General features: G+C 29.3%; 4 protein-coding genes across 4 annotated transcripts; 3 read left to right on the forward strand and 1 right to left on the reverse strand.

Moving 5' to 3' along the window:
• Positions 1-1,472: 1,472 nt before the first annotated feature.
• On the reverse strand, positions 1,473-31,401 carry LOC136972111 (protein ABHD18). Its single transcript, XM_067266667.1, has 13 exons — positions 31,281-31,401; positions 29,187-29,321; positions 22,527-22,632; positions 18,036-18,120; positions 15,036-15,136; positions 12,794-12,875; positions 12,535-12,618; positions 12,366-12,391; positions 11,853-11,991; positions 11,030-11,119; positions 8,228-8,332; positions 2,410-3,038; positions 1,473-1,945 (listed from the first exon to the last, which is right to left on the reverse strand). The coding sequence occupies exons 3-13, from the start codon at positions 22,619-22,621 to the stop codon at positions 1,885-1,887; spliced, it is 1,497 nt and encodes a 498-aa protein (XP_067122768.1). The 5' UTR covers positions 22,622-22,632; positions 29,187-29,321; positions 31,281-31,401; the 3' UTR covers positions 1,473-1,884.
• Positions 31,294-46,888, forward strand: mIF3 (mitochondrial translation initiation factor 3). Its single transcript, XM_067266674.1, has 4 exons — positions 31,294-31,461; positions 32,269-32,507; positions 44,835-45,090; positions 46,666-46,888. The coding sequence occupies exons 1-4, from the start codon at positions 31,357-31,359 to the stop codon at positions 46,810-46,812; spliced, it is 747 nt and encodes a 248-aa protein (XP_067122775.1). The 5' UTR covers positions 31,294-31,356; the 3' UTR covers positions 46,813-46,888.
• VhaSFD (V-type proton ATPase subunit VhaSFD) lies at positions 38,351-40,155 on the forward strand. Its single transcript, XM_067266659.1, has one exon. It carries the CDS (start codon positions 38,441-38,443, stop codon positions 39,884-39,886), a length of 1,446 nt encoding a protein of 481 aa, XP_067122760.1. The 5' UTR covers positions 38,351-38,440; the 3' UTR covers positions 39,887-40,155.
• Positions 46,889-54,382: 7,494 nt separating the features above from the next.
• LOC136971991 (uncharacterized) lies at positions 54,383-56,291 on the forward strand. The gene is made up of 4 exons (XM_067266525.1): positions 54,383-54,432; positions 54,519-54,543; positions 55,389-55,492; positions 55,538-56,291. The coding sequence occupies exons 1-4, from the start codon at positions 54,383-54,385 to the stop codon at positions 56,289-56,291; spliced, it is 933 nt and encodes a 310-aa protein (XP_067122626.1).
• The last annotated feature ends 4,546 nt before the right edge of the window (positions 56,292-60,837 follow it).

Consider the following 60,837-nt stretch of genomic DNA (forward strand, 5'->3'; position numbering starts at 1 on the left):
TTGGAATTTACAGTCTATAGGCATAATTAGTGGTCCAGGATGTACTGGTGAGTTATGTAATCTTGGTTGGTCTTGTAAAACTTAAATTGACTAAGGCCTTGTTATATTGTGTATATACACAAATTTATTTCCTTATTGCTTGAATTATAGTTTTAATACATCTATTGTTTTGAGTTATAGGTTTTATCAATAGCATCTAAGAAATTGTTCTTTTATAAATAACAGTATTACTTTTCACATGGCCTTTGTATATAGGAAGTTGATTGATCATCAAAAGTTTGTATTTGCTTCTCAACATAATTATGTAAACTTATGAAATCATACCCTAATAACTAAATGTAATTTAACGCCGGCCACGAATTTTTATTAATTCTTTACTTTAAAAGTGTTATATTATAAATGTGGCAATAACACCAGATGACGCTGTTACCTGATTTTACATTTGTTCTGCGGAGGCAGTAGCCTCAAAGGAAAGGTCGTCTCCGAGATTATGTGAATCGTCTAAGGACTGCCGATGGAGTGAACGGCGAAAAAGAAAGACAAGAGCAAAGTTTTTTATCTTTGTATGTCATAATTATATTTTATATTTACTAAATAATTTTTATTCCTTATTGAAGTTGCTGCCAGATTAATACAACCTTGAAATGATTATCTTTAAAAATTAATTCCATTAAAAATGTTTTCAAATGCAGAAACAAGTGGAAATCAGAGCACAATGTTAGGTCTATTATGAATGATGGAAAATTTCTTGCTGGAATTGTTTTGACAATAATCTTGTCATTAGTTTTCAATAGTCTATACTAAGTTTTTCGGTCTTACAAAACTTGTCTAGATGTGTTATTTGGGAATTTGTTTGCAAAAACATCTTGGCAGACAGGATTTTTTCTGTTGCTCACTCTCCAGCAATTATGAATGTTTGATAAACTGCAAGTATGACTTGATATTTCTTTCCTCATCTTGTCTTTTTGGGACAAGGTGTTGATGAAATTCAACTCGTACCACTTTTGTCAACTGTTGGTTTAAGAAGCTGGCAGGAAAGCTTGTCTTAATACAAAGTGTCTTGACATTAGAACTGATTTTATCAAGAAATAGGTAACTTCATGTACAAACTTTTGGCAATAAAGGTATGTCCAAAATATTTCATTTAGAATTTAAAATCATTAGTTGACAGGTAAATAGGTGTTTTTTTAATATTTTAATCTTGCTTTTGAAAATGAATAAGATGATTGGGTTATGTTGGAATGAGGTTCAATTTTTGATAATAAAAGTAATGGAAAAGCTCATCCCTATTTATAAGGTTTTCAGAAACAAGTTGCATTCACACTGGAATTGCACAGTTTCATATCTAAAAAGGAAACAAAATATTATACGCAATTTGTTCATCAAACTTAAAGAAAAATGAACTGATTTGTCCCCATTTCATTTTTAAGTAGAAAGCATTAAGACTGAATTACTTGGCAAAGAAACATTAATTTAATTGAAATTAATTATCCAATTTAATATAAATTTCTAATCCAACTAACATTATAAAAAGAATTAAAATTTCACAAAGGAAAATTATAAATCTATTATTCATTTCCATTCATAAATAAGCAATATTGTAAATAAAATATAAAATACATTTATAGAAATATACAAAGCACATATATGTCTGAAATTATTTGGAATAACTGCAAAATTTAACTGTACTTCTCTAGCTACTTGATGATGATATTTTCATTTATCATTGTATTATGACACAGAATTTGTAATTTATTTAATTTTGCATATAAAAAATTAATTCATTATCAACTGCATTTCAAATACTACTAGAATATGCCAATAAATTTTAAAAATGTATGCATTTTATAAAACACTGCAAAAGACTAAAAAGGTTTGAATTTCTCAAACTGTAGAATTAAAGTACTTTTCGGCTGTTCTTTCCAATGCATCTATTATTGCTTTCCTGAAAAGAAAAAGAAATTGTATAAAGGAACCATGTTAAATATTTTGTACAATGAAAGTTATTTTGCAAAATTTTCCTGGATCCTAATTATCAGAATTGGCTGTATGCAGAGCTTATATAAACAACTTATAGAATCCATTTATATTTCCAGTTTTTTGATAAACAGTTCTGCTTTGTGTATAAGATTTATAACAAAAAATCTAAAGTTATACTTGTTAAATAATTATGCACCATTGGAATCAAATGAAACAGTGTAAGAACAGGAAAATTTGGTAGACTAATTTTAATTAGCTTACTAAACTTTCCCATTTCTTTAAGCATTCAACCGTATAGAGATAATTTCATTTGAATAAATTCATTATGAAAGCTATCATTTACAAAATAATTTCTAAAATACTAAGTTAAATTTATTTCATATATTATTAATTGGTAATAAAACTTCATATTAAAATTATTAGTCTTACCTGAAAACACCTTGATTGAAAAGAAAGGCTTCGATATGGCCACAATCTAAATATCTAACTTCACAACCAGACCACAAATCTGACAGCGACTTGATGCCTTGACGCAAAACGTAACCGTCCCTCTGCGCCGCCACGACAATCGTTAGAGTAGGATCGACCGGAATGGTAAAGTTACCAAGATGCGTGCATTCGTCCATTATACCTCTCATAAAATTTAGTGTCTCCTGCTTTAAAATATCACTAGAGTCGGAAATTTTCTTATTTAGACGTAAAGTTTCTTTTAATGTCTCGGAAAATAAAAACGGTAATGCTGCTTTAAGTTTGTTACTTTTTACTCCTGCATTCTGATCAATGTTATCTGTTACTTTATGTTCTGTTTCATCTCTAAAACTTGTACTATATGAAGAAGATAAGTAAGATTTTTGTGAAGACTTGTAAGGAGAAAGAAGAGGTTTATCATTATTCCATTTTTCATCAGTTACTGTAGGAAGACTTCCTAATTGAGAAACATTTTTTTCTTTATATGTTTGAATGACAGGCCCATTTTGTTCAGCTTGCAACTTCTTCATTTGTTCCATACTTTCGGGATAGTTTCGAGCAAAGTGACAGCCGGCACTGAAGGCATCGTTCTGAAAATAAACAACTGATTTAATTTTGACACTGCCTTTAAAAGTTAATATTTATAAAATTCTGATTTAAAAAAATTCTTTTTCTAGATTATGATGCATTAAAAATTGATCTCATTAAAATAAATTTAAAAATACAAATTGCTTATTCTGTTTTATTTGTAATATTTAATTTATACTACATATATCGTTTTATTTTATACATTAACAGTTATATATATTTTTCCTTCCTAAAATATATATGGTAGCATTTGTTCCACAAATATTGATGTGTTTTTTCCTTCCTAAAATGACTGTAAAATCATCATTAATATATTATTGTATTCATACCTATTATTAAAGAAACAAACTTATATATGAAACTCTTGATATTAATCATAGCTATTAATGTATACATAAAAAACTTTGGTGAAAAGCAATGAATCAAATCGATCACACTTGCCATTTTTAATGGCACGTGTGATCGATTGTTTTATATGAATGTTACAACACATACATTAAACACATCTGCCGAGAGTGATTTGGTATCTTGCAGACTGGAAAAGTACAGTACTGCTGATCAATTTAATGTTAGTAACAGCATTATTTGCTTTGTTCTGAAAAAGTGTTTTATAGCTCTCTCTCAAATATATATATAAGCTATAAATATATAAAAGCTGGCAAGGGTTCTTACCTGACACTCAAACAGGAGGCTAAGAGGACCATTAGGAAGTCCAATAATTTTCAATTTTACAACAATATAAAATTTAAGCAACAACAAAATGTTAAGAGGATAATTTTGGTAAATTATCAGAAATTTCTCTATTTAAAAAAAAAAAAAAAAAATTTAACTTTAAAAAACATTAAGACACGCTGGCACTATACACAATTTTAAAATGTCAATTTATTACAAAAATTATTTATTAATAAAATCTCATGTTAATTATTGTAAAAAAAGGCAAAAGGCTTAATTTTGAGGGTAGAGATGAGTTTTAAAAAAATATAAATTCTAATAACAAGTGAGATATTCATTAACCCTGATCACACTCAACATATGACATATAATCCCCTCTAGCTCCCTATCCTTTAATGCTATTAAATTTTGGTAGTTAAAGATCAATATTCCATATGTAGAAATAGTCCTCCAGAGTTTCAAATGTTTGGTTCATTCATTCCTGAGATATAATGCAAAATAGATGGACACACACACATAATTTTGTAAGGATTTGTTTTATAGTTTTGGGTTCTTTGAGTGTCAAAACATTGAGAGGAAAAACCAGGGAATCAAAATTTGACCAATTGACCTTTCCCTGTTATATTCTATAACAGCTGGAAAAGTAAAAGTGGCCTTCTTCAAGTCTATCTAGCACTGTGAAAGAGTTTGCTAAAAAGTTTCATTTTTCAAGTATGAATTAAATTCTATTTCAATTTATAAGTAAAATAAATTTTATTGCTATAATAGTTATACATTATTTTTATTTTAAATGAAGGAATAACAATCTTACCAAGTAAAAAATAAACTTATTTCACTTCAGTTACATTTATTTACAAATTAAAATGTAATTCTGATAGAATATAACGAAATGTTTTTATGCTTAAAATCAAAAAGTTTTAATAAAAACTCTCTTTTGGAGAAACTGTTATAATCAGATATTATTTAAATTAATTCATGTAACAGTTTTACAGCATTCTTTTTTTTTTCAGAAATTTACAGACCAGATATTGCCATGTTGGAGTTTAATTCAAACATTAAGAAAGTATTGATGATTTACAATATATTGACAACACAAATGATACTTTCATATAATTTTATATTAATATAAATTCAATTTGTAAGCTTATTCTTTGTTTTTTGCAGGTGTGATTGGTGCTATTGATGGTTGTCTTATCCCAATTGAAATTAATCAAACTAGTTACTTAAATAGAAAGCTTTATCATTCTGTTCATTTCCAAGAAATAGTTAATGTTAAAAAGAATTTGTCCATGATTCTGGTGTCTTTCACTCTAGTGTAGGAAAAAATAATGCTAAGAAGTTCTCTTATATGACGACAATTTACATTTAATTAGTGACTAAGCATGCGGTATGCACAAATATTTAATGATACCATATAAATATTTAGGTAATTTAACACCCACTCAACAATTTAATATTTCCCTTTCAAAAGCCATAATAGTTGTAGAAAATAGCTTTGGACTTTCAATTCTTCTTCATTGTCCTTTCAAATTTTAATATTGATATATTTTAAACATTCCATATATATCAGGCTATATATATAGCCTGATGTTATCAATATGTATGCCTAACATTCCAAATTCCTATAAGTTATACAAACAATCAAATCTCTTTGGACATAAATGAGGATAAAATTGATTATACAGGATGACAATAATGTTCATCTGCTTTATTAAAACATGCATTGTGCTTTTTACCATAAAGTAACTTTGCTATTTGTCACAATTTTCAACAAACATATGTAGAGGGTATCCATGCGGACATCTGGCCAGTGGTAAAAGAGATCTTTCAAGCATTGCACAAGTGCTTACTTGTTCCAGTATCCAGTACTAAAATAACCAAACGAAACCAATTTAAGACAGTTTAGCAAAACATACAAATAGTCTATGACTTTATAGGATAAAGATGGCAATGTAGAAATTGATACAAAAAAAAAAAACAAAGCTTTGTTTATTAGAGAACATGTTCAAAACAACCATCTTCAAAGATGTAGATGGTCAAGCATTGCATTTCTGGTGTCACCATTTCACAACCTCTTTTATGTCTCTCTCCAGTTTTCCAACTTCACACAGTGCTGCTGGGTATACACATCATACACCAATGCATACATCTATACACCAATGAACCCATATGAAAAATCCAAAAGGGTCAAATTTGGGGCCATATTGTTCTGTCTAGTGGTTGCCATTGTGCTGGTACCAGACCTTCTGTACTTGTGCCAATGGCAAATCATCAAGCCATTCGTTTGCCATTGTATTTAGAATTGTTTGTATATTCTGTCACTATTTAGGTACCATCAATGAATTGTGAGCAAGTAGCTTGTGAGATTGATCTACAAGCTACTTATCTCACGTAAATGTTTAGAGTTTTACGCACTTGGTGTCATGTATGTCAAGTGTGATCTGGAGCACACTGTCCAATGGTGCATATTCTGATAATTATATACTTCATTCCAAGAAAATAGGGTCTCTCATCAGTCTACGAAATGTGTTGAATGAGTTGTTAAATTTACAGCACGACAATCCACACCATGTTATTGTGCTGATTGTAGTGATTTGATTATCATATGTTAGATGGGTGCATGTCATGGTGACATAATATCTGGTATATTTGTATCTGCTGCAGTTCATAACCTAATCTATCCTGAAAAAGCATTTTTTCATGGGCAAAAGAAGTGTGTCTCTTCAAAGATTTTCCTCAAAAAACATTAATAAATAAGCTAGAAAACTTTTCAATTTTTCAAAAAATCTACCAGATATTTATACAATGTTAATTTGTTTAACAAAGAAAATTCAAAAGAGAAAATATATAGAAAAATTACAATAAAGACACTTAAAATTATAAAAGCTAGAAATGTTTGTAAGAATTATTACACATTTTAGTTCATTCTTGAAATAAAACGGAAAGAGAGAACTTTTTAATATTTTATAATCAGTGGTGGCCTTAGGGGGGTGGCGAGCAGGGCAATCGCCCAGGGCCTTGCTCTTGCAGGGGTCTCACGCAACAACTAGAGTAGAAAAAAGTTGGTATTTAAAAATTTTAATTTTATCCTTAGCTATTAGTTATAAGCTGCAAACATCATTTTTAAATCCCTGCGTATATCTTTTAAGGCATTTATGTACCTTAGTTTATCATCATTACTAATTTGTCATCTTTATGACTGTTAACTTTTATAAATCTTCTAATATAAATAAATAAATTTAGAGTGTTAAAATATTATAACTTTTGCATTTCTCGTCAATCATCAGAAATACCCATTTTCAATTCACATACTTTGCACAAAGGACAAAGGCCTCGCAAAGATTTGACACCTGGGGCCTCGCAAAGATCTGCTGCCCGGAGCCTTGCAATCATTAAGGCCGCCACTGTTTATAATAGTAAAAGTCTAAAAATCTGCCAGGCAAAGCTATTTTTATAATATTGGTCAACTATGTAAAAGTTTCAATAAAGCAAGAGGAATTTTCTTGGTGTTAATTTAATTTTTCATGAAAATTTACTGTAATATTGTAATACAGTATTTTTTTTTATTTATTTAGAACTGTTGCCAAAGTTAATTTAGAACAGTTAAAAAATTATTTTTCTGTAAAAAATTCAAAAAGGAACAGTTTTAAAGATGCACATACTTATGTTACTAGATTATTAGAGTTAATTAAAGAGTTCCAAAACATTTGCAAAATAATGTTTCAATATTTTTGTAATAAAAAATGTGTTTGAAGAGTTTGAATATAAAATGTGGTAATTGCCATTTCCATTAGTACATTCTTGTTTAGCTATTTGCACATTATAATGTATTTCAATTTAAAATTTTTTTTATACTTTTTAAATTATAACATGCACTTTAATCAGAATGAAGAAAACAAAAGAGAAAACTTCTTAAGACATTTAAATTTTTGCATTTTGGGTGTAAATTGTGTTTGGGTGTAAAAGACAACAAGTGCCATAATAAAAGGCCCTTGTTGTCTTTTACACCCAAAAACAAATTTTTATTGTTCTGAGAAGATTAATATAGTAATTTCATTTTAAAAAACAATATATTTAATAAAGTAAAGCAGTTTACTTTATTAAAGAAATTGCTATAAATGAAATTCAACTACAAATGATCATTTGATCTGTTTTCATATAAAATGGGAATTTCTAGATAATTACATCAGAGCAAAAATTTATTTAATGTTACTAGTTACTATATTAAGTTACTAGTATAAATTGTATTATTTAGAAATTAACTAAAATAAATTTGTTTTAACATTGATCAGTCAATAGAGAAACAGATGTATACATCAAGATACAAGAAAGAAAACAAATGGATGTAAACTACATAATTACAATTATGTATAAATAAAATTAAATATCAATTAACATGCAAAATTAAATTAACTATCAAAATATAAAAAATGATAATTTAATTTTAGTGTCATGTTATATATATATATATATATATATAGCATACAGCATAACTTTAAAAAATTGAAACTGAAAATACCTCTTCTGGAGAATGAATCAAATTCCAAATTTCATCTTTATAAACTTGATCAGAAAAATATTGACTCTGTAATAAACTCCAAGGAATTGCACCACTCATTACACCCTAGTTTTTAAAAAGTATTTGCTTAGTATATTTAAAGTATAGATTATGCTTAATATATATTTATATACAGAATTTTAAAAAGTTATTTTTTATAATTCTTATATTAAATTCTAAGTTCTTATTCATTTGATCTTTAGTAGGCAGATGATTGCATGCAAAAATTTATTGAAATGTTGAGAAGAAAACTGAGAACGAGATCTTAAGGAATTGTTAAATGAATAATAAAAATACTTTCTTAAATCATTTGAAATAAGTTTTACTTAAGATATAATTGCTATGGAGAAGAAATGGATATTTTATTTGATTATTTCTAGGTAAATTGAATATGTACATTAAAAACAGCATAATCTATGGGTACGTTCATTAAGTCAAACGAGTTAAATGAGAATGACGTCATCGTTATTCTTGTTTCGTTAGACTTTTCGAACGATTCATTTATAGAAGTATCAAACACAAATTCGTGTTAATAACAACCACTTGGCTTTTTTCCACCTTTATTTAGTTGATACGCAAATGTTCTTTTCCTTTCTGTTCTTTCTGGTGGTATTCGCCGTTTCTATAACAATGGCTATTGTTGATTTTTGTGAAACCGTGTTGTATTATTCTTCGAAGTATCAAACACAAATTCGTGTTAATAACAACCACTTGGCTTTTTTCCACCTTTATTTAGTTGATACGCAAATGTTCTTTTCCTTTCTGTTCTTTCTGGTGGTATTTGCCGTTTCTATAACAATGGCTATTGTTGATTTTTGTGAAACCGTGTTGTATTATTCTTCGAAGTATCAAACACAAATTCGTGTTAACAACAACCACTTGGCTTTTTTCCACCTTTATTTAGTTGATACGCAAATGTTCTTTTCCTTTCTGTTCTTTCTGGTGGTATTCGCCGTTTCTATAACAATGGCTATTGTTGATTTTTGTGAAACCGTGTTGTATTATTCTTCGAAGTATCAAACACAAATTCGTGTTAATAACAACCACTTGGCTTTTTTCCACCTTTATTTAGTTGATACGCAAATGTTCTTTTCCTTTCTGTTCTTTCTGGTGGTATTCGCCGTTTCTATAACAATGGCTATTGTTGATTTTTGTGAAACCGTGTTGTATTATTCTTCGAAGTATCAAACACAAATTCGTGTTAATAACAACCACTTGGCTTTTTTCCACCTTTATTTAGTTGATACGCAAATGTTCTTTTCCTTTCTGTTCTTTCTGGTGGTATTCGCCGTTTCTATAACAATGGCTATTGTTGATTTTTGTGAAACCGTGTTGTATTATTCTTCGAAGTATCAAACACAAATTCGTGTTAAAACAACCACTTGGCTTTTTTCCACCTTTATTTAGTTGATACGCAAATGTTCTTTTCCTTTCTGTTCTTTCTGGTGGTATTTGCCGTTTCTATAACAATGGCTATTGTTGATTTTTGTGAAACCGTGTTGTATTATTCTTCGAAGTATCAAACACAAATTCGTGTTAATAACAACCACTTGGCTTTTTTCCACCTTTATTTAGTTGATACGCAAATGTTCTTTTCCTTTCTGTTCTTTCTGGTGGTATTCGCCGTTTCTATAACAATGGCTATTGTTGATTTTTGTGAAACCGTGTTGTATTATTCTTCGAAGTATCAAACACAAATTCGTGTTAAAACAACCACTTGGCTTTTTTCCACCTTTATTTAGTTGATACGCAAATGTTCTTTTCCTTTCTGTTCTTTCTGGTGGTATTCGCCGTTTCTATAACAATGGCTATTGTTGATTTTTGTGAAACCGTGTTGTATTATTCTTCGAAGTATCAAACACAAATTCGTGTTAATAACAACCACTTGGCTTTTTTCCACCTTTATTTAGTTAATACAACACGGTTTCACAAAAATCAACAATAGCCATTGTTATAGAAACGGCGAATACCACCAGAAAGAACAGAAAGGAAAAGAACATTTGCGTATCAACTAAATAAAGGTGGAAAAAAGCCAAGTGGTTGTTATTAACACGAATTTGTGTTTGATACTTCGAAGAATAATACAACACGGTTTCACAAAAATCAACAATAGCCATTGTTATAGAAACGGCAAATACCACCAGAAAGAACAGAAAGGAAAAGAACATTTGCGTATCAACTAAATAAAGGTGGAAGAAAGCCAAGTGGTTGTTATTAACACGAATTTGTGTTTGATACTTCGAAGAATAATACAACACGGTTTCACAAAAATCAACAGATTCATTTATAATTAAATGACTGTTTCTAAAATCAAAGATATGAATGTTGCTAGTGCAGCTTTATCCAAAATATTTTTCTTAGATTGCTTCAGGTGGAAAGTTATTTCAATCATTTCACCTTTTAATTCACAATTTAAACACTCGAGTAGATTTAGAAACATCGATATCGTCAGGCGCCATTTTCTTAACAAAGTAAACTCTTTCCTTCATGAGCTTCGTTAGAGTTTCGTTCGAAATGTCATCACCACGGAGCATGCGCACTGAGCGAGACTACTACTTTTCGAACGATTCGTTACTAACGCGTTTAACTCATTCGACTTAACGAACGTACCCTATATATTCTCTTTATTAACATAAGTTATGAAATATTATAAAATTTAAAAATAGCATATCATTCATAAAACATTTAAAATTTTTCTTAATAACTAATAAATAGCATTATTTTAAAGATTCGCATTTAATTTTTTCAATAATAATTATTTACCTGAGTGAAAACACAAGAAGCAGTTGTCCAAGAAAGACAGGGTATAATTGCAAGTGGCTTATGCCAATTACTTCCAGCAAGTGAAGCCATCTAGAAAAAAAAATTTCTATAATTTTAGTTTTTATCATTTTTAATAATTATATAACAACTCTTATGTAAATTAAAAATTTCAGAATAAGATTAAAGTCAACATAAATAATTTTGTGCTAAAATTTTTTTAATCAATCATTTAAAATTTAATAAATGAATTAATGTTGAAACTTCTTAAATTTATATTGAATTATAAATGTGATGAGTAGAGATAATTGCACAACAGAGGAATTATTATATTTTTATTTTTTAAAAGCACTTTTAATAAAAAGCAAATTTTTTCATAATCTAAAATGTTTTTCCTATTTTAATGTACAAAGTAAGTCTTAAACCTGACAACAAAATGTCATATCACTTAATATTATCTATGTTAATACTGAAAAAAAAATTTGCCTTCATTTTTTCAGATTCATACTAGCAAGATCACATAATAGAAGATAATCTGATACACACAATGAGAAATTGTCAGTGGTGTGATTCAGAAAAAAATGTCAGTAATTAAAACTTTATATCATCTATTGATAGAATGTCAAAAGAAATTAAGAAGAAAGTGGCCACTGACAAACATAAGTTATATCTTATAATACCAATATAATAATAAAGATTGTGACTCCCTTGTAACAAGGCAATTTCTTAAATATAATAAAAAGTTTGTTGAATTGAATATATTGATTTGATTTTGGTCAATTCTCATAGTTGTTGTTAAATTCTTTAAAATAATATAAGAACTTACATGACCACCCATGGATATTCCTGTGATGGCTAATGGGCCAAAACCTTGTGCTTCACACCAATGAAATAATGCAAGTGATTCCAAAACAAGACAACCTCCCATAACAAAGATATCAGAAACATTATGAAGACTAGAACGTCTGAAAATAAATTAATGTAATTGCCTTTAGTTGTTAAATTAAAGATATAAGTCAAGAATAATTTATAAGATATGGAAGATATAATAAATATTAAAGTTCAAATTCAAAAACAGCTATACATAATTTAAAATTAAAATTAACTATAAATATCTTATCAAATTATTAAAGTGAAATAGGAAATTTGGAGTAATGGATTTAAGTTGCTAATCTCCAGAAAAATGTCTCAATCAATCTACTATCTAAACAAATTCAATTGCAAATAATAAAAAATTATATAAATAGTTATTTAGGAAAATACAGTATAAATATTAAATTAGGCAATGTTATTTTTTATTAGTATTGTTTAAAAAAAAAAAAATCAGTTATTTACTTACCTTTGATTAGTTGGTTTTCTTAAACCATGTAATAATCAAGTTAAAGAAATTTTTCACTTTAAAAAAAGTTAATTTTATTAAAAAAACTAACTAATATCACATTATAATGATATAAAATTATTGATATTAAATTAACTTAAATTTAAAAAAAAAGGTTTCATGAAAGAGTATAAAATGGATTCTCCAAAAGGATGGAAGCAATTCCGTGTTTCAGCAGAGGTTTGGCCATGAGTATCCTCCTCCTCCAAAAAAACTGAAAAATATTTAAAAATGTAGAAATAATAATAATAAAATATTAAAACTAAAATTATATTCAACAGTCATAAATAGCATTTAACATTCAACAACAATTGTAATTATTTATTTATTTGCAGAAATATTATTTGTTTAATCAACATTAAAATTAAATGTTAATGAAATATACATACATGATCACCAGTTCCTGCCAAATGTAGACAAACAGGTTTTAGATGATTTTTTGGCCATTTTGTGGGTAACAGCATTTGAAACCTAAAAAGAAGATAGTCATAAAATAATAATCAAATGTATTTACAATCTATAATACTATTACAAATGTTTAACCCTTGAATATCAAAATAATGAAATGTTATGTTCAGTACTAATGCTAAAGTAAAGTAAATTTTAGTAAATGCTTATTCAATATTTATTCAAATTTATTTTTATAAAAAGAAAAAACACACATGAATCTAAAAGCTTGAGTTTTTCCATTATATTTTGACTTAAATAAAATTAATGTATGGAAAATAAAGAAATTCTCATTATTTTATCAATTTAGGAAATGATCTCTTTTTTATCTTTCTGATATGTAACTATGTCTACACTAAAATAGTATTATTGACTTCATTATAACTTAAAATATAAATTATTTTTAATACACATTTTTAATAAATATTTTGCAAGTAAATATTTATTTAAAATGTGTCAAGTTTTTAGCTGAATTGACAATTGCTGCTGAATCAAACTATGTAAATAATAATCTAGGCCTAATATTTTACAAAAAACTAACTTCAAGTCCATTTTAAATAGAAAATTTTTACTGATATCCTTAATACTTGATATTTCATTTCTGCTATGCTGTTCCTTCACCATTTTTATTTATTGCATTTGATTTGTTATGAACAAAAAAAATTATTTCTTGCAAAGAAGATACTTTTGACACACTTTTGATGTTTTGATTTCAATATTTTCATAAATGAAATCAAATACTATTTCTGTGAATGCTATCTTGCCAAATAAAACTATTTGATATGCTAAGGAATTGTCTGAATAGTTTCTCAAATTAATTTCACAGGCTAAAATTTTTAGCCTAAAATCAAATTTATCCTTTTTAAGTTTAAAATTGATAATTACAGAAATTAAAAAAACTAATCGTTTATAACTTTAACAAATCTAACCATTTTTTTAAAATAAAAGAATAACAAGAAAAGGAAATTGTGTAAACAGAGTACTTTCATGAAATAAAATTTTTCATCATAAAATATTCTATAATTTTTTCTAAGAACCATAATTAGGCTTTGTGAGACTACATCTCACTAAGTAATTTATATATTCTCTGAATCAAAAGTATTCATTGACACGTTTTGTAATAGATATTTAAAAACTAATATTTAATATTTTAAATATAATTTTTAGAATAGTTCTTAATAAATGTGTAAAATATCAGAGTTAACAGATAAATATTTGTATGAAATTCAAAGTAAACTAAAATGTTATAGTTATGTTAAGATATGTAAGAAGTTATGTTTTTACATACTTTGTAACTTAAAAAGAACTCTAATTAACTATAATCATTCAAAATAGTTTTGAAAAGTTCAAGATTTTTCTCTTGTGTTTTCTTTATTTTTATAAGTTGAACACAGATTCAAAACAGCTATTAATCATATTCTGAATACAAATAACAAAAAGAAAATAAAAACCTATTTTGAATTATCTATGCATAAAACCAAAAGTGAACAACTGCTTATTACATATTTTTTGATAAAAGTGGCTGAGACAGTAGGAAACTTAAAAAGGAAAAAATAATAATTCTCAAATAGACAATATTTTAAAAGTGTCCTCATACTTCATCCCTTTCACACACCATTAGGAAATAAATGGAGTCGACCTTCTTTAGACACTTCTCGTCTCAATACATAAAATATTAAAATCTTTCCTCGGGTGACAGGCACAATCAATTAAAAAATATATACTTTTGATAAATTTTTTTGTAATTTTGTACTGTCCTGGCCACTTTTATCAAATGTATATATTTTTTAATTGATTGTACCATTACTAGAGTACCACTAAAATATTCCATTTTAGTGTATTTCATATATTGAATTGGACAAAAAGCCTCTAAAGCAAGGTCAACTCTGCTGTGAGACTTTTCTTGATATTCAGAATGGATTAAATATGAGAACACTTTAAAAGTGTTCTCATATTTAATTCATTCTGAAAATTCTCAAATAGACAATACTTTTAAAGTATTGTCTATTTGAGAATTTTCAGAATTTTTTTGTACATTGCATATTACGTAAGCTGTAATATTGGAAAAATTGTGTAATAATTGTTTTATGCTAATATATCTTGTGTGCGTTGTATAAACAGAATAAATTAATCAATTTAAAATTTTTAAAATTGCTGTTACAGTTATCTTTTTAATAAACTAACCTTGCTGTCTCAACTTCTTTTGGTACAACTTCTGGAATGTATTGAACAAATGGACTAAGAAAATGACCTTCCAAAATTTTGTAGTGAGAACAATTTTCTACCTGTTATCATTATAAAAATAATTAAATATCAACTTTTATTAATAAATAACTAAAAGCAATTTAAATATAATTAAAATTAATTAGATAAATATATATATTAACATTATAATCTTATTCCTATAGTTATATATATATTTTAAAATACAAACTTGAAAATATTCTGTTTGTAATGTGTTTTCTTTCAAATTTTATATATTTTAATGCTTTTTATATATAAAAATTTATAACAAAAATAAATATTAGTTATTAATAAAAATTCCAGAAAAAATATTCTCCTGCTGAAAAAATCTTATCAAGTTAAAAAAATTCTCTTCTTCTAGTCAGTATTTTTTTCATTCAAGCTTTAATTTATTTTAAAATCATAAGATACAAAATCTTGACATTCATAAAACTAAATTGCAAAAGTTAATTCTCTTGAATAGCTTTCAAATGGAAACAAATTGTAAGAAAAATATAAAAATTTTATTTGTCAAACTTATCAACTTTCTTGTAACCTTCTAGTACTAACATGCAATCTGTGAGACTAACTAGTATGAAGTTTAGCTAACTAACTTATGTTCATAACTCTATTAAATAAATATTTTATTCTAAATAAGTTGACTTTTATAAATAAAGTAAACTGAAAAATATTACAACATTCAATTTTTTCTTTCACTATTTAGTTATTGCTCAAATAATGTTAAGTAACAAGAAAATAATCATAATACAATTAGCATCAAATGGCATGAAAAAGTTAATCATTCTGGCAGAATATTAAACTTTTCTAAAACTAAAAATTTTTAATAATATATTTTGGAAATACTATTAGAATTTGGTTCAAAATGAAAGCAAATTTCATAGAGTTAATATTTAATTGGTGGGATACATTCAATGTAACTATAATAATTATATATATATATATATATATATATATATATATAATATAAGGAATTTGCACCACAATGGCTATATATATTACAGGATGGTAAAGAAGGTCATTTAACACACCTGCTACAAAATATAGAATATATATGAGCAAATTAATTTTGGGTACATCAAGAACACATTAGACCAAGGGGAACAGATTGATGTGTGTGTGTTACAAGGCTGGAATTTCACAAGGAATTAATTGCTGAAAGATTTATTGACCTACATCAAATGGTTATAGAGTTATTAATGCTTTCTCTTTGTTGTTACAGGTTGAAGAACAGCTAACACAATGCCCTTAATGCAGGAAGAACATACCAAAATTGTCCTGATGACAAGGAAGAGAAGTTTCAGGGTGATTATACAGGCCTAAATGTTTCTTATCATGGACCAATCCAGTCTCCCTGAATTTCTGGAGTATGTTGGCAACTGCTACGTGTGACACAGGCATGTGGTGTGGATGACTAATTAAAATTCTGTGCAATCACTCTGGATCTTCTTTCTTCTGCCATCAGGACAATTTCCTTCATTAGGGCATTGTGTTGTCTGTTCTTCAATCTGTAACAACAAAGAAAACACATTAATAACTCTATATCCATTCAATGTAGGTCAATAAATCTTTCAGCAATCAATTCTTTGGGAAATTCTGACCCTAAATGATGTGTCACATGAACCCCTTTCCCATTTAAAATTTTGGAGTTGCATTCAATATGGCTGCCATCAAGATTGTGGCTATGCAACACATATCAATCTGTTTCCCTCTTGGTCTAGTGTGTTCCTAATATGAACAAATTAATTTTGGGTACATTCTATATTCTGTAGCAGGGGTGTTAAGTGGCTTTCTTTGCCTTCCTGTGTAATGTGTATATATATACACACATACATATGCAGGATATATATATATATATATATATATATATATATATATATATAAGCCATTATGGTGTGAATTCTTTCTTTATAAAACTCCTGAAATTTTTTGTCCAATCTAGATGAAATTTTAGTTATATTCACTTTATGTTCTGACAGAAAGGATAGGCTACTTATTTTTCAGGAATATTAGCTATAGAATAAATATTTTATCAATTTTAGATCAGTGACCATACTTATGCTGCAATGACATCAGCAACCTTATTTAGTTCATGCTTGACAATAGAATTTCCCTTAAGCTGCATTTTTAAATATTTTGGAAAATGGTGTATTTTAAACTTACTTCATAAAATTTAAACTTTAAAAAAACATAGCTACATTGTATCATTTCTATAACAAATTTTTTTAAAAATCTTTCTATAGTGACCATGTGACATTATATTATCCAATTGGAAGTAACAATCTAATGAGCCTGTTAATTGAAGCATGATAATACGTTTTAAATATGTTCCAACAGACAGTATAAGTGAATTTCTAGAAATATTAGTTATTTTTCTTGAATTTCTTGAAGTCTCTTCTTGATTCTTCAATCTCTACTTTCTCACAGAAAGTTGTCCATCATATTTGATGGGAGAATTCCTACTAATAAATAAAGATAAATGTCTGAAAAAGAGACGTGTAAAACTTCTCAAGAAACAGATTGAGGTAATAGATTTCTGCTAATAATCTGGCATATCTTCTAGTATTGCCTGTGTGCTTCCACTTATATAAAAATGTTAATGTCACACACCTTGTTTTCTTGTTTACCCAGGTTTTATTTCTGTATACAGTACTGCATAATAGCACACTATTATTTGCCCATTTGCATCCAAAAAAGAACCAGTTCCAAAGAGTTACAGATCATGTTATTTATTGTTATTGTTCTTTAGTAATTCAGCATTCCTCTGTGCAAGGAATGACCAGATTAGCAAGAGTCTAGTGTATTATACATGTTAGGCTCAAAGATCAAAAATGCTCAATGAGCAGGGGAAAAAGAAGAAACAAAAATCACTAATTATGTAGTATGCTTCTGTTTAATATATAACAATATTTAAAAATAAAAAATGAAAAAAAAATTACTTACTTTATCAATCTTTATTGGATAATCATGTCTTACAAGTTTTTGACATGTTTCTCTATTTGAAATTATTTTTCGAAATGCAAATAACCTAAAAAGGAAATTAATATTAAAAATTTTAAAGCTTTAAGATTATTAATTAAAATTTTCTTTTAATATTGTTCTAACAGCAAGATAATATGTAGTATCTATCATTACTATAAACAAAACTTTCTCTTACACAAAAATAAGATTTATAATGTTTTTCATAATGATAAAATCCCTTGCCCACCTACTTCTTATAAATAATATATATTTCATTCTTGTCATCAATAATAATAATTATTATTATTATGCTATAATAACTAGTCTACAACAAAAACGTTACTATATATGCTTCCTAGGCAATTAATAAAATAAAAATGCTTGATAAAAATAAAAATGATTAATTGGGATAATTTTTAAAAAAAAGTATCTTTCTCAGCTAAATTCTCAAGTTCAAAGCTTATTTTTATTTATTTACTTTATATTATAAAATGTAAACTTAAATAAAATAAATAAATAAACTTAAATCTACTAAAAATAAAACATTCATTTCATTAATAAACATTTTCAATGTTGCACAATGGCCATTGTCAGGTTCTACAAGGGAATTTACAATGGATTTAAGGTTATTTTTATATATTAATTTTAGTACATACATCCAGTGTTTGGAGATTTTATTCTAAAGCTTATTTTAAGAATTCTATTGCAAAATTTTTTAATAAAGCCTTGCCTTTATCTATATAATTGATTTTAAATAACTATTTATATTCTTTATGATGTGCTATTTTATAATTTCAATTGGATTTTCTTTAAGTACACTCAAACCTGTTTTTGTGAAATTTTTTATTTGTGCGATTTGTTTTGTGTGATTTTTTTTGTGCGGTATATGAATTTCAATCAAATTGGTATACCGCACAAAAAAATTGCACAAAAAAAGACTGCACAAAAACAGGTTTGAGTGTAATACATTAATCATCATCTTTTAAAATCACTAATACTATTTTATTATAATTATTTTTATTCATAATAATGATTTACTTAGCTTTATCAGCTTTAGCTAGTATTAAATCATTATTCTCTTTAAACTTTTTTTACCATGTTAACAGAGTAAATTTGATGCAAAATTTATAGAGAATTAACTCTGTTAGTTAATATGCTATTAAATAGTAAAAAAGGTAAAATAAATGTATACAAAAGTTTGTATTTTTGATAAAATTTTGGATTCTATTCCTAATTTAATGTACAATACCTCTTGACTATTCTTATTATTTCTTAAACTAGCTTCTATATCTACTACTGTTTGTCTCATATTTAATGTTGAAGGGTCAATGACATCTAATCCCATAATTAACATATCCCCAACATTATTTGAAATAACTATTACTATAATTTAATACCATTTTGTTTTACCATTCTTCTCTATTTGTAATGTTTATTAAATTTATCTGATTTAACAGTATATAATTTGAATTTGAAGAGGAAGTTAATAATAGTTTAACTTATTTAGACATTTTCATAGTCAGATTAGATATTTTTTGAATAACAATTTTTACTATGTTAAAGAAAACAGAAAAAGTCATACATTATAAATCTAATATACCTCTATATATATATATAAGAAAATAACATATTTCAGATGTATATTAGTAAAATTAAAAAGAAAACAGCAATGAAAAATGATCAAGAGAAAGAAATAGGAACAATAATCAGAATGTTTAGTTTGAACAACTATCCGAGACCTTAACTGTTTTTACCCGTTTTAACAGTAAACATAGAAAACCAAATAAACAGTAAACAACAGAGATACTGAAATAAATCATCTTAAAATAGAATACATTTGCAATTTATTAAAGAAGACAACAGTATAATTTGTCAGTTCCTGACAGACAACTAATTTTATTTAATTAATAGGGTAATTGTACCCATTTGCACTATCATTTGTAATAATTTCAGTTTGTAAACTGTGCTTGTTACAATACTTTAGATATTTATTGTGTTTAATACTGTATGTCTAACCTTCAATGGGCTGATGAGAGGTCCAAGTACCCAAAATGCATTACCTATATTAATTAAACCTATATTTGAATAATTTGTGTTTGCTTATTTAGTAATTGTATTCCTTCCTGTCTTGATGGTGATATGTCCTTTTAATTATAGCTATAACTAATAGGCTAACTGTTTAATGTATAACAACAATTTTAATTGAGTAATTGCAATATCTGGATCAAATTACTTTGCAGTTATATTCTAGTCTAGTAAGAATTTGCAATAAATTCTTAAGCATTATTAATCAAATAAGTACATGTACATAGTTCATTTCTCAATTCATACACACAAAACAATCTCAGAATAACAGATTTTTTCTATCCCAAATTTATTGTAAACTTTCTGTTTTTTCAATGTTTAGTTAATATTTGGGATATTTGTTTTTGGAAATTTGTAGTTTGATGATGTACATACTTGTTACATTTGGAATATGTACAATTGAAGAATTGTATGAAGAGAGTCAGCCAGTTGATACAATTGAGGCAAGGCCATCGAGTATTTTCAAGTTGTGAAGACCTTCCTGATAAGTTTCAGCAAAAACAAACAGGCTGTACATAGCTAATGTCAAGTGATGTTGTGTTCAATAGAACAGAAAAGCAGTATCAAAAGAAACCAAGATGGATGAGTTTTTTAACAAATTGTGAAGTCACGCAAAGTGCTAATGAGCATATGTAATTTTCCTCTTTTTATTTATGCTTACAGTATGTACAGTTTTTGTCATCTTTGTCATACATACATATGGCATAATATACACTCATATACAACATAATATGCATGTACTGTACATTAAAAACATATGTGTTTCTATAGGATGAAAAATAGAGATCTCAAGAGACTGAATAATTTCAAGTACTGGTATTTCTTTATATATATATATATAGTTTATCATTCATATCCATGTTTAAAAATGCCAGTTTTTTCAAATTTTTTTCAATTATTTTATTAAATACCTTTATAATCAAGCTGAATTTTTTTTAAGTGAAAAAATTCTTGTAATTTTATTAAATGTAAAGATAAAAGATAAAATTAACATTTAAGATTAAAAAATAATTTTAACGTTTGGTTTAATATCAATGCATCATGTTTTGGGATGTTTATTTTATTTAATAATTTTAACATCTGAAATTTAATTGTTATATCAGAATAATAATTACACAACTTTTTTATCTTTAGAATAAAATATTCCACACACATTACACAACTTAATGTTTGTCATAAAATAACATTTAAAAGCCAGTTTTAGCATAAATTAAATTGTTTTTTATTCTAAAATTTGACTGTTCTCAAGAGAAATTTTTGTTTAAAAACATCAGTTAGTGGCAATACAGAGGGACGTATTTAAACAATTTTTTGTATCGAGGTCAAGAAGAACCTCTAAATTAAAGTCAACTCCACTAAGTGACTTTTGTTGTTCTTGTGGTGCAAGAAGGGTAAAATGTAAAGATTCTGAATATTTTAGCATTTATTTTATGAGGGTGATTCAAAAAGTAAGGTAACAAGAGCTCTCACGGGTGTCATATTCTTCCTTGTTCAAATTTCCCATTAAGGCAGCAGCAGAAGACTATAGCTTTATCACACAGACATTGGATGGCACAAACTTTGAGTCAGACTCTCACAATATCATTTTGAAGATGACTGTGCTCACAGAAACATGGTCAAATGTGGAAGTGCGTAGTGTGATTTGGTTTCTGCATCTAACAGAGATAACTATTCAACTATAGTATTTTAACTAAATGTAATACAAAATACCATTCCAATAGAGAATGTAGATCTCACTTATTTCTGATAAGGGACTCACCAATAGAAATTCATCAACTTGTTGATATGTACAGTGGTAATGTCATGTACATGAAAACAGGTGTGGGTTTGGTGCACTGAGAACACGACTGAATTGTTATGGCGTATCAAGTGGAACATCCTCCACACAACCCCAAACTGGCACCCTGTGATTTCCATCTCTTCAGACCATTGAAGAAGCACCTGGGTGATAGGCGATTCCAAACAGATATGGAACTTCAGCAAGCCATAATGACGTGACTGAAGGGACTTGACGCAGATTTATTCTCTGCTGGCATCGATGCCATGGTATATCATTGGAATAAATGTTTGGACAAGCATGTGACTATGTTGAAAAATAATATATACCAGTGCCTTAATAATCTGCCTATGAAATATCACTATATCTGCCTATGAAATATCACTATATCTGCCTATGAAATAAAATTTGTTCATGAGAACTCTTATTACCTTACTTTTTGAATCACTCTCATACTTGCTATTTTAGAATGAATTTATCATCCTTAATTTTATTTTTATTAATTACATTAATCGAAACAGAACAATTATTTATATTATAATAAAATAACTATTTATACATTATGTTTCTCAAAAATTAAGATATTTTTCAAAGATTATAAAAAAATTTACCTTTTAAAATTTTCTGTTTTTCCCCATCCTTTTGTAAAAAATTTTGTTAATAATATTCTTCTATAGACTGTATCTAATTTACTTGTTGAAGACATTTTATTTTACTCTAGAATAGAAAACAAAGTATTTATATATCTTCAGTTAACTACAAATAATTTACAGTATTTATTTTAATATATTTAATTGCATAAATTTATTTCAGTTTTTAAATGAACTGATTTAAAACAAGATAGATTGAATAAAATAGAAATGATCTGCCTTTTCATAATGGTTGTTGATTGTAAGACTAATATTAAATAATTCATGGTTATGCCAAATTTATTGGTTAAAATCAGAACCAATCTTGAACAGTCTCTCTCATATCTGCATCAGATGAGATAGCATACTTTTCAAATGCTTTTTCAACTGGTCCAAAGACATTCAAATCATATGACGATAAAATGTGGAGAGTACATTATATGATACTTTATTTCCCAACAAAATTTATTCAGTGTAATATCCTATTCATACCATAAAGTTTAAGTAGACTTAATACAGTACTTAAGCAGGATTAAATTAAGGCATATTATTGCAAATCAAGATCAACTATTTGTTCATGCTACAAAACTAAAACTAATTATTTAGGAATGTTCATAAACTATGTAGCTCAATATTTTGCAAATTTTAACCTCTTCTCCTGTCCTGGTAACTCTGTGGCTAGACAAATGATCCTTAACCCTAAAACCACATAGTCTAGGGAAGCTGAACCTCCAAATATTTTTATTTTTAAATTTAAACACCAGATCATTTTTTCCAAATAGTTTTTCCTGTTTAAATGTTGCCAGCTCTTTTAACTTTTAGAATTCACATTATACAAAATAACATAAAACCATAGAATATGTAATTATTCTATGTTGCTACTCTGGCCAAATTATGGCTCACAAGCTAATCATGGGTCTTCTAGACCCTTACTACAGCTTCCATATACTTATACAATTTCTTTTTATAAATTTGGTACAGGCTACTTACACATATATAATATTTTTGTAAGTATACCGATTATTATGAAGTGTGACATATGCATAGATTATAAGTGTAATTCACAACTTAACCATGAACAGGCAACTGAAAGCTAAGAATACATTTGTAAAGTCAAAGGAATTGAATGAATGTTTATCTAGCAGATCATAAAATAAAGTACCAGAGATATTTACCACATAACAGAGATAACTATTCAACTATAGTATTTCAACTGAATGTAATACAAAATACTATTCCAATAGAGAATGTAGATCTCACTTATTTCTGATAAGGGATTTATGGCTGTTGTTATAATAAGATTTGGCCACCCCTGTTATATGTCCTTCTGTATTAATTTTTTTTTTATAATAATGAATAAAATAAAATAAATTATAACTGTACAATTACATAGACTTGTGCTGTTATCATATCATTGGTTTTCAATCAATATTGCTAATTCATTGTTCCTTCTGCTCAACATTGCTCCTATTAATAGTTTTCCTGATACATGATCCTCCACACATTTGATATCATACATAATCTATTTCCACTATATTTTGAATATAAGTAGAAGTAAGGTTTATAAATGTTTTGAATGTAAGTAGAAATGTACTGGTTAATTGTTTGTTAATTATCACTCCTACTAATTGATTCCTGCACTGATTACTTGTTAAGTGGCAGTTAATTCTCCAATGATTATAATAATCAATAAATAATCATTCCATTGGAAAAACAGTTTATTACTTTTTAAATTAAAATTATTAAACATTAAAAATTATGTTTAAAGAAATAACTTTATATAATTCAGAATAATATAGCAAAACATCTAGATCTGTTAGAAACCACTAGCATTTTGTATTTGTTTTTAGTCTCAAATTTTTATTCAAACTGAAAATGTTCTATTACAGCATTAATAAATGTTTAAAAATATTGTGTATATATATACATATAAGGTGTGTATATATATATAAGGAATAAGCTTCAATCTCATTCATGGCAAATTATCACATATGAGTTAAATTTTCAATGCATATGCCTTTTTCAAAGAAAATTTTACAAGTAGATTATGAAATAATTTGCAATGTAATAATTAGTTTGTTAATTATATTGCACTTGAAAGAATGTCTGATGTATGGAAGTCAATTAGTTTATCAATTAATAATGGAAAAACACAACCACCCAGAAATATTAAAATCATTGCACTTATTTACTCAAAATGGTATCAGTATAGAATCATCAAGTATATAATCCATATTTTACATTAAAAAAGATAATGTTTTGTTATTTTGCTTAAATCAATGTCAAGAAACTTAGTATAATCAAAATTAATCACAGTAAATTATTTTTATCTAAATTATTAGAAAATTATCAAGGTATGTTATTCAAATGAAATTGTCCAGTGTTTGATTTGATCTCTCAATTGTATACCAGACAAGACCTGTAGAACCAGACAGTTTGGTTCAAAACTGGACTGTTGGAAACTAGCTATTACAGATATATTATTTTATTATATTGATCACATGAGAACAACAACAACTTGCCAGAGACATTAAAGGAGCAGAAAAACAGTACATATAGCACCCAAACATTTCTAATTTAAGAATCCTGTCTAGCTGATAAACATAGCTATTATTTAAGTACCAGATGCATCAGTTTTAAGTAAATTACATAACTAATAATGCCGTTCTTATCATCTTGTATATAAAGCAAGCAGACCTAGTATAATGAAATGTGGACAAAATGCTATGAGAACCTAATTTCCTATATTATGTGAATATAAAATCATACTAATTCCTTCTTTTGTTACAGCAGCATGACTAAGTTGTGCACCTGCTAGTATACTGAATAAATCAATCAGGAGGGATAAAGGACAAAACCCAACAAAACAAAGCCTTTCTCTCCTTTGTATATAAATTGAAATCTGACTACTAAAATTAATTAGTAGTAAACTACTTCATCAAGGATGATTTTGTAATTTATTTTTCAGTATTTTCAAACAATTTTAAACTGGAAATAGTATCTATCATATTTATTTTATTATTTAAGAAAAATTATTGTTGTTAAAACTAAAAAAACTGTATATAAACGAAAATTTAATAAAATTTTATAAAGATATTTTAAAAAATACTTCAATAAATAATTAGTTAACAATTAATTGTATGATTAGATGTATGCAATCCTGATTAATCAATAATTAATTGGAAAACATGATAATCATCTAATCCTTAAATATAAACCTCTCTCTCTCTCTATGGTTCACTCATAAGCAGACCTCAAAGAAAGCAGATATCAGAAATGGACTTAAGTTTGTTCAGAAAAATAAATTTCACTCATTCACTCTTTTGAATTTAAGTCAAACAAATATCTAAGTATGTTTCACTTAGATATTTGTTTGACTTAAATTCAGCTTAACAACACAGTGTGTGTTGTTAAGCTAATTTTGTTCTTGGCTTGAAGTGTACAGTACAATGTAAATAGGGTATAACTTTCATTATGATTACCACAAACAGCCAAGCAATAATAAGGAACACAATAATTCTGTATAAATAGTTATTTGAAAGTTGATGTATTAGAAATCAAAATCAAGAAATATACAGTCAAACCTGTTTTTATGCGCTCTTTTTATGTGCGATTTTTAATTTGTGCGGTATAGTTGGCGACTAGTCTCGTGCGATTCGTCATGTCTTACGTTGACTTATTATAGCTAAATAAACTTATTATAGCATAAATGCACTTATTATAGTAATATTATTGCATGAATATGCGAAAAATGAAATAATTTACTTTTTAAGTCAACAAAACACCACCTGGACAAAAATATGTAAAACAGACGATAGACCAGACGATGCAGTCAAGTGCTGACATCTGTTGTCAATAAATTCTATTTCGTACGGTTTTGAGTTATTATCTATGTGAGACTTTTTTTATGCGGTCCCTATCCCCCGCATAAAAACAGGTTTGACTGTATACACTAATTAAGCAAACCACAGACAAGGTTACAGGTAGTATGCATGCATACATATCCATATCATGCTTAACAATTCAGAATCATGCATGAAAATTTTGATTCTGGATGGAACATGTCCCCACCAGTTTTGTCTCTTTCTCATCTTTCCACCTAAGTACAAGTTTCAAACTTCATTTATAATAAATGCTAGCAGGCATACAGAACAATAAGGTTGCTAATACATACCTGATACAGCCTATATTAAATTCCTTTTATGTTGTAAAGTGGAATTGTATTTGTTTTTATTAGAGTTAAATATTATTTTTACTTAGCATGCTGAAAAATTTCGATATGTATAACTTCATCTATCTAATTCTGAGTTAGGATTCTGCAACATCAACTAAGTTCAAATCCATTTTGAAATGCACTTCCACACTCAAATTAATTAGAAAAAAAAACTTTTTTTTAAATTCAAATCACAAAAACTTTCCTTTCAGACTTTCTCCATCAAAATCAAATCAGAACAACCTAAAGATTTCAGAACAAAAGAAAAAAACATCATTTTTCAAATTAGTTAAATATGATATTTTTAACATCTCATACAAAATATTCCAATTCTGTGGTTTGCTTCACTTTCTCACCCCACGGGCTTGGCCCACTTGTTTCCAATATAGACTATCTGCAATAAAAAATTTGTGGCAATTCAATCTCCCACAAGGGGACCACTTGAACTCACTTTGACCCCTCATTTTGCTTCCTATACCCTACTCCTGCAGGCTGGGCTGTTCAAACCTCCCACCCACTTTGCTTTGCTCCTTTGTTAAAAAATTTTATGAGAATTTGCCAATTTCCATTGTTACCATTTCTATTTTTTTTTTTTTTGTGACAGAAAAAAAGCATCAGGACATATTTAAGATTATTATTTTATATAGGGGCTGTCCATAAATGATGTCCAAACTGGGAAGGAGGGAAGAAGTTAAGTCAGACAAAAGTTGGATGAGGGGAGGGGGTTAAGCTTCAGTGGACATCTGTTTATTTTATTAAGTTTTATACAGTTTATGCATTTTGTTTTATTAATACTTATTTCAAAAATTTCTTATAAGTTTCATTTATGAATAATAGATACTTCACCCTCAACAAACCTTTATCTTTGGTAATGCTTAATTTTCAGGAACAAATGTTTTCGGCCTCACCTAAGGTCTGCTTCAGGTTAATTCAAAACAGGATTCCAAATTCAGAATGCCTTTCCTTATTTTCTTCAAAATAAATTGGAACATATGCACATGCTATGGAGCGTCAGCAACTTCTTGCTCTTTGCATATGTAGTGCCATGCATATGATAGTCATTGCCGTCTTTGGAGTTTATACATCTCCCCTTCAGGCTGGCCCTGTATATTTCAAGGGCTTCAAGGATCCTAATGTGGTCAACGTGGAAGTCTCTTTTTATCAGTCTGGTGTTGGATAGGTCTGCGTGAACCTCTGGGTCGGTGGCGTAGGTGGACCTCGGGTGAGGCCAAAAACATTCGTTCCCAAAAATTAAGCATTCCTGAAGATAAAGTTTTATTGGGATGAAGTGTTTATTAACACCAATAATCAGGTTAGAAGATATTGAATAATATGTACCAGGGGTGGCAAGGCAAGCAAGAGTTCAGTGGGAGCCGAAATGTAGGTTTTGCAAAATGCATGGGAGCTGCAGTTCTGTACTGTCATGGCAGATAGTATGGTAAAGCGTGCAATTTTATTATATAATATAAATATAATATAAAACAAATATTGAATTTTTTAATAAATATATTTTCACAAAATTATAAAAATAAAATTGTAAAAATAATAATAAAAAACAGAAATTAACACTTTCAGCAAGAGCCACATGTAACTCAAAAAGAGCCGCATTTGCCCATGCCTGATATATACCATACGTAGAAAGTGATAAAGGTTTTAAAAAGGTCGAGTTTTGTTGCACATCCGAAGAGGGAATGGGGTTACAGAAACTTGGACAAACTGGGACAAGAGGGGATGAGGAATAAAAATTTCAAGAAAAATGCAGACATAATTTATAGACAACCCCATATAGAGAGTAGATTTAAATTAATTACTAAGTCAGAAGAATTTTTATAGATTTTACTACCTATAAAAAGTTTTGTATTGGTAAATATAAAAATTTCTTACCAATCAGATAAAGAAATCAAAATAATATTTAAACAGGACAAAAATTTAATGACAAAAATCTCAAGTAATTGTTTATAAATAATTATTGTAACCTTTATCATTTTTAATCAAGTTAATTAGTTAAAATTGTCAGAATTTTATGTCACACACAAATCAAACATATAAATAATAAAAACTATATGCATATAAAAAAAATGCATGATCTAAATAAATTGTAAACATCTCACAATGTTATTCTGAAACTGAATAGGTATATGAATTTCAAAATATTTAGAAATAAAATTTTAACTTCTTTGAATTACCATTTTATGTTTACATATTACAGTATAATACAAATTAATTAGCCTATATAGAAACTAAAAACTTTAAATTTTAAAATTTGATCTATAACATTAAAATTTTTGCATTTTAATATAAAAATATTTCTGATATATATCTATATTCTTCTTAGATGTAATAATTAATACTAATTCTAACAATTAAGTTAAATTTTAATCATTTAGAAAAGTTAAAAAATAACAACTAAAATTTAAAAATTTCCTTACCTAAATTTATAAATACTTGAAAATTACGGATTAAAATAGCCCGACGTTATATTTTCATTCACACATTTTGTATTTTACAAATAAAATTTTAGGTTACAGCATTATTCAGCAATATTCAACAAGAACTTCATAATCCTAACCAAATAAATAAATATAAAATTTACAAAAACTTTTTAATGAATATATAAATAAATTAAATTGACTTAAAAATATCAAATAAATAAATTAGGAAATTATTAGTATGAAACTCTCAATTACTCTTGCAGAAAATTAAGATATTTTTTATAACTCAACTAAAAATAAAACATTTACATTTTTTATTCTAAGAATCAATTATCCAAATTAAATATATTTAATAAATCTTGCTTTTTAAAGTTTCCAATTTATTTTATCACTGTTCGCATCAATTTTCATTTTATTTTATATATAAAAATTAAATTAATTGAGTTCAATTAAAATGACCTTTTTCACATTAATTAATATAGCCAGAAATTAAATTTAGCCACGAATATATGTAAAAAATATATATAGACACATACACACACACACACACACACACGATAAACATTTAAATAAATAAAAGTATTTTATAATTTATTAAAATTATTCAGAATAAAATGCAACGAATAATGCTGAAATTTAGCCTTAGTGTGTAATAACTATTAGGTAGTAGTAGTAAGACAGATACAACCTGTGTTATGGGAAAGGGGGAGAATGGGGATGGGGAGAGGAAGGTAAGGGGATGAAAAAAGGGTTGGGATCCACAAGTGTCCCGCGACGGTGTTTTATAAGGAAATGATCAGTAGAAAATACAACAGCAATAACAAAAATGTTACAGAGGAATAACTATTAGGTAATAAAGAACAGTACTTTTCAGTTAACTGGGTGCCAGTCAGTTTTACTACTGGTTTTAGTGAAATTGATATTTTATTTTATAATTCACACATGTTTAATATTACAACGAATATGTGTATAAACATGTGTACAAACATATTCATTGTAATTGAATTGAATGGTACCCAGTTAATGGAAGAGTACCTAAAGAACAAAACAATGCAATGTATTGTATAAAATTATAATATTGGGTAACATATATTTTAGAATAGAGTTTTATATTTATAAATTGAGTAAAAAAAATTTCGTCATAGTTAAAAACAAAAAAAAAACAGAAATTAAAGCTTTTTTTAAAAAAAATAAAATGTTACACACCATTAATTACTATTTAAAAAGCTTTCTTTAAATAATTGATGTAAATATTTAATTCTAGAATATTTAATTTAAATAAAATTTGAAAATTACTGGAAAAAAAAGGGAAAAATATTTTGCAACTAATATAATTTGAATTAAAGCATTAATAAACTTTAACAGTTTTAAAATATTATTATTATTATTATAAATAAAAATATTTTTTAAAATGATATTTAATTTAATTTATATAAAACCATTTAATACAATTAAACTACCAAAAACTAATCTATTACATTCAAATCTACCAATAATTTTCCTTTTTTTCTACACATTTTTTTTCTTTATATACAATTTAAATAAGCTTTCTGCTATTCTTTCTAGGGAACAAAAACTATAAAATATTAATTTAAATATTTTAAATTAAATATTTTCTTGGTTTTTCCATTAGATTAAATATCACAACTAATAGAAATTTCAAAATACTTTATCAGTAACACATTAGATAACAAGCATTTGCACTCAAAATATCAATTACATTGTATAAAATTTAATAAATTAATTTTTTTTCCTAAATAATTATTAGAAAATTGCATGAAATAGATGTAAACAAAGTCAACTCGCATAAGGTATAAGGGTTTCAAGTTGCATGCCAATTTTAAAAAAACAAATGGTTATAAATTGTATCAAATAGAAGATTAAAACGTTGCAAATTTCATAAATTTAATTATTTCCATTAATAATTTTCTCTAACCCATCCAAAATTTAAATTGTTTCGGTTATTTCGGGAATTTAAATTGTTCAATTTTAGAGCCTTTATTAGATAAATGATTTATGAGTAGAAGCATGAATAATTTTATAACGCATGCATTAATTTATTTATTAAAAAATTAGTAAAATTAAACTTACTTTTATGTAATGACTTCGACATTTTTAAATTCTTCATCGAAACAGCACACCGTCGTGTGCTATAAATATTTAGAAGATGGCGACACTGGTTTGTAAACACGTGCTGAATGGCACGTCGTCCTCTAAACTTTTTCCTTTTTTTTCCCGATCGTTCTTATATCTTTCGACTTATAATATTAGTGTGAGTAAATTGAATATATAAATATGTTTATATATTTGTTTAATTTATCGGTTGCCAACGAACGTGTTATTACGTGACTCGATTATGAACGAATGTAGTTCGTTATTGAAGGCTTTAAAAGCTTTGGATTGTTGACACATCCTGTGATAAAAATAAATTTACCACGTCTAACCTCGAGTAGTTTCTTGACATCGATTCAAATTCTTTATTTTTCTAATAATAATTTTTAAATTGTCAATTTTTTTAAAAAAGTAAATAAAAGTAATGTTTGCTAAATTAACACTTATCACATGCTTGTACTGTTAATTTAATCATAGCAACAGTTATCAAAAATTTGAAAATGAATCATTTAAATTATTTTATATCAGTTGTGGTTAATCTTAAAAATAAATTCAATGACATTTCAAATTAATTTACCAAAATAGAATAAAAAGAAAAAAAAAACATTTTAAATGTAGTGTTTCGAAATTGTCTACAGTATATATTCAACAAGTATAGACTTATATAGTTAATTTACTATGATAAAAAACTTAATATTGATCATTATAAATAATAATGACAATAATATATTTAACAAACGAACAACTTACTGGAACAATAAACCAATAAAAGACACCTTAAAAACTTCCAGCAATAAATTAATTTAATTAATAATAACATTTTTGTTTAACTGAAGATGGCTATTTAAGATAGTCAAAAACGTTATTATTAAATTAATTTATTGCTGGAAGTTTTTTAGGTGTTGTCTTTTATTGATTATAATATATTTAAATAATAAATTAATTCTTTAATGATTTTATATTTCAGCTAAAGAAAAATTTTCATTTAACAAGATGTATATATTTAACTCGAGAATTATCGAGGATAAGCGTGCCGATACTTCGACAAATTTTTAATAATTTATCCACCGGTTGCGTAAACTATTCGAAAGCTAGTAATGAAGATAAAGATTCCGAAAAAATAATTCTTTTGGGTCACGACGATAAAGTCTTAGGAATTAGGATGAAATCTGAAGCAGAATTATTAGCAAATAAAAAAGACATGAAGTAAGTCTTATTAAATGTAAATTTCAGTATTTAGTTGGTAATTTATATTTAAATATATATATAGATCAATTTACTTGAAAATGGAATTGTAATGTATTGTATATGGTTCCAAAGTACTTGCACACTATATGCTGAAAATTATCAACAAAACAAGAAAAAGCTTACTAGTACAATGCTTTCAATATTGTATTAATATTATCTTCAAATCAAACCTAGAACATACATAGATACATAAATTTTTGTTTTAAAAGCCTTTAAAATCTGACTAGCCAGAAGATGACATTAATACAATACAGTATTGAAAGTACTAGTGGGTTTTTTGGTATTAAAGTCAAACTAATGCCAATAGACAGTTATTTTCTTGTTTGTTTTTGTATGGCTCTGAAAAGAAATTCCCATCTCTTCAAAGTTATTTTAAAATAACTATAACTATATATGTATGTATATATATTTTTTCTTTTAACATTCCACAGAATATTATGTTTATAATCTTTAAATGATGATTGTGTAACATGAAAATGTTTGCTTGTGCAAATGAGAAGTAAAGAAAAGAGTAATAATACAATGAGAAAAGCATAAATTAGAATAGTTTTTCCACCATGTAAATTATATCTTTACAGCCATTCCTCCCATAATAAGAGGGTTCTGTTCCTATGACTATATTGTTAAACAGATTTGGTAGTTAAAGGAGGAGCTTAATCATTTTTATTTATTGTAGATAAAGAAAAGATCTAAAGGAAACTCCAACTTGATAACTTTGTTTTAATTTGCATCTATTACATATTACAGAATGTAAAAGTACAATCAGCAAAATTATAAAAATGATTTACCAAAGAAATTAACGTTCAATCATGAAAAAAAAAGATATTCAGATTAATATTTTAGTCATTGAATCCTTCAGATGGGATGTGCAATAAAGTACCCATTTATAAATAAAAGGGATAGTCTTGGAAATTGTAAATGTTTCATATAGTGAATACTAACCAACTGTGGAAACATAATGAAGAAAGGTGATTCCCCATGCGGGAGAGCTGGCCCTAAGTCCGAGCAGTCATTAAACAGGTTGATCATTAAGTGAGGAATGGCTGTATGTCAATTTTGTTTTTATATGTACTGTGCTATAACTGTAATAATTATTAACAGTTTCATTATCTTGTGTTCTATCTAAGGTTTGAAATTAATGCGTTACTTTTATTCTGTCATTAATTAATGATGTAATAAAGAAAATAAATTTAATGAGCAATTATTTATTGTGACATCATCACAATGCTGGGCTGAAATTTTTAATTTGTTTAATTTAAATTATATGCTCTCCACCTCAAATTAGTAGAGTCTTGCTCTTGTACATCATACTTTTTCTGTTAGCAACAGTCATGCCATCATCTGTCTAACTTCTTACAGAGGAAAATTTTTGAATTGAAATAATGTGACTTCTGGTTTGCATGAGAAGTTCATATACAGTTAATTGGGTCTCCTGCCCCTAAGCTTTCCATATCTGGTCTTGGATTTCATCTATCTAACTCTGTTCTCAAGATTAAAGAAAAACAGATGGATGACAGTGGAAATTTATAGGTCTACAATTTTTTCAAATTGCAGACCAAAAAATTACAAACAGTAAGAATGAAAGAGCATTGATAAGTACATTTTTAATCAAAAGGTAATTTGTATTAATTTTGCCAAATATTCTATTATAATTAAAGAAAACTATCCTCAGATATCATGAAAATTTTTTTAGCAGGTAACATTCCATCGTTGTTAAGATTTATTCTTGTCTTCAGAACAGATATCAATTGAATAAAGAAAACTATCAATTTATTAAAGAACAAATATAAATTTACAAATTTTGAAGCTAGAAAAGAAACAAATCACAGAAAATATTATTTTTATAAATGAAGAGAGTAAACTAAAATCATACTTTAATAGAACTAATGAAAATTTAAAAGATTTTTAAAACAATAATATAAAATCAGCAAACTTTTAAACTTTTTAAAAAGTTTAAAAGTTTGCTGGTTTTGCACTTTTGCACTCTAATTAAAAAATTGTTGTTTTATTCTTTTATTATTTAAGGAGATACATATGAGAAAATGGACAACCTTAACTATAAGTACAGTTTTATTAATTAAAAAGAGTTTATTCTTCAATATAAAACTTTTAAATATGATATAACATTAAAGAAAAATAAATAATTATACATTTTAATAAATATTTTTTAAATTGTGTTGTTTCATATTTTAGTTTTGTGTAGACTCAGTTTTCTGTGAAAAAGGTTTAAGAAAGTAATTTAAAAAGTTCAATCTTCTCTGGAAAATTTTGTTCCAGAGAAGGTGTCTTGCATCCCAGATTAATAACCACTATTCTATGAAGATTAAAATCTGGTTGTCTTTCTATGGTGTCACAGATGAAATACATATTAAAGATGTTGGGAAAATTCTATATTATTTTCCATGACCAGTCTTTCATTTCTAACCATATGGGTTTCCATCACTTAAAACTTTGATATTATGTGTTGAGGAGAATTTATCGGATCAGGTGTGAATCATTGGGCACTATCCTTGATCTCATTGCGCCTCAAATCAGAAGGAAAATTTCATGAATACTAGAACCATGGCATAAGAGGATCTTGCATGTTGTGATAATCTATCTTCATAGTACAATTAAGTTCAATATTTATCAGCATTGTGTGTTTCCTGCTCGAAACAGAAACTATATAATAGAACAGATCCTATTCTGTTCTTGTCACTTGGGAAAAATTATTTTTAAGCATGGTATTAGTTTATCTTTGTTTACTAAATGAATCAAAAATTACTACTATGAAATTATTGAAATCACAGAGAGAATCATAGGCAAACTGGTTCTTCTATTAAAGACTCTTGATAATTTAGAAGAAAAAACAGAAAGGTAGAAAAATTTTATTTTTACATATGATTTAAAATCATACAAATGAAACAAGTAAACAGTTAAACAGTAAACAGTTTTTGATAGCATCAATTAGTTATATATACTCTTATTGGACTGCAATTTGAAAAAATTATAGACATAAATTTTTACTGTTGTTTATCTGTCTGTTCTTCCTTAATCTCAAGAACAGTGTTAGATAAATGAAAAGCATAGGTGCAGGAGGTATTGATTAACTATAGATAAACTTCTTATACAAAGTCATGTTATTTTAATTCAAATATTTTCTCCTGAAAGGTATTAGATAGATGACCTATTGTTAAAGGAGAAATATGATGTACAAGGGCAAGCTACTACTAATTTGAGGTGGAGAGCATATATTTAAATTAAAAATGTCACAATAAGTAATTGTTCATATTATTTATTTTCATTTCAACAAAATAAATAGTAATTTTATAAAGGAAAATTATTATGTTAGCATATAATACATACAGTAAATTATTCAATCTTTTACAAGATAATAATAACTACCACTGTAAGATATATCACATTGTCTATTAAATAAAACAAATAAAATTATTTATTCTATATTAAAAAAATTGAAACCAGAAAATTCATTATTGATGACAAAATAAGTGCACTTTTATTGGTAATACAGTTGCCGACTACCCTCTGTTGAATTGTATTGTCTTCCCATCCTCATTTTATCAATAATGACATCCTTTGAGTACAATTTTAATCTTTTGTTTAATTCTATTTTTTCTCTCTGAAATATTACTGGCAGATGATGATCCAATATTTTATTTTCTTATTATAAAGTAATAGTTTCATCTTTATGATTCATTAGAGTAACGGAAGAAAATGACTACCTACTATTAATCAGAGTCGGACAAGCAATTAAGAATTAGGGACTCAATTAGGATGGCATTGTACAAACATTTGGTAATAATTTAAAAATTGAATTTAAAAGTTATTTATCATCTACTTAACATTTTATAATTTATGGTCAGAAAAATGTCCTTTTTTGTACTAGAAAGTTGGTAATCCCTAATTGAAAATAGGTGTGCTATGTTACCTATCCAGAATTGAAAGTTTAAGGGTCGATTTACACACAATAGTGACGTGCCGGCACAGTGACCATTTGGTGCATGAACATCGATAAATATCACACATAGCCAATCAGAGTTTCATCTACCACACGTGATCTGTATTCTGTCAATCATACAAGTGTCGTACATGAAATTCTGATTGGCTATGTGTGATATTTATTGATGCTTACTGCACTGTGCCGGCACATCACTGTTGTGTGTAAATTGATTCTAAAAGTAAAATATATTAAATAAGAAAAATATGAAAATACGTCAGATTATCATATTTTTTTAAATAAAAAAGAATTTTTTGGTATTTTTTGGATTAATTATTTTAAAATATTATTTAAATTATTTTAGTCATCAAATTTAGTTATTTAACAGTCATTAAGTTGACTTCTCAATTATATCATTAATTTACAAAAGCAAATCTCATAACTGGAACATTTGGCAAAATATTTTAAGTTACATGTCTCATGTTATATTATATATATTTTTATATGTATGTATTTTTAAAACATTTTAGACTGGTTTTTTTATTAGTTTAACCTTTATATTTTAATTTAAAAATATGTTTAATAATACATGCTGATATTTCTGTACAATTTCTATACAATACAATTCTATAAAAGATATATTTGTCATAATAATGTTCTCTGTAAATATGATCAACATAAATAAAAAATACAAGTCATTGAAATTATTAGAATAAAATATAATGAATATGCATAATTTTTATTTACATAAATAAAAATTATGCATACAACTGAAAATAACTGAACCATGAATATTACAATTACTTATATATATATATATATATATTTCTGTTAATGTTTAAAAAAACTATTATGTTACTCCAGTAGACAGTAACTTATTATATAAAATATATAATTAAATAATACTGTATGTACTGTACATTTATATTTAACTTTTCTTTGAAAATGTATAGTACCCAAACTGTAAACTGTTACATAAACTTGTTAAAAACCATTGTAAACAATTGACTTTCAGTAGGACACTCGGGATCTAATTTTGGGGAAGCTGAGTTGAACGACTAAACTTTTAATGCGAATTCGATAAAATTTTCACCGTAAGTGAGCACTAATTCATAAGTAGTATAGAAACAAAAGTCATAACACCATACAGGTCCACCAGTGGCCAAGCGGTTCTGTTCCCCGAACACCGGTAGTTCAGTTGTGGGTTGGCACCCGGCCAGGACGGGCCTGCCACGTGGAGTTTTCCGGGTTTTCTCCGCGTCTGTAACGCCAGAATAGTGGCCAGTTACCCTTAAAAGGCATCCCCCTAGGCAGATCGCCCAAGTGTTGCATTCCATAAATTAACAAACAAACACAACACCATGTAAATTAAAACATGAATTTTAAATAAAGATTTTTGGATTGTTTTCTAGTGTTTGTTTTCCTTTTTCTTTGGAGGGTGTCGAGACCCCTTTGGGTGCACCAATGATGACTTTTAACATGTTAAACATAAGAAAATATGGGTCCAACCCCGGCCCATTGTGGGCTGGCTTAACCCGAGTGCGGGGGAAGGGGCTGGTCCGACATTTCCGTCGGTTTCTAAACATTGTCAGAACTAATCAATTAATAAATTTAATTTATTTCGATATAAATATAATCTTAAAGAATTTATCTTAATACAATTTTGAATTTTTTTTTTTTTTAATTATCGGAAACGATAAAACGTAATAAAATTATTATAAAAAGAAATTTTAGTAATTATTATCAAAAATAATAAAACTTTTATCAAAATAATATATTTAAAATTAAATAAACGTTTATTCCGTTAAATGATGACATTTTATAAATCGTTTCGAGAAATAATCTCGTATCGGCTGGTACGCCATTGCAGTGTATGACGTCATACTCGTTAAACGTAATTCACGTGACGGAGTGCAAGTTGTGGGAGCGGTAGGCAATAAAGTTTGTTTTCAAGATGGATCTGTCGTCGAAGTATAACTCTGTGCTCTCCTCGTTGCCGGACGATATCGAGAAAGGCGGAATGTACGCTGCTACCAGCGTTCTTCAACAAAAAGCTAACGAAATTCGATCGCTAACTGTTAGCTGGCAGTCGTATTTGCAAATTCAGATGATCTCGGAAGACGATTACAACCTTATCGTAGAGTTCGATTCCTCGCTACCCGAGAAACGACAGCAACTACTAAAAGAAAACCCAACTAAATGCGTACGGACATTTCTTAATTTGATACATCACATATCTAAAGAACAAACGTTACAGCGAGTCCTTGTTATGATCGACGATATGTTTCAAGAGGATAAGTCACGAGTCGAAATATTTAAGGATTACGCAAAGCGTAAACACGAATCCGTTTGGAAGAATTTTACAAATTTACTGAGCCGACAGGATCCCTTCATCACGAACATGACTGGCAGAATCATAGCCAAAATGGCCTGTTGGAGTCACGAGTTAATGGACGGATCGGATCTTCACCTGTATCTCACTTGGTTAAAGGATCAGTTGCGAATACCGGGAAACGAGTACATACAGTCCGTCGCTCGCTGCCTGCAGATGATGCTTCGTATAGACGAGTACAGGATGATTTTCGTCACCGTCGATGGAGTTTCCACCATCGTCACGGTGCTGGCAGGCAAGGTGGATTTCCAAATTCAGTATCAGCTGATCTTTTGCCTTTGGGTGATGACTTTTAATGGCTTCTTGGCCGAAAAAATGTTCAAATATAAAGTGATTCCGATTTTGTCGGATATTCTCAGCGAGTCGGCGAAAGAAAAAGTGTGGAGAGTTATTTTGGCCACTTTTCGTAATTTGATCGAAAAACCGGATAATTCTGAGAGCAGCAGAGATAATGCCATTGCGATGGTACAGTGTAAGGTGTTAAAACAATTGGAAATTTTACAAGGACGTAAGTGTGACGATCCGGATATTGAAGAAGATATAAAATTCTTAAATGAAACTTTACAAGCTAGTGTGCAAGATCTAAGTTCATTTGACGAGTATTCGTCCGAATTGATGTCGACTCGCTTGGAATGGAGTCCGGTTCATAATTCGGCCAAGTTTTGGAGAGAGAATGCCTTCAGGTTGAACGAGAAAAATTACGAATTGTTGAAGATTCTTATTCGACTTTTAGAAATAAGCACAGATCCTTTAGTATTGAGTGTTGCCGCTCACGATATTGGAGAATACGTTCGGCATTATCCTCGTGGAAAGCAAGTGATAGAAAAATTGGGTGGAAAGCAATTAGTTATGCAGTTGTTAACGCATACGGATCCCAATGTTCGATATCAAGCACTATTGTGTGTGCAGAAATTAATGGTATATAACTGGGAATATCTTGGTCGGCAGCTCGAGAAGGAAACTACTGGTATTTCCAAAGGTCCTGCTGCATTTGTTGCTAAAGCTTGATATTAATAAGTTGTTAATATATGGGTTTAAAAATATTTTTGTTTTAATTAATATTGATGACTAATTTCAATGTTAATATCTTAATTAAGATTTATTTTTATTTAGGCAAACTGGATAAATAAAATAATCATTGAAGATGTGAGAAAATAATTTAACTGTAAATTTGATATACTATATTAAGTGAATATTAGAGTACATTATTATGTGAAATGAGAATAAAATTATAAATTGTAAATATGAGATAAAATAAATATTCCTGTAATCTACAATGTACTGTTTTGATTTAACTACAGTTCTGCACAGCTGGAGTAACATGTAGCTAATTACATCTAAGGTTTTAAGCAATAATAATAGTATATAATTTAGAACTAAAAATCATTATTTCTATTTTGAAATGTGGAACTAAATTGCTAGTAAGAGTGATCTAATGGATCAGATGTCATTTTTTTTAATGATAATGATTGAAAAAGTTGCTTTTATCTGTCCATGTAAATGACATATGCTTAGAACAGTTTATATTTAAAGCATTTTAGAAAGTTAAGAAAATACATGAAGCATAAATTATTTTTATATAAACAACTAAAAAGTGCATAATTATTTTTAGTTAGAATATAATAGTTGAAGTGAATAACAATTATTTATTAGGAAATAAAGAATCAATAGTATTCTTAACCTCCATTAATATTAGAACTAACAAATGTCTCATTTCTAATTTGTAGCAATTTCAAAAATATACTATGTAGAAAAGAGTATTAAAAAATATCAGTTTGCATTTATTTTTAAAGTTTGATATTGCAATAAGATTTTAATTCAAATTTATCATTTAAGGAATGTTTTATAAAAATGGTCATTTAGGATATATATATAAGAAAAGTATAAATTTTATAAATACTAAATATATAAAATTCACAATATAATGCTTGAATAATTGTAATGTATATGTGTATGATTTTTATTCATACTGCTAAATAAAGCTATAAATAATTGCTACTTATTCAAGTATACCAGAGAGAAGTGGGAAAAAAATTGTTTTGGAAAAGATTAATTTAAGAATTATATTTAAACAATAACTAATGTTTTATGCTAAATTTTATTCTAAAATAAAATTGTCTTTAAAAATTTTTATATATTTATTTAACTTTGCTTGTAACAATAATAATTAGCAAGTAATAATTTGTATTAAATAATTTGCTTCAACTGCTACAAAAAATTGTAGCAGTTGAAGCATCACAAATAAATAACTGAATAATAATGCAGTTCATTAATATTGATACATTAATGAAATCAGTTTAAGCAAAATTAATTTTTTTAAATCTCAATGATTTTGGCATTGAGGTTGTGCAAATTTAGCCTTTTTCGAATCAAATGTTTAAATTTATATGAAGAAATGTAAAATTTTATTCAATATAGGGATTGAGAATAATGATTTTTGTGTTTCTTTCTCAAAACACTTAACTAATCACCGATTTAATAGAAGAATAGCAATAAAATTTAATATTTTATTGTAAAAAAGCTTACGTTTAAGTTTGGTTTATTTTCGACTACCACATACAATTTTTATTATACTAATAGTACCAGTATTTACAGAAGATCCCCTTCAGAATAACCTGAACCCCTGAAGTGTGTAGTTACTGAATCAGAAGATCACCTTCAGATTCTGTAACTATACACTTTGCCAATGCTTGTACCATTTATTAAAAGAGTCTTACAGCCCACTCTGTTACTTTCTTGAATGCAATCGTTACAGTGTGTTTTCATTGCAGCACATTTGGATATGAAAGGCCTAGTGCATTACAAGTTTCTTCCCAACAACAGGTCTGTTAACAAGGAGTCTTACACTGACATTGTTGATTGTCTCCATGACACAAGATGAAACCTGCCTCAAATCTAGCAAGCAACAATCATCACATTGTACAGTACTCTCCTGGTTAGTGAATATCTGGCAAAATAACTTTTCCCATAACCTTTCTTTTGTCCATAGTTTTCATCAAAATGAAAGCTTTACTGAAGAGTTGTAGATTTAAATCAGCAGATGAAGTAGAAAGTACTGTGAGAATTGCACACAAGAAGACAATGTAGAATGGGATGCATAACTGTTTAGTGTGTGAAAATTTATAGTTAAGGAAGGGGCTTATTTTGAAAGCAGTCACTTTTAAATACTTTTACAAGGTGGTCTGAAAATCTTATCACTTCCAAAAGTTTATTTGAAGTTGTACAGTGCATTATATTTCATCGTTCATTTCAGATGGCTAGTGTAAGTTCTATAGTGTGTGGCTTATAAATGTCCATGCATAGAACACGGCAGTGGATTATTATGTGCCACAAAAGTGATGATGCTCATTATGATCTGGTTGCTTATACAATAAATAACAAAATACATAAATATATCTACTTAGTGAAAATACCAATTAAGGAAGAGAGTGCTATTTTCATTACAGAAGATTTATTTTTATTTTATTTTTGTCCATTATCTAGCTTATTTAAATGTTCTTATACAGTAGACTCCCCTATAACACAGTAGATACGTTCGTATTATATGAATCAGTGTTGTATGAATCACTTAAATACATGAGCCAATCACAGCCCAGCACGTGTGCAGTTTAGGAGATACAGCTGTTTGAAAGGTTTTCTTCCATAAAATTAATCTGTTCTAGACTAATTTGATTCAACATTTCCAAAACACGTATAATTTTTTGGGTATAATCCACATAAACTATGCTATAAACAAACAATTATAAGATTACTTACCGAATGTGCACCGTTCGACGACGCTGTTGCTTAAGCTTGTTTTTGTTGCGGAGCGGCTCAACGAATGGCGGGCGCGTTTCCTGATCAGCAAATTTTTCAAAGAAAAATAATTTAACTTTGGAGACATCATTGATAAAAATATAATTTTTATGGCCGTTGTAATAATAAATGTTTTTTAGTAGGTCCAGTGTCGTTTAAACTCAACGGTTTGTACAATATCCGCTATTGGTCCAGATTCGACCAATCCTGTCACAAACACAAGTTGGCAATGACGTTTTATCGTGTTATATGAACCCGATTGCAATTTTTTCACTGTGTTATATGAACCCGTGTTATGGGGGTCTACTGTATAAAAGTTTAAACAGTAATATAACTAGAATTTAAAATATTCATTTGCCACTTTAAAATTCAGTTTTTGTTTTTTACCAATAGCAGTATAAATACATATTTTGGGAATAAAACATTAAGTTTTTACTTTATTTTTATGCTTTTTAATATTTTTAACACGAGTATTATTTTATACATATCATTTTAGTTACGTCATGATGATTTTATAAGTTTATCACTCTTAATATTACATATGATAAATTTTTGCATTTAATGTCACTTTACATTTAATGATCATAATTAGTCTCGATGATTCATCATTTATGGAATCTATCTTTAGTTGAACATTTTTAATGCACATATTCACAATATATATATATATATATATATATATATATATAAATTATGAATGTCTGTTAAGTTGTCAATCTGTAACCATAAATTTTTCAGTATTAACAGTGTCATAACTAGGCAGGTGCAACAGGTTCACCTGCACAGGACCCAAAATGCATGTATTTGTTTTATTATTTTCGCAAACCTAATTAATTAAGGAGCCTAAATGCAAATTCTTGCACAGGGCACAGGAATAACTAGTTACAACACTGAGTATTAATATACTATAGTACTGAATTGTATTTTGTTAATACAGTGATACCTCGGTTTTTGTCGATAATCCATCTGAAAACAATCAGCGAAATCCAAAACTGAGGCAATCATTTCCATATGAATCAATGTAAATCTAATTAATTCGTTCTAAACACTCCAAAATACATACCAGAAAAACATTTTATAGAGAATTAATATAGTGTTAAATACTAAAAGCAATAAGAAATTAACATAAAAGACTAATTAGCATAAAGATAAAAGTATTAAGATTAAAGAAAATAATTAGCATTAAGATGAAAGCAATGGAATTGTTCAGCTAGACATGTGGGATAATGTCTTGTCTTGTAGAAGCTAGTTCGACATGAGGTTCTAGCCTATATCACCCCATGGTAAAGTGTGATGTAATTGTCATGTAATAGTAGTAGTATGCATTTATGATGGTCGTATTGAGGGGAATAATGCCTTCTGGAAATCCGTTTAAGGGTAACTGTCCCCTATTCAGGCGTTACGGACGTGGAGAAAAGCCGGAAAACTTCACATGCCAGCTCGCCCTGGCGAAGCACGAACCCAGGACCGAACTCCCAGTGTTCAGGGAATGGAAATGTTGGTCAGTGGTGGGCTGTCGCAGGCTAATGTTCACACAACGAGAAATAATGCCACACTGAGTCGGAAAATGCATGGGTCACCTTTTGTTTTCGCAAAATTAGCAGTGAAGTCATTTGAGAATGCCGGTGAAAACAGAGACAAATTTTTTGTGAAAAAAATCGACGAAAACCAAAACCAACAATAACCAAAGTCAGCGAAAACCAAGGAATTACTGTAATTTCTTAAAAGAAAAAACATATGGTGATAAAAATGAAATCTGTTAGTTAATGAATGGATGAATTGTCAATTCTGAATACAACCACACAAACTCGTAAGTTACAAATATTTCCAGCCATTTCTCATTGGCCTTCCTGAGGTATTAGCAAAAACAAATAAAAAATGAACTTTGTTTTATAACTTATGGTATTAAACATCTTAAACCTAATTTTTTTGCTGGAATTATATTTTATTTCAATAAAATTCTAAATTTCAAGATTATTATAAAAAATTGACAAATCTATAATTCATAATTTATTTTGGTATATTTATGACAGTATTTTTTCTTTATTTTGAATTTTAATAATTATATTAAATTTAATACACAAAAATTAATATTTTTAAATGTTGCAAAAAAAAACTATTTTAGAGTTTCAAAAAGTCTTAATAAATCTAATATTTTCAGATTGATAAAGAAAGATGATGAAGCAACACAATATAAAAGATATCCTGTTTATCAATTAATTAGAAAAGATCAAATGTTCAAAGAAAAATCAAATAAAATTAATAAGCCTAAGAATCAAAAACAAATAACTATATCTTGTAAAATTTTAGATCATGATTTAAATGTTAAATTAAAAAATATAGAAAGATGGTTAAAAAAAGAAGAAAATGAAGTTTTTCTTATAATTACAGGTGAAGAAGAAAAAAAGGAATTAATGGTAAGCATTGTTGATTTAAGTGATTTATTATATGAATTTATTTACTTTTTCATTTATTGATTTATTATTTTTTAATAATTAAATTGATACAAAAAACTGGATTTTTGAAAAAAAATTTATTTTACTCAAATAACTTTTTTTTTCCTTTGCTTAGCTTATTCCATTTTTACATGGGATTGGTATTCTTAATGAATCTCCTTCAGATTGCTCAAACTTCCATTTTCAATTGCAGTTTTCATTCATATTTTTCTTAAGCATTCCTATTCTCTGTGTCCTGTTAATTTCTATTCCTTCCTTTTTTCTATTCCAAGTTTTGCCTCAGTTCTTTCATTAATATTGAATTCAATCCCATGCCGCCAAGTGCATTAATCAAGATACTTCATAGTTTTTCCTGAGTGACTTAAGAGCAAGTTTTGCTGAACATTTCATTTAAGTCCACATGTTCGGAAGTAGTGTGCCTTGCTCATATCTGAGAGATTACTGGTTCATATTTCGATTAGCAATTTTTTCCAGATCAATGAAACTTTACATAAAATAATTACAAAGATTTATATATTTTGTCTATTAATTTTCTATTAAAAATAAACACTTTCATCTTTAAAATTTGTTTTTAAAACTTGAGTAATTATTTCACAGTTTATGATCTTATTATCCTTACACATTATTATAATTTTATTGTATTTTTACTATTTGCATGTTTTATTAACTATGAAAAGAAAGTATACAACAGTTCAATGTGATATTGGGAGTTAATTATGATTAATAATATTTGACTTTATTTAATTGCTTAAAATGTCAAATTATTCATAACATTCTTACATTCCCCAGTGTAAAAACTTTAAATTTATTTTTAATGGACAGCAATTCTGAAAATAAATTTTCAAAGACAAGAATGCACATTTTTAATAGAAAATAAATAGATAAAATGTATAAATACATGTAATTTGCTATTATTTTATGTAAAAATTTCACTCATTCAGACACAAATCAATGATCTTACAAATATGAGCAAGGCACACTATCTCCGAACCACGGTGGTCTTTGACGAAAGGTTCCATAAAACTCATGTCACTTGGGAGTTTTTAACTTTAATTTTCTTGAAAGCATTGAAAAGCATGCCTTTTCCCTTTTGCTCAATAGCTTATATCAAGGCTTATCCACACACAGCAATATATTAAATTCTCCAAGGACATTGTCTTAATTTAATGTTTAATGAGTTTTAATAAATGTCATATTTTTATTTTCTTTTATAATATAGAAAATTTTTAAATATTAAACATTTCAACTGTATTTATTTCTTACAGTTAATAAATTGCAAATAAATTAAACTGTTTTCATTATATAAAATAGAGCATCGTATTCATTAATTGAGTTAATAATTTGTAATATATTTTGTTGTATAACTCATTTTTTTAATAAAATTTCTTAAATCTTTATACTGTAAATTTTACAAATACATAAAATTAATGTTATAAATATTTCAGAAATGTTATTAAAATGTTGACTTTATCTAAATAATAATGTGTGTTACAAAGTATTATCTGTAAATTAATATGAAATTTTTATTTATTTTAGGAAAAAGTATATAGCAAAATAGAGAATAATTTTAAAAATGATGCTAAATTTGTTCAGAAAGTAGTCAAGAAACAATATATCAAAGTTTATATTATTCCTGTCAAAGAATCAGATCCAGAGCCTCAATCTGACCAGAACAAATTGTAATGTATTAAAGATGTAGATATTACTTAATAATTATATGTAAATTTATGAATAATTAATTAGATGAATAGACATTTTTTATAGAAAGAGTTTAATGTTTTCATAATTTCTGTTTATCACATTAAAAATACATAATAAAGTAAAACTCATATTTTATAATACTGTATTTAAAAATAATAAGCATTCAAGAAAATTATTTTTTTGTCATTGCCAACTCTATGTTAACATTGATTCAAAGAAAAATGATTCAAAATTATTCTATAAACACTTTTTTGGCTGCTGGGATTTGCTTTTATTTAGCAAACATTTTCGACCTAGTTTAATAGGCCATCCTGCTAAAAATGATTCACATAAATATTAATTATAATTCAAAAAACTAAGTAAAAGATATAACAAAAATTCTCAATTTAACATTAAAAATATTTTTAATTTATAAATAAACTAAAAAAAATGAAAAGTTTCTATTTTCTAAAATTTTAAACCACGATGACAATATTTTGAATATAAATTATCCAGTTATTCTTCAGTTTATTTTACCATGGTTCAATTGAAGATTATGATACAGTGTGTTAATGAAATAAATCCAGTCCTTTAAATATAACCTTATTGAAGAGTATTGTAAGCAAATAATTCATTGTATTTTTATTGCATTTAGTAGTAGATTTATCATCGTAACTCATATATAATGGAAGTTATTGGGAAGTATGATAATATATCATATAATTAATTACCAAATTGAACTCTATACTTGGATTCATTGAAATCCTAATATCACACAACATATTTGACATACATTGCCTTTTGTTTTTGTTCTTCAGCAATGTTTCTTGTACATGTTTCTTAAACCTACTGTAAATGTTGTGTATATACATGTTTCCAATAACGTTATTGAAAATTGAAGCTCAAAAAACAATTATAATAAAATTTAAATAACCCCATGTACTAATATTGGTTAACATAATATTAACTGGTTTGATATTAGTTTTTTTTTTATTTTCTATTTTGAATTTAATTAAGATTTTATTTGTTTTTTAAATAATAAGTTTTGTATTTGAAAATATCAGTTTATTTAATAACAGCTAAAGATTTGATCTTTGTTTATATCACTAAAAAGAAAAGTTGACAGAAAATATTTTGATCTGGACGAGAACTGAACAAGTAACCATTGATGATATAACACTCAAACCATTCAATCTGTTGCTTACAGTTATGTTATCGGTATTCTTAATTAATGTTCTGTATAGTCCTGGAAAATGCAAACACGACAAATGAGTTAGTAAATTTGTATAACCCAAAATATTTTTAAAATGTACATAATTTGAAGTCTGGAATCCTGTCCTTATACCACAGGTATATGCTTAAACATTTAGTTTTTTTAAAGGGTCCTTCTTGCCTAAAATAATGTAAAAGTTTTTCTGGCATTGGAATCTTGAAAAAATTGTATAAAACAAAAATTGAAGAGACAAATTATTTAAAAGTATTTTGAAGAGAACACAAAATAAATGTCTTCTCAATGTAATTTTTATACAAAATGTTTTACTCCAATAAATTATTCTTTTTATAATATAATCAATAATAAAACTTTAAAATACTGTATGATAATTCATTAAGTTACGAAACAATAACTTGTCTTCACTGTGAAACCACAGAAGCTGATGCAAACATAAATAATGAATTCTAAGTAATTTTGAACTTAAGAATCCATCTTTGGAGTCATGATGGACTTTTAAATTTAAAAACACTTAATACTCTGAGTAAAACTGATTTTTGTTACCCAATAAGCAGAAAAATAGAATTTATTATTTATGGAGTGTATTAATGGTTTACAGTTAGAATATGTTCATGAAAAATTGCATAGATGTTAAATTCTTTATCAGATGGAGATATAATTTTAAATTACAGAGTACTCTTGTTTTTTACTTGAAGGTTTAATATTATTATTGTTATAGATCAGACATGGGCAAATGCGGCTCTTGTTGAAAGTGTTAATTTCTGTTTTTTATTATTATTTTTATAATTTTGTGAAAATATGTTTATTAAAAAATTCAATATTTCTTTTATATTATATTTATATTATATAATAAAATCGCACGCCTTACCGTACTGTCCGCCACAACAGTACAGAACTGCAGCTCCATGCATTTTGCAAAACCTACATTTTGGCTCCCACTGAACTCTTGCTTGCCCACCCCTGTTATAGATAAACAATAATATGAAGCAATGTATTAACGTATAATAGAAGTGTTGAAATGTTTTAATATAACAAAAGTTTTTAAATATACTTTAATAAAATTTAATTATATATAAATACAAAAATGTGTATAAAAACATTTATTTTCTAATAGCTGTCCAATAGAATCAAGAATACATTTGTCAGTAATTTAACCAGATTGGAAGAATAAGTTTTTTCTCAAAACTATCTAGAATTTAACTGTAAAACATATTAAAATAAATAATTTTTCTTTCAAAAAATTTTGCAAAAATTAGATATTATTAAAAAAATCTTTTTATCATTGCAATGGTCAAATTCAAAAAAAAAAGTTTTTTGATTATAGTTGAATTTAATAGTTATTGGACATTATTTTCAGAAAGTTACAAATATAATTTCATAAAAATTCAAGAAATTTTGATAATTACATATGCAAATTATTAATCTTCCAGAAGATTAAATGCTTTTATTATAAACTAAAAAATCTTGACATTAAGTATAGTAATTAATATTTGTAATCAAATCTCAAAAAATATAATTTTATAATAAATAATTACATAAATCACAGTATATCACATGATGTCTAAGGTTTGTGAAAACAATTTAATAAAGAACTGAATAGATAAAAACAAAGCTTTAAAATAGGCAATGAAAATTACATTTTATAGTTTTACATGCAGATGTTTTGTTTCAAAGAAATTCTACTACAACTAGAACATAACCCAAATTAAAGTATCTTGTATGTCTACATATGAATAAAAAAATAATAATTTATTCTATACAACTTTTTAGAAGAATATTTCAGACGTAATTATTTTTTTATTGTTCTATGTTATGAAATGTTCTACCTAATGCCATCGACTAATCAAAATATTTTATATCTTCAGTAATTTTTGCTTTCCTGGCTCTGTTATATATAACAGAGGGAAAGGTATGGCAATCGTTCGAAAACACACCCAAGATTTTTACATTTTTAAACTTGGGACCTTGAAACATCGAGAAATGCAAAAAAAAAAATTTGGGGGTTTTTCTCTGTATAGATGTTTGTGTGGGGAGACATTTTGTTCGTTCTTTTTAAAGCGTAATAACTTGCGTTTTTTGTCGAAAATTTCTGAAATTTTGTAGGGAGCTTTGTGTATTAGGGGATTGATGCTATATTAAATTTTGGTGATTAAAGGTCGACGGGGTCGTGTGTCATACCTTTAATGCATTCAGCAGAATAACAATACAAAAGTACTAGTATGTAAAAGAATCATTTGTATAATGAATTTTTATATGCATTCTATATTGTATTAGCTTTACAAATGATATTTTAAATAATCACATATGACCAAATAAATGCTGCAAATGCTGCCTTTCACTAAGGTCCAAAGTACTGTACAAGTGTGTCTTTGTATTGTTATCGTACAGGATGTATTAAAGAAGTCTTACTAATACTAATTTTTTACTTCTTTTCATACAATACAAACTGTATATATATTTTTTTGTTTTAATAACATCGCATAAGCGGATTCGAAATATACAGAGAGACGCGTACTTTTTGTCAGAACATGGCGGATTTTAACCACGTGATACAACTAAGCAGTGGCGTGCCGTCATTGGAAGCGGTGAAGCGGCGCTTCCCTTGTATTTTCTAAAATATAAATTTTCATATTTTAACGTTGTTTGAATTAATTAAAATTAATACAGTCAAACCTGTTTTTATGCGCTCTTTTTATGTGCGATTTTTATTTGTGCGATTTTTTTAATGCGAATTTTTAATTTGTGCGGTATAGTTGGCGACTAGTCTCGTGCGATTCGTCATGTCTCACGTTGACTTATTATAGCTAAATAAACTTATTATAGCATAAATGCACTTATTATAGTAATATTATTGCATGAATATGCGAAAAATGAAATAATTTACTTTTTAAGTCAACAAAACACCACCTGGACAAAAATATGTAAAACAGACGATAGACCAGACGATGCAGTCAAGTGCTGACATCTGTTGTCAATAAATTCTATTTCGTACGGTTTTGAGTTATTTTCTATGTGAGACTTTTTTTATGCGGTCCCTGTTGACCGCATAAAAAAAATATTTTTTAATTGTGTTGCGAAAACTATTATTTACAGCCATTCGTAAAGTTTCGTGAGATTTTTTTAATGCGTTTTTTTAATGCGGTCCCTATCCCCCGCATAAAAACAGGTTTGACTGTATTTTATTATAATTGCATTATGTATCTTATTACAAATTTCTATGCTACACGTGAAATAAACGATAAGATTGCTATTGTATATTCGAATATCAGTAACGGAATGGAAGCGCTGTATTGTCGAAACCGGGTCAGCTTCCAAGCAGCCGAATTATACGCATTCGCACATGCGCTTTACAGAGCACCAACCTCACACGGTTTAGCTGGTGGAAGCTACACACGTATAACGCTTCCAATGTTTCTATCCGAGGGACCTGTTCTGAGTTGTATCGTGAAAACAACGAATACGATAAAAACCAGTTTCTATCGGAACCACGTGATTGGCATTTAATCAACTGTGAAAATGCTATTCTGAGTCGTACAGTACGTTTCGTTTTCGGTTCCTATAGCCATGTGCGATGACTAAGCTTTTCTTATCGATCACTCTCGAAGTGCCGTTATACTACGTTCGCGCACAATCCACGACTCACTTCGATCTCGATTTACCTACAATCTGTATTGTGACTGTCGCTAGTCGAACGTCGTAAGACGGCCGGATGGCCGAGCGGTCAAGGTGGCAGCCTACCGCTCTGGGGGACCCGGGATAGAATTCGAACGGGTCGAATAATCCCCAGGAATTTTTCGGGGGTGGTCCGTTCGGATATGTCGGGCCCTGTCCCTCACCACCCGGTCGCCCCATTGTGGGCCTGGCTGAACCCATAATGGGCCTACTAAAAGAGGCCCTCTTAGTGCCCACAGGGCGGAAAGAGTTGAAAAAAAAAAAAGTCGAACGTTGTGCTGTTCGCACAGGCAGTCAGCTTGAGAACAACCCGGCTATTACATGCGATGATAAAACTGACATAACTACGCGGTAAGTCATGAACACCAACAAACAAAATGAAAGTTTTAGTTAGAAATAAATACAGTACTTTTTCTTGCCATTTATCTAATAATAGACAGATGTTATCGTCTCTCCAAATACAATATCTTTTTTATTTCTCTGTCGATAGTTCGACACGTGTTCTGCCGCCATCTTGTATTTTCTGGCGCGCGTGGGATTGTGGGATCTCTCTTATGACTGGATCTAGTTTCAAGAACTCTCTGGAGTCAATCGCGATTGAACCTCGTTTCAGTCGAGATTGAAACGGTCAAGAGAGCTCGCACCAAGGCATAGTCGACGACCTTGGTCACAATCTAGATTGAAATGCTCGGTGCGAACGGGGTATTAGGAACGTAACGAAAGTAAAAAGAACATGGCGACTTTAGGTGTAAGGATGATATTACTTCACGAGCAATTGGAGATAGAGAAAATTAGCATTGGACGTCATGAATCTTGGTTTTTCGTCTTCGAGATAATGCTTTTCGGCTGAATGATACAAGCTTTAAAAATCTTTGTCGTTTTTCGAAGCCATTACTGTTACATTTATGCAATGAATTACGAAAAAAACTAGAGCTAGGGCCGAATTTACAAGTAAGCTATGTAAGCTATAGCTTAGGACCTCGAGTTTCAAAGGAGCTCAAAAATTTCTACAAAAAGAAAATTGAAGTCAAATTTTGTAATTTGTTTTTTACAAACCAACAAAATATACGTTACTTTTTATTTTGTGTAGTATTTAATTATATTAATAACCAATATTGTTTATATTATATTTCTAGTGATCCCATCTTTTTAATATAAAATTTATTTGATTTTTATAGGTAGATTTTCTTAACTTTTAGCAGCTTTTTTGTCATCGAAAAGTGATGAAAACGAAATTTTTAGTGTTTTTCTTTTTGAATTGTACAGTACCTTATTTTCTAATATGTTGCAAATACTCTTTAACAATAAAACATTTGTGATTAAAATTAATATGTTTATGTTAATTATCTTTTTTGCGTGATCGACTTCTAAAATTGTAAAAGGTTGGTAAGGGACCTCACACGGTTTCGAGAGCCTCGAAATACCTAAATCCGACCCTGGCTAGAACCGAAGTGTTTTAATTAATATCTCGAACTGACAAGTTGTAGTTCGCTGGCTGTGTTATCCCTTCTTTGATGACATTTTAACAAAATCTTAGGCTACAGAATACTAAAAACTTTGAAAACGGCGGGTTCGCAGTCACGTGGCAAAAATACAATGTTAACTAAACTGTGATTGGTCTTTAACCAATCACAGTTTAGTTAAGCGTAATAACTATCGATAACATGGAACCCAGACGCATTTCGATCGACTACCCGTAGCGAAACTCGCTTAACGTGGAGCATAGAATAGCGATTTGTCTAAGGTTTGTTAACTGCCTTTCGCTACGGGGACTTATCGAATGTTCCGTGCATCGCTCTCGTTGAGTTATGGGAAGAGCTCAGAATAGGTCCCCAGAATAGGTCCCCAGGGGACCTATTCTGAGCTCTTCCGAAATAACTACGTAACTTATATTTGAAACAAAATTTCATAGATATTTTTGTAATTTTTTATAGCTTAATGCATACGATTTTCCACGAATTCACCACTCACACTGACATTTTTTCGCAAATTTATTACTATCTTCCAATTACAATCTCTTCTTAGGTACAGTACAGTACAATCTCTTTATGCTTTCTATCGGACAATATGTGTACCACGACGTGTGTTGCAGGACGACATTTTGTCACACTGCTATTTCGAAACCTTAGTCACAGTGTGACGTATTTCCCGAAAACTTTCGAACTCCGAATAGTCCGACGTCAACAATTTTTTTTTTTTTTCGGTGATTTCGTAACTGTCTGAAACAAAATTACGCTTTTATCGCCTTTGACCGGTGCATTCCCTACAAGTTTTTAACAGAAGGGACGAGGCCGGATGGCCAAGCGGTCAAGGTGGCAGCCTACCGCTCTGGGGGACCCAGGATCGAATCCGAACGGGTCGAATAATCCCCAGGAATTTTTCGGGGGGTGGTCCGTTCGGATATGTCGGGCCCCGTCCCTCAACACCTGGTCGCCCCATTGTGGGCCTGGCCGAACCCATAATGGGCCTACTAAAAGAGGCCCTCTTAGTGCCCACAGGGCGGAAAGAGTTAAAAAAAAAAAAAAACAGAAGGGACGTAAAATTATCGTTACGCTATTTCTTACGACGTTACGAACTGTAAACATAATTGAAATGTCGTGCACAGATAATCCCTGGTATCTGAATTATACGAAATTGAAAGCTTATTGAATATTTGTAGTAATGACTTAAATGGTTTATCGTAGAAATTTCGACGTAATGAGTGACGCGCTTGATGCGACGTAATACTCAACTAACAATACTTTACAATTGTTGTTTTTCATATTGTTTGTAACAATAAATGATTTTTATTGTTATTTCTTTTCAGAAACTTTTCGGCAAATCTCACGGAAGTAAGTAATCCTTTGTTTTTGTTTATGTAATTAATATTGAGTATAAATTCTAATAGAGCATCGACCCGAAACATATTTATGTCTTCAAGTTAAGATATTTATATAAATTATTGTTGAATTAAATTAGCGAGATTGATTTATAAACAGATTTTTGTTAGACTCGAGCTTCTTTTCGTTCAAATTGAGATAATTACCCTCAAATTATTAAAATGAAGGTGCGGTAAATGTGCAATAGTTTAGACAGAAATCAGTTGAAAAAATAATCTTAGTTCTCTTAACATATTTTATGTACTGTACGTTACAATTTTCTATGTTGAATAGTTTGATTCCGAGACTTCTAAGCTATATTTCGGGTTTGATTAACAATATGAAGTATTGATTAACATATTGTTCGTGTTGTTAATTAAATCATTCATATTGTTAATCAAACACGAAACAGAAAATAAAAGAAAGCGTTTTCTGTACAGTGGCGTAGCTAGGGTGGGGCAAGTAGGGCACGTGCCCCGGGCGCCTTTCAAAGGGGGCGCGCAAAATCGCCAATTATTAAATTTAAAAATCAAAATAAACCAATTCATACCAAACAATCTCGTCCGCGACTCACGCGCTTCGCTAATGAACGAGAGGGAATGAGTGGTGCACTTGCTCGTTCGAATTCGACACTTCTCGCGCAGTTGTTTATTTTGTTTACATATGATTTGTGATTCTGATTTAAATACTCCCGTACGAGCGAGCGTTATTGAAGCTACTTGATTTGTTATCTAATTGTCGGTGTCGGGATAGAATCGTCTGGACGTACGATTCCCGCCTTTTCTTGTTTTTTTTTTTTTTATTTTATTTCAAATTAGTCGACGCTGCAGAAGTCGGTTGGAAAACGACCAGTAGTTTTGAATCCACGATCGCTGACTGTCCGCGGATCATCCGATCATAGCCGGACCTACGACAGAGCTAGGTAGCGCTGATTGGTTAATCAAACTTAACTTCAATCCGCATAAAGATTAGAGTTTTGGCGGGAAAAGGGGAGTTGGCCAAACGGACTTGTCGAAGAAGGTTATGTTCATCTGGCTGTTTATTTAAAGAACACCGGAAGGAATATTGTGGTGATTTCTTGTAACGGTGAACGAATCAAAAGGCGGAAAGGCGTCGAAGGCGAAAAAAAATGTATTGCTGGAGAGAGTGCGTCGGACGCAGGGTTGACCGCTGAAGAAGAAATGGAACGAGTATGGAAGCGTATTGTGTGTGAAATGAGTGAAAGGTTTACTCGTTTGCATGAAACTGACGCCAGATTTGGATTTCTTCTAGATATTAAAACATTGTGTTACGGCACTGACGACTGCGACGATTTAAAAAAGAAATGTAAAGAATTTGGAGATTTCTATGGTTGCGATGTTAACGGGAAACAGTTATACGAAGAAATATTGGATGTTCGAATGCTAATATCTACAAGAAAAAACGTCAACATAAAGAAATCTGAAGAGCTACTTGAATTTATTGTACAGTACGGGGATGAAAGCGTATTTCCGAATCTGCGTATTTCCATTCAAATTCTGCTCACAATTGCAGTATCCATCGCAAATTGTGAGCGATCTTTCAGTAAGTTAAAATTAATACTTTCGTATTTGAGGGCTACAATGGGTCAAGAAAGGTTATGTGACCTAGCTTTGCTCAGTATAGAGCGAGAAGAAACGGAAAAAACTGATTTCGAAAACATCATCGATATGTCGCAGAAGGCCGGGAAGCTGCAATTGTAAGTGTAAAGGATTTACGGACTCACTTTCGTCATAAAATAGAAAATAAATATGTTTCGTAAGTAAGATTTATGACTGTTTTATTTAGTGTGTCTGTTTTTTATATTAAGATAATTTACAAAGGGGCGCACCTTTGATGCGTGCCCTAGGCGCCATTTTCGATTGCTACGCCCCTGCTTCTGTAGCAACGTCTTGATTATATAATCGATACACGAAGCAAAATTCTGTCAAATATAAAATAAGGAACGTTCTAATCAGTTAGGTCTAATTTCAGTATCGAAGTGGAATAAAACAGTTAAAGGAACACTATGGCCAGAGTCAGTGTCATCAATTGATTTATAATTTAAGCAGAATCAATTGTGTAAGTTACTGTAAGCACTTTTGTATTCATTATGTAAGCACTTTTGTCTCATAGAACTTTTTTCAAATATTCACAAGAATATCACTTTCAGGTTAACGACGTTCAACTTGGAATTTTACTTGGACATTTTTCTTCCTGACGCCAGACAGTAGAATCAGGATGAGTAGCATAATTTCTACACCTTCTTTTCATTTAATATCGTAATATTTAATTTAAGGATTTTAATAAGTAATAATCGGGTTGTTTCAATTCCAATTAGCAGAAAAGCTTGTATTTTAGTAATATTTTACGTTCTAATTTCATAAAACATTTTCACATTATCGGATGCTCTAGCGGCCTAGCCAGTCGTTAAGTAAGGCATGGCGCCTTTGCATCATTAATCTGATCGGCTTTAATCTTGCGGGGTAGACGGCCGTCTTTGACCCGCAAGTGTGTCTTCAGTCTTCGCCCTACGCGGGCTTTAATCTTGCAGGATAGAAGACCGTCTTTGACCCGCAAGTGTGTCTTCAGTCTTCGCCCTACGCGGGCTTTAATCTTGCAGGATAGAAGACCGTCTTTGACCCGCAAGTGTGTCTTCAGTCTTCGCCCTACGCGGGCTTTAATCTTGCAGGATAGAAGACCGTCTTTGACCCGCAAGTGTGTCTTCAGTCTTCGCCCTACGCGGGCTTTAATCTTGCAGGATAGAAGACCGTCTTTGACCCGCAAGTGTGTCTTCAGTCTTCGCCCTACGCGGGCTTTAATCTTGCAGGATAGAAGACCGTCTTTGACCCGCAAGTGTGTCTTCAGTCTTCGCCCTACGCGGGCTTTAATCTTGCAGGATAGAAGACCGTCTTTGACCCGCAAGTGTGTCTTCAGTCTTCGCCCTACGCGGGCTTTAATCTTGCAGGATAGAAGACCGTCTTTGACCCGCAAGTGTGTCTTCAGTCTTCGCCCTACGCGGGCTTTAATCTTGCAGGATAGAAGACCGTCTTTGACCCGCAAGTGTGTCTTCAGTCTTCGCCCTACGCGGGCTTTAATCTTGCAGGATAGAAGACCGTCTTTGACCCGCAAGTGTGTCTTCAGTCTTCGCCCTACGCGGGCTTTAATCTTGCAGGATAGAAGACCGTCTTTGACCCGCAAGTGTGTCTTCAGTCTTCGCCCTACGCGGGCTTTAATCTTGCAGGATAGAAGACCGTCTTTGACCCGCAAGTGTGTCTTCAGTCTTCGCCCTACGCGGGCTTTAATCTTGCAGGATAGAAGACCGTCTTTGACCCGCAAGTGTGTCTTCAGTCTTCGCCATACGCGGGCTTTAATCTTGCAGGATAGAAGACCGTCTTTGACCCGCAAGTGTGTCTTCAGTCTTTGCCCTACGCGGGCTTTAATCTTGCAGGATAGAAGACCGTCTTTGACCCGCAAGTGTGTCTTCAGTCTTCGCCATACGCGGGCTTTAATCTTGCAGGATAGAAGACCGTCTTTGACCCGCAAGTGTGTCTTCAGTCTTCGCCCTACGCGGGCTTTAATCTTGCAGGATAGAAGACCGTCTTTGACCCGCAAGTGTGTCTTCAGTCTTCGCCATACGCGGGCTTTAATCTTGCAGGATAGAAGACCGTCTTTGACCCGCAAGTGTGTCTTCAGTCTTCGCCCTACGCGGGCTGTAATCTTGCAGGATATATGACCGTCTTCGACATGCAGGTATGTGTTTTGTCTTCGCCTTACTCGGGCTTTACTCTTGCAGGATAGATGACCGTCTTCTACCCGCAAGTGTGTCTTCAGTCTTCGCCCTACGCGGGCTTTAATCTTGTGGGGTAGACGGCCGTCTTTGACCCGCAAGAATGAGTTTTTTCTTTGCCATACTCGGGCTTTAATCTTGCGGGATAGACGGCTGTCTTCTACCCGTAAGTGTGTCTTCAGTCTTCGCCCTACGCGGGCTGTAATCTTGCAGGATATATGACCGTCTTCGACATGCAGGTATGTGTTTTGTCTTCGCCTTACTCGGGCTTTACTCTTGCAGGATAGACGACCGTCTTCTACCCGCAAGTGTGTCTTCAGTCTTCGCCCTACGCGGGCTTCAATCTTGTGGGGTAGACGGCCGTCTTTGACCCGCAAGAATGAGTTTTTTCTTTGCCATACTCGGGCTTTAATCTTGCGGGATAGACGGCTGTCTTCGACCCGCAAGTGTCTCTTCAGTCATGGCCCTACGCGGGCTTTAATCTTGTGGGGTAGAAGACTGTCTTCGACCCGCAAGTATGTGTTCTGTCTTCGCCCTACGCGGGCTTTGTATGAAGGGGTTGACTGCTGCATCGGTGCCTCGTGAGAATTAAGTAAACACGTGACATTCATTAGCTGGAAGTATCATTTGTTATTTTCAGTTGTTTTCGACATTAATAAATGCTTCGTATATTTTGTAATTTGAATCGGGTAAAGGAAATTTCGTTACGAAAGAAAATTTTAAAATCGTGTTGCATAAAATATTGTTAGAATCGAAATAAAGACTTTATAATTTAAATATATTATTTGTTGTCTGGCCATAGAAATTCAACGATTGTTGGAATATGAAAAACTACGTATAGTTGAACTTGTCTATCCAGATTCTTGCGAGAAATTAAGGTAAATTCGAGATAAACTGGTTTCGAGATATAGAGGTTTATAAGTTTGCATTTACACGGAATTTAGGAGAAATTGAAGATTATAAAGCTACGAAAGGATGGAGAGCGCTCGGGAAAAAAGGTCCTAATTAAAATTACCGTCAAGAGATACTATGAAATATCCTTATATTGTGTGACAGGAAGGTGTACACAGCTTCCACTTAACGCATTTCGTCTTAGCCAGGTTTTACTGTACGTAAAAACGACATTATAAGGAAGCAGGAGACAACTTCAACATACATAGAACGTATTGAATTTATTTATTATAACATTCAAACTGATGTATGATTATTCCCAGTCAAATTTTATACGTAATCTGATAAAGTAATTTCTAAAAATCTCACGTTTGAAATGAAATTCGAAATCTTAAACTATAAATTTAACATTTTATCGCCAATAATTCCATTTTGATTTCCTATAAATCATAAATAACAATTTACTTACTTACCGAAGTTCATTTATAAATCTCATAAAACGCAGGAAAAACGAGAAAATTTCCATTTAAACATGGCGACCAACAATAGAAAATTCGAACAATTAGTTTGTTTCGAACGTTCAACATTCAGTAAATACTTCACGCGTTACGTCAAACATTAACGATTTGAAATATTTTACTTCAAAAGTTAACATAATCCTGTTTTTATCAATAAGTACTACGATTTTGTTATATTAATATAACAACAAGTTGAAACCAAAACTGAGTATATTATAAATAATCATATTGCTAAGAGTAAAGCCCTTCAACTCGTACTTAAATTCTAAAAATATTGTTATATTCGGGGTTAAGTACTACGTTTACTACTTAAAACTCTGATCTTACCTTCTTTATAATAATTAAATAAAATCTACAAAATAGCTAAATTCGAGATGAAACAATCTAGATTTATATCACTTATTTTATTGCCTAAATGTCAAATCTAGGAGCGAACAAAACAATCCAGATTTAGATGAGAGAAATAGATTTTAAAGTTACAATCCTGCCCAACACGTGGTTTAGACTTCAATGTTTTGACTTAAAGTAAAATGCCAGTTGATAGTACCCGTCATCGACACCAAGAACGTTGTATCTAAAGTCACAGCCACTCTATAGTATATTCTAGTTCGTTGGAAGTGACTTACCCGTAATACGAATTCGTTTAAAAGGTTAATGTTACCTTAGGTGCCAAGATGGCGGCTCGCCTCTGATTCCAGCAAGGAAACAGTGGGACGCACGTTCTAACCTAACCTAACCTAACCTATTCTAATAAATTACCATAATTATTAGCAACCAAATTATTAGAATAGGTTAGGTTAGGTTAGAACGTGCGTCCCACTGTTTCCTTGCTGGAATCAGAGACGAGCCGCCATCTTGGCACCTAAGGTAACATTAACCGTTTAAAATGTCTTCCTTCCATAGTAATTTCTTGTTAGTTTGGCTAATGTCGGCTTCCAAATATTTTATTTCAGTTTCGTTTCCTTTACTGAAATTCGGTTTATCCGTCTTTCCCTCAATTATTTTGCCATTTCTCGGCTTCTTCTTTCTAAAAATAGCAAAAATTTCGGTATTTTTTTGGAAAATGCCAGC

This window comes from Centruroides vittatus, unplaced genomic scaffold, assembly GCF_030686945.1.
Source record: "Centruroides vittatus isolate TY-2023 unplaced genomic scaffold, ASM3068694v2 contig_1057, whole genome shotgun sequence".
Lineage (NCBI taxonomy): Eukaryota > Metazoa > Arthropoda > Arachnida > Scorpiones > Buthidae > Centruroides > Centruroides vittatus.

What these genes read in the sequence shown, in the direction of transcription:
- LOC136972111 (XM_067266667.1), bottom strand. Translation starts at nt 22,621, where the DNA reads ATGTCTTCAACAAGTAAATTAGATACAGTCTATAGAAGAATATTATTA. An exon ending in TTTTGGAGAATCCATTTTAT is followed by an intron (nt 12,392 to 12,534) that starts ACTCTTTCATGA and finishes TGATTATTACAT; the next exon opens with GGTTTAAGAAAACCAACTAA. An exon ending in TTCAATCAAGGTGTTTTCAG is followed by an intron (nt 1,946 to 2,409) that starts GTAAGACTAATA and finishes TTTTCTTTTCAG; the next exon opens with GAAAGCAATAATAGATGCAT.
- LOC136971991 (XM_067266525.1), top strand. Translation starts at nt 54,383, where the DNA reads ATGGTTTATCGTAGAAATTTCGACGTAATGAGTGACGCGCTTGATGCG. An exon ending in AGTGACGCGCTTGATGCGAC is followed by an intron (nt 54,433 to 54,518) that starts GTAATACTCAAC and finishes ATTTCTTTTCAG; the next exon opens with AAACTTTTCGGCAAATCTCA. An exon ending in CGGACCTACGACAGAGCTAG is followed by an intron (nt 55,493 to 55,537) that starts GTAGCGCTGATT and finishes ATCCGCATAAAG; the next exon opens with ATTAGAGTTTTGGCGGGAAA.
- mIF3 (XM_067266674.1), top strand. Translation starts at nt 31,357, where the DNA reads ATGGCGACACTGGTTTGTAAACACGTGCTGAATGGCACGTCGTCCTCT. An exon ending in TTTCGACTTATAATATTAGT is followed by an intron (nt 31,462 to 32,268) that starts GTGAGTAAATTG and finishes TTTATATTTCAG; the next exon opens with CTAAAGAAAAATTTTCATTT. An exon ending in GCAAATAAAAAAGACATGAA is followed by an intron (nt 32,508 to 44,834) that starts GTAAGTCTTATT and finishes TAATATTTTCAG; the next exon opens with ATTGATAAAGAAAGATGATG.
- VhaSFD (XM_067266659.1), top strand. Translation starts at nt 38,441, where the DNA reads ATGGATCTGTCGTCGAAGTATAACTCTGTGCTCTCCTCGTTGCCGGAC.